The following is a 72089-nucleotide window of genomic DNA, read 5'->3' as shown; positions in this document are numbered from 1 at the left end:
AACTTGTTTGATCATGGGAATAACATCTATTAAAAGTGTATATATATAACATATGTTTGGGAATGCAGGGGGTGTTGTGCTCTGTCAGTGAAGGCAAAGCCATTTTAAACGTGCCTTAAAAATATTTGAATTTAACTCCTGTAAGCATTGTTAAATGGTGAATTCAGGACTCTAACCTAGCTCTTCTGATATCAAATCTTCTGGTTGATTATATTATACGTCACCCTGCAAGAATGTGTTGGTAAATGTCTAACAACCAGCTCTCTGAAAAAAAGCAATCATGACATACTTTTAAAGTTTAATATTCATTATTGCCATTATATCCATCACTTTTTTTAGAGTGAAAATCAGCAGAATAATAAATCCTCATTTACAAAATGAGGATAATAATAGTACCTAGCTCTCAGGGTTGTTGTGAGAATCAGTTGAGATAATAACTGTAAAGCGCTTAGCACAGAGCCTGGCATATAATGCTCTATAGATCTTAGCTATTATTAATACAAAGATACTTTCTGAGGGTACTATTATTGTCATGTTTTGATTTCTAGCAGTTGTTGATTTTTGAAGTGCAAATGGTCACATTGAGAATATTACAAATTCAGAGTCAAGAGGAGCTGGCTCCAGGATACTAGTGTCTCACTGGTCACATTCTCAGAAAGGAAACTGATGGTCATGTCTCAAGAAGAGTATTTCATATCTTCTCAGTAGAAGGCAAGCTCTTTAAGGAAAGGTTTTGTTTCAATTTTTGCTTTGTATAACTAGTTCCTAGCATAGTACCTGGCACAAAGAAGGTGCTGAATGAATGTTATTGTTGTTCTTTGCCCTTCAATCTCTATGAAATCAGGAAGGTGATGCCAAGACTTGTGAGTGAATTGGATTTCAGTGAGGAAGAGCTATGCAAAGTTGCCAGCCTCACTTTCTCCTCCAGAGCCATCTGGCAAGATATAGATCAGGATGACTGGAGATGACCCCCATTAAATAAATGTCTATTAAATGGATGACTGTAGTCATACATTTCATAATATCCCTGGAGGAACGAATACATTCCTTGAAGACTTTGAATGGAACATAAGTATAGGTGGGTGTTATACCTTCTTTTTCCATTGTTTGGTCTAGCTGAAGAAAGTGAACTTTTTTCTTCTTATGTTTGCTACTGGGATATTATTAGAGAAATCTTTAAAACTTTTAAATAGAAGTGATATTAGATTAAATTAATTATATTAAATTAGATCAGATTAAATTAAATTAGATTAGAGTGATAGAACTATATTCTTTAACTCTCCTAGTCCAGTGTATCAGTACCTTTTATTATATTATAATAACAATACCTGACATTTATATAGCAGCTTATATATATAAAATTTCAGACAAACCTTCCAGCAGCCCTGCAGATAGGCACTATAGAGATTATTATCATCCCCATTTTATACATAAGAAAACCAAGGCTCTGAAGGTCTGAGTAATTTGCCCAGTTTCACAGAGCTAATAATAATCAGAGGTGGAATTTCATCTTAGTTTTTCTGACTCCAGGGTCAGCACTCAAACCACTACACTAGTGTTATCATAAAAACATGATTATCTAGCTAATGACTTCTTCAAGTTCCAATCTTCATGTAGTTTAAGACTGTAACCCTATAGGAATTTTGGGAGCTTATTTCATTTGGGAACAACAGGGCTCCAAATGAAAGTCTCCCCAGTCCTGTCATCGCCTCTCCCACTCACCTATAATTTTGTTTTTCATAATTATTTCTAGTACTCTATTATATATAATTCCTGCATAGCTCGTGGATACATTTTTCCACTGTAAGGAAAGTCTTCCTTCTCCTCCTATCAAACATAGTTTATGTAAAAAAAGTACTGGGGTGGGGGTTTGGGGGGGGTGAGGGAGTGGGCCTTAATGAGCTACAAACTTAATATGACTCAGCTGTGTGATATGGTTGTACAAACAGCTAATGTGTTTGTTAACAGAATCATAGCATCTAGTAAAAGGATGATATTTCCATGACCACATCTGGAGGATTGTTTTCGGTTTTGGTTACCACATTTAAAAAAAAGGTTTTATTGATGGATTTTGCTTTAACATAATATTAATTTCTATATATATTTCCCTGCCCTCCTGATCCACTGTCTTCTGTTGTAACAAAGATTAAAGGCAAAGAAAAAATAAAATTCATACAGCAAGTCAACAAAACCAACACATCAAAAGTGTATGATCCTATGTGCTACATTCTGTACCCATAGTCCTCCCATCTCTTCATTTGAAGGAGATACATTTTTTAAATTTCTTCTTCAAAGCTAAGTTTGATCATTATAATTACAAAATATTGAATTTTGTTTTATTTTTTCTTCTTTCCATTTACTTTATTGGTGGCATTATGTACATTTTTTCCTGATTATACTATTTCACTTAATATTATTTTATATTCATTTCCTTATATATCTTTAAATTCCTTTTGCAGCTCATTGTTTTTAGGGTTCAATAGTATTATATTACATTCAAGTGGCACAATTTAGCCATTCCCTAAAGGGCATTTACTCTATTTTTAAATCACTGGTGCCATAAAAAAAAGTATTTCCATAAATATTTTGGTATTTATGATACCTTTTTGTTTTTGACCACAGACACATACACACACACTTGTGTCTATATATATGTACATAATACATATGCATATATATGTATATATATATATACACACACACACACACACACATATGTATGTCAATCAGTGGAATGCTTTAGTTAAAAACTATGGACATTTTAGTCTGTCTTTTTACTCAATTCTAAACTGTTTCTAGAATACTTAAAAGAATTCACAGCTCCACCAATAATGTATCAGCGTGCCTTCTTTTCATAAATATTGCTTTTTTCTATCTTTCCTCATCATTTCCTTGCAGGAAGTGAGGTGAAAATTCAGTTATTTTAATCTGCATTTCTCTCATTATTAGTGTTTTGGAGTAATCTTTCATGTCATTTCAATAACTGGTAATTAGGTTCCACAAGGTCAGTGACAATCTGGAGTAAATTTAGAAAAAGACAACTGGGAAGGGTAGGGGACTTAAAGTTATTCCAAAGAAATCAGTTAGTGTACCTGCAAATGTTAAGGCTAGAAAACAGAAGCCTTAAGTTAGATATGATAGCTGTTTTAAAATATTTAAAGGTCTATTAATATAGAAAAGACATCAGATTTGTTTTGCTTGGCTTCAGAAGACAGAGCTAGGAACATGGGTAGTCTTAGAGAGAGATGGATTTCCTTTGACTTATAGATAACCTTCTTAGTAATTAGAGCTGTGCCAAAGTGTAAAGGACAGCTTTTGGTGGCATTAAGTTCCTCAGTTACAGAAGACTTCATTCAGAGGTTGGATAAACAATTATCCAAACTGTTCTAATCAGGATTCTCCCTTCAGGTATGAGATAACCTCTGAGCTCCCTTCTAACTCCAGGAGCAGCCATGGTATGATGGATATAATGTTGGACTTGGCATCAGTATGATATGAATTTGAATCTTGCCCCAAACACTTACTAGCTGTATGGTGCTACACAAGTCACTTAAATTCCCTGGACCTCAGTTTCTTTTTCTCCAAAATGAAGGGAGTGTACTCAATGATCTAGCTAGAAATCTATGATCCAGGATTCTAAGATTCTAAGACAAGTGCTGAAAAATATTTTGAAGGCTGCCGTTTATAATGTTTTCACATCTGGTACTTTCTGTGTATGGCATCTACCTCTTTGCTCTCATGTTACAACTGAGCAAGTTTCATTAGTGAGCAACTTTCATCCTTTCATTTTTGATGACTCTGGGGTCTCATCCATGCAATCCCTCCCTCCAGTGGGACAGATCATTACCCTTTCATGCTCTCTCATCCTGTGATATTCTTGTCACATCTGTGCCTTGTCCTTAGGGTTCCGTCCAACATTCTGGGATCTTTTTCTACATTTCTTGATGTTTCATGGACACAATTAGACTAATAGATACCATTCAGACTAACCAGCACTATCCCTCACTCTTCCATGTGACTGGTCTACCTCTTTTTTTGGTTATCCTCTTATACAGTTCTTAGCTGGTAATTTGTTACAGCCTACTTATGATCATTATCTACCTCATCATTGATTTTTTGGTGACTTTTAATTTTAATTCATGAGGCAGGGTTGTTGTGTTCTTTGACTAGCAGTTATATAACATTGATAGAAGAATAATCATTTTTAAAAGATGGACTTTTATTTCAGGGAGAATCTTGGGGTCATTGCACCATTTCCCAAAGGCAATTCAATTTACTTTTTTCCTCCTATTCATTTGTAGGCCATATTCAAGATATACATATCAGTGGATCAACTTTATGGGCTGCCCACTCAACTTCATAGTCGGAACAATAGGCATTTTTATCTACTTCATTTTTCTTTTAAGAATAATTAGGCTGATCTTTTCATGGAATCAAGGAATTAGAAATTGGAGGGATGTTCATCATTTGGAAAGTGCCTAAATAAGTTATGATATATGATTGTGATGGAATACTATTATGTCACAAGAAATTATGAGTATGATGGTTTCAGAAAAATCTGGGAAGACTTAAATGAACTGATACAAAGTGAAGTGAGCAGAACCAGAACACTCTACACAGTAACAGTTATATTATAACAGTGATCAATTGTGAAAGATTTAGCAACTCTGATCAAGACAATGATCTAAGACAATTCCAAAGGACTCTTGATGAAAAATGCTATATACCTCCAGAAGAAACTGATGAACTCTGAATGTAAACTGAAGCATATTTTTTCACTCTTTTTATGTTTCTTGCTTTCTATTGTTTTTCCCCCCAACATGGCTAAGATAGAAATATGTTTTTCATGACTTCACATGCATAATTGATATCATAATGCTGCCTTCTCAATGGGTAGGGGAGAGACAGGGAAGGGAAAAGATAGAATTAGGAACTCAAAATCTAAAAAAAAGATTGTTGAAATAAGTAAAGAAGGGGAATAATTGGGCTGAATATATTGGAATGGTTATGAACCTCATTTAGATAGTTTTGGAATGTTCTGAGGCTTGCTGAGATCAGTAGAATGTTACCCTTAAATGGGACCTTTTGGAAGATCTTACCTCTTCAATTATGACTCTATGTGGGATATCCTAAATGCAACCAGCAAGCATATAGGTGATCATATCTCTCCCTGGTTTGTTTGCTAGCCTTTACTTGATTTCAATTACTGAAAACCTTATCTCCTTTTCTATATTTTTGAAGGGTTCTTGTGGAATATTTTACATATACATGTCAGGCACCTTATCAGTGCAGAGCTTTTGAGGTAGGGTTTTGTTCTACCAAATCAAATACTTTTTTTTTTAATAGTCAGAAAACAATAACCATGATGGGATGTTGTTTTCTTGTCCTCTTTCAGTCAACTATATATTGATAAATATGTAGTCTACTGCAGAAAATGCCTTTTGAAAGCCTGAATATTGTAGCACCAATGCAATATTCACAGCACCTACAGAGGCTTTGAATATGTCAGCACAGTTCTGAAATGCAAAATATAACAGACTCTCCATGGAAGACAGAACCAAACATTTACTCAAACAGCAGAAAGCCAAATCCCAACACCAGAAAACCAAATCCCTTATGATAACAAAGAAATCTATACACAATAACAATGCAGGGGGCACCACCCATCCTCAAGCCTTCCCTCTGTTAGACTTCCCACAAACCAGCTCAATCAAACAAAATCACAAACAAGCTCTCCCACTCACACTAGTTGCTTGCTACCTGTACTCTCTTTCCCAGCTCTGACTGCTCTGACTCACTCCCTGGTCCACCCCTTCCTGCTCCACCCCTTCAGCAAGCTCCTCCCATCACAGACTCATGTGACTCAGGCTTCCATTTGATTCAAGCAGGTCACATGGGCCTATGGGATGGGAAAGATTTTGTCATGCAAAAATACATTAACTACACAAATGTTAACTTCTCAAAACTTCATCAAAGATGCATTTGATGTGCATGTACATTGTTCTCATAAAATTTTTTGTAGAGATGAGAAAACAGATAAGTGGTTTGATAGTAACTAGTTTTATCAGTCACTATTTCAGGGAAGTAATTATAAGACCCAAGATGTTTCCCAAGCATTTGTTATTTTCTCTTTTTTCAGATATATTAAAAGTTGATTCCTTCCTGCCCTTATCATTCTATAGCTGCCAAACATGGTAGCTGGAGTTCACTGACAAAGGTTTCTGGAAGGATCTTTTCCATTTTTTGTTTGTGGTTCCCCCAGTTTTATCCTTAAATGCTCCTGGGATAGTTTTGCTTATGTGTGTTTTTCATCAGTGACTTTTCAATAAATGTATCTTTGTTTGTACAACTTTTCATTCCATAAGATTTTATAAAGAAGTCTGCATTCTGATTAGTATATATCAATGAACATGGTGACAGCAACAGAGAGAATGAACTTAGTAGGCAATGAGGCTTTAGAATGTTTCTTTATCCCTATGTATTGCCACCTCTTTTCTTGTTTTCTATATTCTACCACTTACCACTACCACTGCATTTCAAGAGGGAGGGAGGAATTGAAAATTGCATCCCACCCAAAGGAAAAATGTTACCTCACTCTCAAAAGGTAACTTTACAGAAATCCTAATTGTCTAAGATAGAAGGTTACCATAGAAAATGAAAAATAGACCACTGACTAGTCAAAGTAGATACTACAAAACAATAGCAGTTCAGTTTTGTCTAAATCTTCATGACCTCAAGGCTTTCTTGGCAAAGAGAGTTTGCTATTTTTCTTCTCCAGCTCATTTGACAGATGACGGACTGAGGCAAATGGAGTTAAGTGACTTGTTTAGGGTCTCACAGCTAGGAAATATCCAAGGCCAAATTTGAACTCAGGTCTTTCTGACTCCAGGCCCAGTACATCTATTATACTTCCTAGCTACTACAAAAACTTAGACTAAAGCTCACATGCTTTACTTACCAGAAAATCTATCAGGTCCTCATTCAGATACTATTTACTTTTATTTTAGAAATAAAACAAGCAAGCTTCATTGACTGATTTTCCATACTATTGCAGATAAGAAACACCAAATTAAAAGACAGACATAAGATACTGGCCATTAGTCTTGCTACATCTAGCCCAGTATCTATCTATGTCAATGGTACCAAACCAAATGTGAGATCACACATTTTCCCTCCATGACATCAACCAGAAAAGATTGGAGATATACTCCCACCCCCACCAAAAACAAATAAACAGAACAAAATATGAAGATTTACTCCCCAGTGCCTAGTATGATAAGTGGCATCCAATAGGAGCTTAATAAATTATTGTTGACCTAAACTGAATTGAATTAATTGAATTGATGGATGACATGCTCATGTTTAATTCTTGGTTGAATTAACTTTTTCACTGAATAATTCTTCCCCCAGTCCCAAAATTCTGTATATGTCTGCTACTTCAGATTTCATTTGATTAGTTGGTGCTAAGAAAAGTGTCATGATAGCATAGTAAATTTATTTTTATTACTGTATTCTTTTATTTAAAAAAAAAAGATTTAAAAGACATGCACAGGGAGCTAGACAAAATGAATTCAAGTAAGTTAATAATAAAGAAAGTGAGAACCCAAGTGTGGCTGAATTAAGCATTTAGCAACATTTCCTAAGAAATAGAAAATTATACCTAATTATTTCATTGTACTTAAGCTTCCATCAATCACAAAATTCTCTGGCACAGAGTGAATTTCTACAGGCAGTCTTTTGTGTTTTAATATCAATTAATATCTACTTGTAGCCAAGTGTTGACAATAAGTTTTTACACCCAAGAGCTTGACTTTTTGCAGGGTAATTAGGCATAACTGAAAAGAACTTTCCAGCACATTGCTAAAATCAACTCATGAAAACTTGCAATATTTTAATCTTTTACCAAGAAGGCAGGACTTGTAGCTAAAATGTCTGCCAAAGTTTCAGGGATTGGTTCTTGGAAAACAGTTAAGAAACCAAACTGCTCATTTTTCTGAAGTCTTATCTCAGCAGGTGGGATATCATAAAACTAGGAAGGAAAGCCTTCTGTTGTCATTGGGTCAGGAAATGTGTATGAATATCCTGAGGGGAATTCTGGGGGTCAAAGGAAATGATCTTTGACTTCTGCCTATGTGACTTTCCAGCTAACTTCACAGACATGCTAAGGAAAAGGTCAGAGCCAGTCATTTCAGCCAGCTGGCTTCCAAGTCAGGCTGAAGGACAACATTTAATAATGTACCCATGACATTTTTGTGATCCAAAAGGCACTCTCCAAGTTTTCTCCCATGGCCTCCAAATTGTATACCAATGAGACATTGCGACCTTAGTTTCTAGGAAGGGATAAAAGTACATAGCACCTACTTTAAAAGAAAAAAAAGATACAACTCATATCTCAGTGATTATTTGTATAACAGTGAAAAAAACCCCAGCCCTTTCCACATAGAGGCTTCTCTTGTGGCCTTTCCCAAGCTATTTGTTCTCCCTTGTTCCTCCATTCCCAAATACCCCATTCTTTACTGCCATTCTCTGAATCAAGGTCAAGAAAAGATGTGAAGATTGTACCAAAGTCCTCTGTAGATGATGGCAGATGCAGCTGCAGTTTGGTTAGTAGGAGGTAACAATGTACTAATTAATATGGGCAACACTGTGGCTGAGGGTGGGAGTAGAAATAGTCTTGTCCATGGCCTTGACTTCCATCTGTCACTGTTTCACCCTCTGAATCCTTCCCCAATATGTGCTGTCATCTTCACATTTATCTTTACGACTGGGGAGCCTGTTCTTATCTGAAGATTCTTTCAAACCATTTTGTAGATTATCAGCATCTCTAATTTGGGTCTTGAATTGAGACTGGGAACCAATATTTTAGAGTTTGGTTTGTTAGTTTGAGTTATGCCCATCATTCTTTCTCTGCCTAAATTTTAGAATATTTTATCAGGATGTCAGTGTCCTTTTCTTTCCCTACAGGGAGAATTCAATTCAATTTAAAAAGCATTTACATGTTATTTTTAAGTGTTAGGAACTATTCTTGACACTTTGGATACAAAGGTAGAAAATTAGCTCTTTTCTTCTAGGATTTTCCAGTCTACTATAGAGAAATAACATGTACACAGATAATCATATATATATATGTATATATATATATATTTAAAAATTTATATTATACACAGTGTTTTTTTGAGAGAAGGGCAACTGAGGAATCAGCCCTAAAATTGAGTTTAGAAGGGAGTTAGGGCCTTGAAGAGATAGAAATGAGGAGGGAGAATATTTAAACCATGAGGAGGGGCAGTCTTGGGTAAAGGCACAGCAGTGGGAGAAAGAACCCTAAAGAGACCATTTGGTTAGAAAGTAGATTGAGTGGGGTGGAGGGGGTGTATAATTAATCAGCATGAAAGTAAAGATTGGATCCAGATTGTAAAGGACTTTACATAACAAAGAGAGGGAAGGCAGGCTCCTAGACACACCAGAAAGAAGCAGACCTGGCTAAAAATGGTGCTTTGATTGGAGATGTATTTGCATGAGGCAGTCTATTCTTTCTAGAGAGAAAGCAGCTTGAATCTTGCCAAGAGGAATAGGTATTGTTCTGCACTAAGGCTGAAACTGTTTTGCAAACTGGGTTTCTTTGCACTTTAGCTTCTATCTGTAAAATGGGGATGGATTTCTGGGTGGGGATGTCTTGTGGATTTAAGCAGTTAAGAATTGCTGAACACACCTGCATGAATTCTTATCTCAGTCCCCACCCAGATGGAGAAGAGCCAACCCCAGAGTGGGAGCTTTGAAGTTACTGGGAACACCAGGTAGCCTGGGTTTCACCAAATAAGGAATGGCCTATTCTAAAAATTTGCCTAACATTAGGAATGAGTAGCTACCATAATTACATATTTAATTCATGGGAGCAGGAGTTTATCTGTAACATTCCAAAGGCGACCAAAGGTTAGGGAAGTGAATTAATTGTTCTTTCAAGTCTCATCTAACCAGTGAAACTGAATGTGATTCCAGTTGGACACATCCATTTTCAGGCTTTGATAAGGGATTTTGCTAAAAAGTACATTTGCTTCATGGGGACGTCAGAACCCTCCTTCTATCTAATTCATGCTCTCCAGAGGAGCAGTAGCTCTGCCTGATGGTTTGCCTGGCTTCCCAGCTAAAATCCCAGCTTCTACAAAAAACCTTGCCAGATTCCTCTTAATTTTAATGTGTCCCTGTGCTTAATTATCTCCCATTTATCTCCTGTATGACTTATTTGCATATTATCTGTCCTTTTAGATTGTGAGCTCATTAAAGAGCCCACCCTATCTTTTACCTCCCTTTATATTGATAGCTTAGCATTGTGCCTGTTAGAGTGGGTGCTTAATGAATATTTATTAACTGAAGGACTAACACTTCTCCAAGGGTCTAGAGTGGACTTCTTTTTCTTTATCTTCTTCCTCTTCTTCCACCCCACCCCATGCCATCAGTTCTCAAGTTCAGTCTATTCTCTCCGCAGACTGTCTCTCTTTCTAATCCACCTCCTTTTTTACTACTTATGTGACCTTGGGAAAATTGCTCAACTTTTCTGGGCTTCAGTCTCCTTATCTGTAAAAGGAAGGAGTTGGACCTCTTAAATTCCTTTCCCTCTATAACAGGCCCTCTTATCTTTGGTTTGGACTAGTGTTATAATCTCCTAACTTGCCTGTCTGCCTGTAGGGTCACCTCTCCTCTGATTCATGCTTTATCCCTATTGCCAAAGCTGGTGACTATTGTTGTTCAGTCATTTTGGTTGTGTCTGACTCTCTGTGACCCCATTTGGGGTTTTCTTGGTGAAGACACTAGAGTGGTTTTGCCGTTTCCTTCTCCAGCTCATTTTATAGATGAAGAAACTGAGGCAAACAAGGTTAAATGGTTTGCCCAGGTCACCAGCTAGTAAGCGTCTGGGGTCAGATTTGAATTTAGGTCTTCCTGACTCCATGTCTGGCACTTCATCCACTTAACTACCTAGTTACTCTGTCTAGCATATAAAAGGTGTTTAATAAGTGTTTATTGATTTATTGACTGACCTGCTATGTGTCAGATAATGTGCTAGGCTCTGTAGATGTAAATACAAAAGTAAGACCCTATCCACAAAGAGTTCATGTTCTACTAATCTGACTGTCTAGAGGAAGGCAGCCAGATTGGCAAAGTTTATGCTATTTGAGGATCAGTACCCTCCCTCTCTCCCTTCTCACTTTTTAGCTTCTTTTTATGTGTAGCCTTCCCTAGTTAGTCTGTGAGTTCTTTGAGGGAAGCGATTGTTTTGTTGTCTTTCCTTGTCCCTTATGCTAGCACATTGAGTGAATACCTGGTATGTAGTAGGCACAGTGTTTATTGATTGACTAGTGACTGACTGGAAGAATTGGAGATGGAGAAGAGAAAATTGCAGGGATAGGCTCTCTTAAACCATTTGAAGGGCTGTGGTCTGCGAGAGGGATCACACTTCTTCTCTTTGACCTCAGAAGGCACTACCAGGGACAATGAGGAGAAGTGACAAAGAGGAAAATGTAGACTTTTCAAAAGGAAAAGCTGCCTGTCAATTAATTAGAACTGGCTAAAAATGGAACAGACTGCCTTGGGAGAGAGTGGAAACTTTAAACAAAGTCAGACTGACAACTTATGATACTATAAGATCCAATAAACATTTATTAAGGGTAGCTAACTGGTACAGTGAAAGAGTTGAATTAAAATCTGGCCTCAGACACTTTTTAGCTCTGTGACCTTGCGCAAGTCACTTAGCCCTATTTGCCTCAGGTTCCTCATCTGTAAAAGTGAACTGGAGAAGGAAATGGAAAACCGTTCCAATAACTTTGCTAAGAAAATCCCAAAGGGGGTTATGAAGAGTAAAAAGTTATGAAAGTAAAAGTTATGAAGACTGAAAAAAACCACCAAACAGCAATAAAAAGTGCCAAATATCCTGCTAAGTATACAAGAAAGACAGTCTCTGCTCTCAAGGAGCTTACAATAGGAGAGGCCACAGAGAAAGACAATATACACAAGAAGTGAAGAGGTAGGTGGGTGGTGGAAGTATTACAGAATGCTTGATGTGCGGTGGTAGGGTGAGGGGAAGATACAATGAAGATGATAGTGGAGTCAAAACCAACAAAGCAGCAATAAAGGCAAATAAAGATATGATTGGGATTTTGTGTCCTGTAAAAGGGAGGCTATGGGAGGAGTTTTTCGCATCATCCTCCACTCCTCCAATCGGAAGGGCAGAAGCAATTGAGAGTATTAATGAGATGTGAATAGCAGTATTGAGGCAGTCTCCATGATGATGAGCTTCCTGAAATGTTTTAGTGGCCATCATTTTCAGGTAGGGGTTGGCCTATTTGGCTTTTAGCACCCTTTTGAACAACTGTGAAATTTTGTGATTCCTAATGTAGAAGCTTCATATTACATCATCCCCCTACAAAGAAGTTCTCTATTGCCTATGCAGGCAGAAGGAACTTCAGGTGGAAGTTCTAGGTCCTTAGGTGTGGCCTTTTGACTGAGTCCAAGTTTTATGGAGCAAATGCTTTTATTGAGGAGATTTGTTTTATGAAGTTTGGATTTAGTCCAAGGACTGCACTTGAGGACCTAGAGGGCCACATGTGGCCTTGAGACTGAAGGTTCCCCTCCTCACTCCACTTACAAGGTCTCTATGGGATACAGCATCCTTATGTGAACCTGAAAGGTGCTTTCCAACATAGTGAAGTTACCAAGATAAAAAAGAAACTTATTTCCTGCCCTCAAGAAGCTTATGCTTTAGGAGATTATGGCATACACACAACTGTAACAATGTTATTATAGAACATAATAAGTATATGTGAATTTTTTTTTTAGTTGAAACAAACATATGACAATAAGGTTATTTTTTTCTACAATGACAATAAAAACCTGGTCTATATTCTTCTCCTCATTTCATCCCTATGCTCACCTCCTCTCATTGTCAAAGGGAATTAAAAGTCATTTTGGGGGAGGGAAAGAAAAATGAGTATTTCTTTATTTGGAAAGAGGATTAAAATAAAACAGGAAAGTCAGTGGTTGTTTATTTGCATATGTCCAGCCATTACATATAGGGTCCCTAAGAAAAATCAGAGTGAATTAAGGAAAAGAAGCTGGTGGGGTTCATGAAACTAACAAAACAGTTCCTTTCCTTTTCTTTCATTTCCCATTGGGGTGTATTTGTGGGGAGAGTGGGAGGCAGGAAAGAATTTTTTACTTTTTGTAGGCATATTTTTCTGTTCTCTTAGCTTAGGGGTCTGGGTAACAGGATATTTGTTAAGCACTTATGATGTTCATGAATGAATGAATGAATGAGCATTTATTAAGTGTGTACTATGTCATGTGCTAAGCTCTGGAGATATAAATAGAAAAACAAAAAACTAGTCAGTACCTGATATCCAGGGACTACCATTCTATTTTGAGGAAAAAATATGCAAAAGAAGGTTGCTACAGGCAGACGAAAAGGACCAGCTCCTAAGGGGGCTGTGGATGGAGTGGATGAAAAGGATCAAAGGTCCTAAGGTTACTTAAGAAGTTAAGATGACAGTGCTAGGGGACTGGGCAGAAAGAAGCTAAGCTCTGGAGGAGCTCACTCTGGAGTGAGTAAGTACTAGTAAGTGCTGATGATTGCCCATCTCATCAGAAAAAATGGAGTTGTTAACTTTGTTAAGTTGTTAAACATTTCTGCTAGTGATATTCTTTCTCCCCTGCCATCCTTGATGGGTTCTAGTATAGTCCAGGCCTGGGTAGGGATGAGGGGGAAGGTAAGAGGGTAGAGCATCCCTAGTGATGGTGACTCTTCCCACTGCTTGGCTGTCCTGGATTGATGCTTAGAGGGCTCAGGGATGGAGGGAGGATGAGTAGAGAGAACAGAGAGGAAGGTTCCTAACACTATCCTGAGGGTGGAGGTAGGTGATTACAAAATATGGTGTATCTGACCTCAAGGAGTTTTGGAAAGTTGTCCAGTACTCTGCTAGAGAGCTTAAGATGATGGTTTAAATTGCTTTCATTGCAGTCCATTGATTGGAAAAAAAAAGGCGTTCATACGCCTTTGAAGTACTCACCTGACAGGATAAATCAGTATATGATGAGGGTTTAGCCCAGCAAGTGGCTAAAACTATAAGGGCTTAAAATATATATTATATTTAGAGGCGGGAAAGAGAAGGTTTCATAGAAGATCAAAATATTTGTTGATATTTAGATAGTCTTATAGTTTACATACATACATACACATATAATTTAAGCCATTTAAATTACAAATTCTCTGGATCCACTTTCCTTATTAGAAAATGAGGGAGCTGGACAGAGTGATCTCCAAGGTTACTTCTTGCTCTATAACCTTTGATCCCACTTGATTCAGAGATTCACATAGTTAACAACTGAAAAAAACTGCCTTACAGTTTTATTTATTTCTATTTATTTATAACTGCTCTGAGACAATCTGGTCCAGTTCCTTCATTTTAGAGGTGACACAGGAAGGTAAGTGCTTTGCCTGTCATCACACAGGTTGCCAGATTCAAAACCAGGTCTTCTGACTCCAAATTCAGCTTCCCCCCCCCCTCCCCCGTGCCCTTCTATTCAGAATAACTCTGTGAGACAGACATTATTACCCCCATTTTTTAGAGAGGGAATTTAAGATTTAAGATTCAGATTTAAACTTAAAATAATAATAATGTAATGAAAGAATTGGCCAGTGAGGCCCCCATGTAGAGTTTGGTTAGCCTACATTTGTAAGTATATGGTGATATGAAAGGAAAATACTTTGTCCCCATTCAGAGCATTGGAAAACATTCTAATAGTTTACTGTTGTCTTACTGTGGGGTAGAGAAAAAACTTTTAATTGGCAGTTAGGCCAAAATGAAGGGGCCATATAAAAGATCCCAGCAAAAGATCTTCATTTCTCTTTCCTTCTTCTTGATGACAAGTTGTAGGAACAATTCTACGAGCAATGGAGGGCTGGTAGGGAGGTCTGGAGGTCTGAAGATTCACTAGGTTGGACCTTGAGTCAATGGCCTTCAAGACAAGCCTGTATCTGGGATGAGGTTATCTTCCATTTGTGTCTTCTTTACTTTGGTAAAGGACTCAGGAGATGTTGCTCAGTTGAAAGAGCTACCAGCAACTGAGCCCTGAGGAATGACATGCTTGACTCAGCCCAACAGAGATTCTGAAAAGCAGACAAGGCACTGTGTTGTTCAAGGGAAGGGAATAAACACTGATAGACCACCTATTACATGCCAGATGCTATGCCAAACACTTTTATAAATACTATCTCATTTGATCCTCACAAAAACAATTAAGGAAACTGAGACAAACAGAAATTGTGTTAAGATTAGTGTCTGAAGCTTGGATTTGAACTCAAGTCTTCCTGACTTCAGGCTCAATTCTTTATGTACTGTGTTATCTGCTGTCTCTAAAACAGGAAATAAAATGACTTGTCTATCAGCTAAACTGCACCCAGAAGTATATTTGGTAGGAGAAATGTTTAAATTGAAGTCCATTTTTCCCAGAGATTAAGATAGTAGAGAGGAGAGGGTGCCCCAGTTCTGGAGGATGTGTTTGTACTTCTTTTCTTACTATATACATCTTCTTGGTAAATATACTTTATTAAAAGCTAATTGATATTAATTAGTTCTCAGCAACATTGTAACCAGTGGGTTAAATGATATTCAAGAGGGATATGGTGGACAATACATCAGAATGGGGGCTTGATTTGGTAGCATTAGAAGGACACCCCAAGCCACCCAGTGGGTACTCCTAGGACTCCTAGCCAGCTCCTCTCTGGACATCTGACCCTCTAGTATGAATGTGAAACAGGGGAAGTAAAACCAAAGTCTACCTACAATAATATTACTTATATAGCTAAGAAATATTTGAGACATAACTCAAATCTAGCCCATAGAATTTTAGAGCTGAAAGGAACAATTGGCTAACTCTATTCCATTTTAAAGATGAGGGAAATAAAATCTCAGAGAAATGAAATGGATTAGAAATGGTCCAAAGTCATGCTTAGTAAGTTTCAGAGTTGGATTTTGAACCCCAGACCTTAAACATCACAACCAGCGTTCCTTCTGCTCTCTTACGCCCCAAGCCTACACTACTAACAGATCTTCTGAGTCCAAAACCCATGCTCCCTCCACTGTAGCGCAGGCAAAGTTGAACTGTACCAATACAAATTCTGCCAGCTGAATATCATTTTTGCAGGTCTAAGCATTTCAGAAAACTATTTTCAAGGACACTTTGATCTTTTTCTTGTTTTCTGACATGTCTTTTCTTGACCTCATCTAGATAGTGCTGTGTCTGCTTAGAATTTGCCTGGAGCCTTGAGGCCATCTTCAAGAAAAGGAAGAAAAATCACATCTTGTCTATAGTCAGTAAAGGGCTCAGCAGTTCAGACGCAAAGAGCCAATAGAGATATTGAAACCACTCTCCCAACATCGCTGCCCCACCCCCACATTCCCCTTATCTTGTTCATGAAATCCCCAAACTTCTTGTAAGAAGAGTTATGAAGCATATTTAGCAACAAGTTTCTCCTTGCCCTAGAATATGTCAAAGATATAAACTTTGAAAGCTTATAGAAGATGCTCAGGATCTGTGGGGTTTGTTGTTCCCTGGCAACAAGGGATCTGAGCTGTGAAAATGTGAGACTGACATTAATTCCTAATTTCAAAATGCATGACATCTCCCTCTCCTTCCTCTCCTTCTAGTGAAATGTTAACTGATCAAACTGCAAGCATTCATCAAGTGCCTGCTATGTGACAGGCACATTTCTAAGCACTAGGATTACAGAGACAAAAGTAAAACATTCCCTGCCTTCAAAGAGCTTACTTTCTATCAGGAGAGATAAATGAATTAATGAATAAAACATTTATTAAGTAAGGGCTTACCTTGTTCAAGCACTATGCTGGGAATACAGATAAAGAAGTCCATTCCAGCTACCAAGGATCCACCTCTAAGGGGGAAAGAATACATATGGAAGGTGTAATGTGTACATGTATTAAATACATACAAATAAATATGAGGTTGTGTATGTGTGCCTCATGTTGGGGAGGCATTAACAACTTGGGGAATCAGGAGAGGTCTCATGTGTGACATGAGACTTTGCTCTCCTCTTATAGAAAATTTCACATTTCTATTCTTCTATAAGGATAAATGGGGGAGTTGGGTGGCATAGTCGATAAAGTGTCAGGTCCAGAATCAGGAAGACTAATCTTCCTGAGTTCAAATCTGGCCTCAGACAGTTACTAGCTGTGTGACCTTGAGAAAGTCACTTAACCCTTCTTGCCTCAGTTTCCTCATCTGTACAGTAAGCTGGAGAAGGAAATGTCAGAACCACTAGACTATCTTTGCCAAGAAAACCCCAAATGGGATCACAAAGAGTCAGAAAGGACTGAAATGATTGAACAATAAAAATAGAGATAATTCCTTTGTTGTTGAAAATGTATTGGTTGAAGTCTAGTTCTTTCAAATTTTATTTTATTTTTATTTAATTAAATTTATTTATTTAACTTTTAACATTCATTTTCACAAAATTTTGGGTTACAAATTTTCTCCCCTTTTATCCCCTCCCCACCCCCAAACACCAAGCATTCTAATTGCCCCTATGACCAATCTGCTCTCTCTTCTATCATCCCTCTCTGCCCTTGTCTCCATCTTCTCTTTTGTCCTGTAGGGCCAGATAGCTTTCTATATCCCTTTACCTGTATTTCTTATTTCCTAGTGGCAAGAACATTACTCTACAGTTGATCCTAACACTTTGAGTTCCAACTTCTTTACCTCCCTCCTTCTCCACCCCTTCCCTTTGGAAGGCAAGCAATTCAATATAGGCCAAATCTGTGTAGTTTTGCAAATGATTTCCATAATAGTTGTGTTGTATAAGACTAACTATATTTCCCTCCATCCTATCCTGTCCCCCATTACTTCTATTCTCTTATGATCCTATCCCTCCCCATGAGTGTCGACCTCAAATTGCATCCTCCTCCCCATGCCCTCCCTTCTATCATCCCCCCCACGCTTATCCCCTTATCCCCCACTTTCCTGTATTGTAAGATAGGTTTTCATACCAAAATAAGTGTGCATTTTATTCTTTCCTTTAGTGGAATGTGATGAGAGTAGACTTCATGTTTTTCTCTCACCTCCCCTCTTTATCCCTCCACTAATGAGTCTTTTGCTTGCCTCTTTTATGAGAGATAATTTGCCCCATTCAGTTTCTCCCTTTCTCCTCCCAATATCTTTCTCTCTCACTGCTTGATTTCATTTTTTTTAAGATATGATCCCATCGTCTTCAATTCACTCTGTGCACTCTGTCTCTATGTGTGTGTGCATGTGTGCATGTGTGTGTGTGTAATCCCACCCAGTACCCAGATACTGGAAAGTTTTAAGAGTTACAAATATTGTCTTTCCATGTAGGAATGTAAACAATTCAACTTTAGTAAGTCCCTTATGACTTCTCTTTGCTGTTCACCTTTTCCTGGTTCTCTTCATTCTTGTGCTTGAAAGTCAAATTTTCTTTTCAGCTCTGGTCTTTTCATCAAGAATGCTTGAAAATCCTCTATTTCATTGAAAGACCAATTTTTCCCCTGAAGTATTATACTCAGTTTTGCTGGGTAGGTGATTCTTGGTTTTAGTCCTAGTTCCTTTGACTTCTGGAATATCCTATTCCACGCCCTTCGATCCCTTAATGTAGAGGCTGCTAGATCTTGTGTTATCCTGATTGTATTTCCATAATACTTGAATTGTTTCTTTCTAGCTGCTTGCAATATTTTCTCCTTGACCTGGGAACTCTGGAATTTGGCCACAATGTTCCTAGGAGTTTCTCTTTTTGGATCTCTTTCAGGCGGTGTTCTGTGGATTCCTTGAATATTTATTTTGCCCTCTGGTTCTAGAATCTCAGGGCAGTTTTCCTTGATAATTTCATGAAAGATGATGTCTTGGTTCTTGTTTTGATCATGGCTTTCAGGTAGTCCCATAATTTTTAAATTGTCTCTCCTGGATCTATTTTCCAGGTCAGTTGTTTTTCCAATGAGATATTTCACATTATCTTCCATTTTTCCATTCTTTTGGTTTTGTTTTGTGATTTCTTGGTTTCTCATAAAGTCCTTAGCCTCCATCTGTTCCATTCTAATTTTGAAAGAACTATTTTCTTCAGTGAGCTTTTGAATCTCCTTTTCCATTTGGCTAATTCTGCTTTTGAAAGCATTCTTCTCCTCATTGGCTTTTTGAACCTCTTTTGCCAATTGAGTTAGGCTCGTTTTCAAGGTGTTATTTTCTTCAACATTTTTTTGGGTCTCCTTTAGCAGGGAGCTGATCTGCTGTTCATGCTTTGACTTCATGTCTCTCATTTCTCTTCCCAGCTTTTCCTCCACCTCTCTAACTTGATTTTCAAAATTCTTTTTGAGCTCTTCCATGGCCTGAGCCCATTGGATGGGCTGGGACCCAGAAGCCTTGACTTCTGTGTCTTTGCCTGATGGTAAGCATTGTTCTTCCTCGTCAGAAAGGAAGGGAGGAAATACCTGTTCACCAAGAAAGTAACCTTCTACAGTCTTATTTCTTTTCCCTTTTCTGGGCATTTTCCCAGCCAGTGACTTGACCTCTGAATATTCTCCTCACACCCACCTCGCGTCCTGATCCTCCCAGCCAGCGTTTGGTGTCTGAGATTCAAATGCTGCTTCCAGCCTCAGGGCTTTTGGCGGGGGCAGGGCTGCTATTCAGTGTGAGATTAAGTTCAGGTGCTCAGGTGGGGGCAGGGCCATCTCTCAGGCTCAGTTCCCTCAGGGAGTTTATGCACAGACCTTCAACAATGGATCCAGGCTCCTGCCTGCTTGGGGAGCCCCGGTCTGCCGCCACCCCTCAGCTTCTGCCTCCAGAGGGGGCCCGAGCCATGGGGGCACCCCACTCCCCCCTCGACCCACCGAAGAGACTCTCTCACTGACCCCCGTCACCTGTGGGTGGAAGGACTTGTGTGGCCGCTGGAGTTCCCGTCCCTGAAGCCTGCTCGGATCTGTTCCTCTTGGTGCCGCAGCCGCGGCAGGTCTGGGCTAGGCTCTGCGTCTGCAGTGCAATGGACCTTTTGCAAGAGGTTTGCAGGTCCCTTTGTGGGTGGAGGGACCCGCATGGCTGTTGGAGATCCTGTCCCTGAAGCCCACTCGGATATTTTCCTCTCGGTGCTGCGGCCGTGCCAGGGCTGTACTCATCTCCTAGTCCCAGCACCCAGTCCACGGCGCGAAGGACCCTTTGCGAGAGGTTTGCAGGTCTCTCCGGAATGGAAATCTCCCTTGCTCCAGTGTTCTGTGGCCTCTGGGTGCAGAATTCGCCATGAGTTACTTCTTTGTAGATGTTCTATGGGTTGTGGGTTCTGAGCTATGTGTATATGCATCTTTCTACTCCGCCATCTTGGCTCCGCCCTCCTCTTTCAAATTTTATGATGGAAATTCCCAGCTAAGACAGTTATTCAAATCATGCCCTCCCTACACTGTCATGGGGTTTCTAGAGAAAGAAAATAATTTGTTCAGCCCAATAGGAAAGCTTTGTGATAAATTCATTGGAAGATGGTGGTCTGTTAGTCAACAAACAGTAAGCACCAGCTATGTACCAATAACTGTTGAGAATAGAAAGCATTGAGAATACAAAGAAAGGAGAAAGAAGCTCCCTGCTATCAAAGAATTCACATTCTATTGGCATGGGGGAGGGTGCAGGCAACATGTAAACAACTATGTCCAACAAACTATTGGAGATAGTCTAAGAGGGAAGGCACTAATGTTAAGGAGGCTCAGGAAATTTGAAGGAAGCCAGAAGGCAGAGATGGGCAGGGAGAGCATTCCAGGCATGAGGAATAGTCAGTGAAAATACGAGAAGTTCGTAGATGGAGTGTGTTGTTCATACACTCTATAGTCCGATGAATGGATCATATATGGGTTAGGGGGTGGGATGTAAGGCATAAGAAGACTGGAAAGGTTGGGGAGGTGGTAGGTTACGAAGGGTTTTGAATGCCAAATGGAAGATTTTCTATTTGATTTTGGAGATGATAGGGAATCACTGGGGTTTATTTAATAATAAAGGGTGACCTAGTCAGATCTGAACTTTAGGAAGGTCTATTTGGTGGCTGAGCGGCCTGCTTTGGGGAGAGACTTGTGGCAAGGAGACCAACCAGGAGATTTTTGTAATAGTTCAGGACCTGCACCAGGCTGGTGGCAGTGTCAGAGGACAGAAGAGGTTATATATGAGAGATGTCACCAAGGTGAGTGAAGAGATCAAATCAGAACAGAGAATGGATGCTTGAGTTCTCTTAGGTGTAATAGCTCCATTGTGGCTGCTCCTTTGCCTGTGAGGATTCTCCAATCTCCATGTCTCATGCAGAGATAGGAAGGGCAGACTTGTTTTGGGAGGGGCAGGGATGCAGAATTGTTGTTGTCATTGTTTGTCTTTTGTTCTTGAAGAGGACCATGACATTAGAAAGATAGTGTCTTGATTTGGAAGTGAATTAAATTTAAGAGAGGGAGGGTTGTGCAAAGTCGACACCCTAATTTTATCCTCCTGAGCCATCTCATCTGGATCTAGTGGCAAGATATAGATCAGGATAACTGGAGATGGCCCTGCGGGTGGAGAGTAAAGTCAGTGGAAATAGGACTAAAATTGGAGTCCGAAGACTTGAGTTTCTGAGCATAGCACTTACTGTCTGATATTAGGAAAGTGGCTTAACTTTTCCAATTCTCAGTTTTCTCATCTGTAAAATGGGCATGAGAATACATTGTAAAATCTACATCAAGGAATTGTGATAATTAGAAGAAGGGCTTGGCATCTGTAAAGTGATTTGTAAGGGGCAAAAGTTCTAAATAAAATAAGTATTACTCATTTAAAATAACAATTTATTGAGTACCTACAATATGTCAAAAAATAGAGCACACAAAGATAGATTTATTACATATTTTGCTCTCAAGGATTTTATCAATTAATGAGGCAAAAGACAAGCATACATATAATTATATATGACCCAAGGGAAAGTGAGAAATGAAAAGGAATTTTCCAGGCAACCTACTAAGAAACAGTTGAGGAAGGAGAGGTCACTTTCATAGGATTCAAGAGTTATAGGATTTTGAAACTGGAAGGAGCCTCAGAAATCACTAGTTCTACCTCATCACTTTGCAGATGAAAAATTGGGGTCTTTTAATCTGTGGCATTAGGGAAGACTTTATTAAACTAGCACCAGAACTGGTCCTTGAAAAGAATAGCTGAAAAGGGTGTTAGGGTGGTAGAGGGAAGAGAGGATTTATCTCCAGTTTGGAGGGTAGCATAAACAAAGGGGGGGGGCATTCAGTGGTACAGTGGATAGAGTGTCAAGCCTCAAATCATCTTCCTGAGTTGAAATCCAGGCTCAGACACTTACTAGCTATGTGACCTGGGGCAAGTCACTTAACCTTGTACACCTCAGTTTCCACATCTGTAAAATGAGTTAGAGAAGGAAATGGTCAAACCACTCCAGCGTCTCTGCCAAATGGGATCATGAAGAGCCAGACACAACTGGAATGACTGAACAATAATAACGACAACAATAAGTAAAGGTACAAAGACTAATGATAGAAAGATGTGAATGGGGGATGGAAATTGTTCAAACTGGCTCTAAATCATGTGAAAGGGAGAAATATGAAATAAGCCTATACAGAGATGTTGAATTCAAGTTGTGGAAAACTTTGAATGCCAAAATCAGGAGTTTGTGTCTTCTTCCCCATTGGTAGGCAAAGGGGAGATATGCAAGTTTTTTGCCTAGTAGAGTTACTTGATCCTAAGGTGGCAGGTGATGTGAGGTTAGAAGGGAGGATGGATTGGACCAGTTAGGAGGTTATTACAGAAGGCTAGGTGAAAACAGATAACAGCCAGGACTACAATGGTGGCAGCATTGACAGGAGGGATGAATGCAAAAGATGCTGAAGAATAAGAAATATCAAGGTTTGGTAACTGAATGTGTAGAGTGAGGGAGAGGGGAAGAGTCAAAGATGAGTATGGAGTTAGGAGATATCTCTGTAAAGTGCATAATGCATTGAACCTAGAAATCAGGAATCCTACCTCAGACACTTGTTAGCCTTGTGACCCTCAGCAGATTACTTACCCAGCCTCAGTTTCCTTATTTGCAAAATGGAGATAATAATAGCGCCTGCCTCAAGGGGCTCTTCAAGATTAAATGAGATAATATTGGTAAAGTTCTTTGCAATTCTTTTTTTAAAAATTATTAATTAATTGATTTATTTTAAGTTTTCAACATTCATTTCCACAAAATTTTGAGTTCCAAATTTTCTCCCCATCTCTCCCTTCCCCCCACCGCAAAACAGCAAGCATTCTGATTACTCCTTCCACCAATCTGCCCTCTCTTATAACATCCCTCCCTTCCAACATCCCTCCCTTCCTTTATCCCCATCTTCTCTTTTGTCCTATACGGCAAGATAAATGTCTATATCCCATTACCTGTATTTCTTATTTCTCAGTTGCATACAGGAACTATAACCAACATTTGTTCCTAAAACTTTGAGTTTCAATTTCTCTTCCTCCCTCCCTCCCCACCCATCCCCACTGAGAAGGCAAACAATTCAATATAGGCTATATATGTGTAGTTTTGCAAATGACTTACATAATAGTCATGTTGTGTAAGACTAACTATATTTCCCTCCATCCTATCCTGCCCCCCATTTCTTCTATTCTCTCTTTTGACCTTGTCCTTCCCCAAGAGTGTTTACTTCTAATTGCTCCCTTCTTCTATTTGCCCTCCCTTCCATCATCCACCCCCACCCTGCTTATCCCCTTCTCCCCTACTTTCCTATATTGTAAGATAGATTTTTCATACCAAATTGAGTGTGCATTTTATTCCTTCCTTGAGCCAAATGCGATGAAAGTAAGCTTCATTTTTTCCCTCTCACCTCCCCCTTTTTTCCCTCCATTGAAAAGGTATTTTTCTTGCCTCTTTTATGAGAGAAATTTGCCCCATTCCTTTTCTCCCTTACTCTTCCCAATGCATTCCTCTCTCACCCCTTAGTTTTATTTTTTTAGACATGATCCCTTCCTATTCAACTCGCCCTGTGCTTTCTCTCTCTCTCTCTCTCCCTCCATATATATGTGTGTGTGTGTGTGTGCGTGCGTGTGTGTGTGTGTATGTGTGTATAATCCCACCAACTATCCAGATACTGAGAAAAGTTTCAAGAGTTACAAATATTGTCTTTCCATGTAAGAATGTAAGCAGTTCAACTTTAGTAAGTCCCTTATGATTTCTCTTTCCTGATTACCTTTTCATGCTTCTCTTGATTTTTGTGTTTGAAAGTCAAATTTTTTTTTTTCAGCTGTGGTCTTTCTATCAAGAATGCTTGAAAGTCCTCTATTTTACTGAAAGACTATTTGTCCTCCTGAAGTATTATACTCAGTTTTGGTGAGTAAGTGATTCTTGGTTTTAATTGTAGTTCCATTGACTCCTGGAATATCATATTCCAAGCCCTTCAATACCTTAATGTAGAAGTTGCTAGATCTTGTGTTATCCAGATTGTACTTCCACAATACTCAAATTATTTCTTTCTAGCTGCTTGCAGTATTTTCTCCTTGACCAGGTAATTCTGGAATTTGGCGGCAATGCTCTAGAATTTGTTGAGAGTCATTCTTTACAGGTATTTTATGGGCTATGGGGGAAGAGCTAGAGTATATACATCTTTTTACTCCACCTTCTTGGCTCTACTCTCATTCTTTGCAAATCTTAAAGGGTTATATAAATGAGAGCTATTGCACATCTGTTGGTACATGTAAGTTAGAGGTGTTAAACACTGGCCCCTGGCCACATGTGCCCCATGATACTCCCAAGTGGGGCAGACCGGATTAAAATGTAATTGGGAAATATTTAACAAAATAAACAAAAATGCAACAAAACATAGATAATATTAAATGTAATTTTTAAAGTTAATATGCAGCCCACAGCACTACCAAGTGTGGATTAAAATATAATTGGGAAATATTTAACCAACTAAATAAAAATACACCAGAACATAAGTAATATTACTAAGTGGTTTTCTAAGTCAATATGTGGCCCACAGGGATCCTTACGTATGGTTTAGTGGTTTCCTATTTGATTTTGATGTCACTCATATGAGCCATATCAGCAGCATAGACTATAGTTGTTTAGTCATGTCCAATTATTTGTGACCCATGGGCCATACTGTCCATGTCTTTTTATTTGTTTGTTTATTTTGTTTTTGCTTTGGTAAAGAAACTGGAGTGGTTTGCCATTTCTTTTTCCAATGGATTAAGGCAAACAGAGACTAAATGACTTGCCCAGGGTCACATAGTTATTAAGTATCTGAGGCTGAATTTAAATTCAGGATTTCTTCACTCCAGGTGCAGTGCTCTATCCTCTGAGTCACCTAGCTGCCTCCACAGAATATCATAGTACAATTGTGCCTTCCACATCATGGGGTTAAAGGCACAGCACCCCCCTAATCTGGAAAATTTAAAATGTTTTTGTTCTCCCTTTGTACCAGAGAAGAAGTCTGAATTAAAATGATAAAAGATAAAATATGTTGATATTATACAATACTATACATATATTTTATGCATTTCTGAGTTTCTGAACTTCTGTGTGATCAGCTACCCTTAATGTGTTGTCTGTGGCTTCTGCAAAACTCCCCCAAAATTCCCATTCAGTTTCTTATGCCAATCTGTGATATGTTGAAATGGTGATGGGGAAAGTTGGGATGTGGAAGGCATAACTGTAGTTCTGAAAGCATAGTCTCGGGACTCCTGGGAATCTGGAAAGTTAAAACTTTTTTCATAATAATACTAAGATATTTTCATTTCCAATATGATGAATATTAGTAGGTATAACCCACATAAACAGAAGTTCTTTGGAAGTCTCAATAATTTTTAAGCATATAAAGGGACCCTGAGAACTGCTGGTTTAGTGGAAAGATCACTGAATTTGGAGTCGAGAGACCATGGTTCAAATTCTGCCTGCAATACTTACCAGTGTGACTATGGGTAGCTCTCAAGTTCTAGATAGTCAGATGGCTCAGTGGATAAAGATCTGGCCTGGAATTAGGAAGATCTAAGTTCAAATCTGGCCTCAGATACTCATTACTACCACTAATGTTAATAATAATCGCTAACATTTTATGTACTTAGCATTTTATAGTCCTCATAACAGCCTTGGGAAGTAAGTCCTATTATTATCCCCATTTTACAGAGGAGAAACTGAGGTAAACAGAAATTAGGGGACTTGCTCAGGGTTACCCACTCAAACAGCTTTTGATACTTATATATTTGTTCACACACATACATATATTATATGTGTAAAATATGTTATTATACATGTATAGTAGGGGAAGCTTTGTGGCACTGTGATTGAGTGCTGGGCCTGGAGTCAGAAAGACATGAGTTTAAATTTTACCTCAGACACTTATATCTATGTGATCCTAGGCAAGTCATTTAACCTCTATTTGCCTCAGTTTCCTCCTCTGTAAAACAAGGATAATAATAGCACCTACCTGCCAGAATTGTTGTGAAAATAAAATGAGATAAAAATTGTAACAAAGTTAGAATAGTGCCTGGCACATAATAAGTGTTATATGAATATTAACAACTATTATTCTTTAGTTTTCACATTTGTAAAATGGAGATAACAGCACTTATCTCTTGTTATAAGTATCTAACAAGATAATATCTATAAAGCATTTTGAAAGCCTTAAAGTTCAATAAATGTTATTATTATTATTACTGTTATTATTAAGATCTTGGGATTCTTGGAGAATGGTCTTCTTTCAATAGAAATAGAGAAGAAAGCGAAAGAACAGGTTTAGGGAAGAGTATGCTAAATTTAGTGTTAGATATGTTGAGTTAGAGGTCTTGGCAGGACATCTGGCAAATCAATAGAAAAGAGACTGGAAATCTAGAGAGAAGTTGGGGAAAGGAATAGAGATTTGGGAATCCTACTCACAAAGCTATGTGAGCCATGGGAGGATATCAGCTCTCCAAAGGAGAGAGTGTGGGATCATACAATTCTCAACTTCCCTTCCCTTAGGAGTCTTCTAATTCAACCCTTCATTTTCGAGGAGGAAATTAAGGTGCAGAGAATGGGAATGGTTCAGGTGGTAGGATGTGGACCTAGAGTTGGAAGGAACCCCAGAATCTGAGGGAAGTTAAGAGACTTGCCTAAGGGTGTACCAGTATTACGTCTCATGGGTAAGATTTGAACTTGTGTCTTCTGAATTTAGAGTCAGTACTTTCCTTCTGTAATGTTGCTTGCTCAAGGTCATACAAGTGACAGAATCAGGGTTTGAATTCATACTTTCTGACTCTAATCTCAGTTTTCTTTCCATTGTACCATGGCTAAACCTTGGGGAATACACATAGTTTTGGGACAGAAAGAGGATGAGGAATGAGCAAAAGAAACAGAGAAGGAATGACTCTGTGAAGTGATAATATTGAAAGAAAACTGACTCTGAAGTCAGAAGACCTGAGTTCATCTGCTTTTTACCTGTGTGTTTTGGGCAATTCGCTTAATTTCCCTAGAACTCAGATTCTTCAACTAGTAAATGAAGATGTTGGACTAGATGGACCCTGCCATCTCTACAAGTTCTAGATGTATGATTCTCTGTGGACAGAGATATAAGTGGAAAACCATAAGAGGGGAGTATCATGGGATTCTTAAGAAAGCTATCAAGAAGGAGGGGATGGTCTTCAGAGTTAAATGCCACAAAGCAGAAGAGGAAAAGAAAAAGCAAATAGAAAAAAAAGGCCTTTGAATTTATTGGTCAGGTGGTCCTTGTCCAGTTTCAATAGAGTAAGGTTTATATGGAAGTGACACTCCTAAAAGCTAAGGAGTTAGTGAGTGTTGAGAAAGTGATAGAAGAGTGTGTAGATTCCTCATTCTAGGTGGTGCAGTGGGAGTTAGGAATCAGGAACATGCCTCAGAAACTTACTAGTTGTGTGACCCTGGGTAAGTCACTTAACCCTGTTTACCTCAGTTTCCTCATCTTTAAAATGAGCCAGAGAAGGAAATGACAAACCACTCCAGTATATTTGCCAAGAAAACCCCATATGGGAACATGAAGAGTCAGACACGACTAAAATGACTGAAGTGACATTATAAATAATGTTATTTATTAGAATAATAAATGTATTAGAAATAATAAATTTGTTAGAAATCTGTAGCACATCCGTATTTAAGGGTATGTCTCTCTATTGCTGGTCATTTCCTAATGTCTAACCCCAGTATGGCTGCAGTATTAAAGGAAGACATGGTAAGCTTCTAAAGAGGTGCCCATATCCACAGCTCACAAATACTAAAGCAAGGTGGAGGGCAGTTCCTTATGAAGCAAATTCTCCTCCACCCTATTCTCTTACAGCATGTAGCAGTAACTGCCTCATTTGACTGCTTTCCTAGTTATGGAGAACTTGATTCTCAGGCAATCATTAGCTTTTCAGGGTGTGGGTGCCAGGCCTAGAGGCCTGAGGGCTACCCGAGTCTTCCCTTACCTTTATCGGAGGTCTTCGGTTGGCCAAACCGGATGCTCGTATGAGAGAAAGGACGTTCCAGAGTCGAACAAGGGTTGAGCTTTATTTCAGGGTCTAGTTACAAGTGCAGGGGAATTCTTCCTTAGGAGGGAGCGAAGAATCTCCCAAGGAGGCAAAGATCTTACAATAAGAGATTGGAAGTAGAAGTATAAGTGGGGAGAGAGGGGGAGGGGAGAGAGGAGAGAGGAAAAGCAGAGCCTTGTTGTCCTATCCGCTCCGCGCCCCTCCCCCCAAGAGAGCTTTCAGGCTTTCCTGATCCTACTTAAACTCTCCAGCAGCATAGTTTGCATCTGAATACCGTGCTGTTAGATAACAATAGTGTGCCCAGATCCGGGACAATCTCGAGGGCGGGGAGAGCTCTCTCCCATCACGTTTCTCACGGGAAGAGGCGGAAATACACGAGATAGCTCGGTTCACCTCGATTCCCAGTCGTTTCCTGGGGGGGTCTCGTGAGAACTCTAAGATTTAGAAGTTCCCACCTTTACCCGCCCGAGACTGTCCACCTGGAATTGAGCTTCCATCCCCAGCATGTGGGAAATATATTTGTTGAGAAAGGACTCCATGATTCTTGGAACAATCTCATGTTTGTCTACTTTGCAAGAAAACATAGTGTCATGCCGCTGGTGGGAACTCAATCAAACTGAGTGGAAAGCATTTCACTTTTTCAATTGCATTACAAGTGGTTTTCAGAGCTTCTGCAGCATGGTGGCAAATACAGAGGATACAATATCAAAATATTGACATGCAGGCTTAATTGTAGCATAGTATAGAGGAATAGTAAGAAACAGCCTTAATTTTCCATTCTCTCCTATGGCAAATTTCCCACTTAAACTGATAGTATTATTTCTGGATAAAGACTAGATTCAGGTCCTTGGTTCAAAATAATGTTTGCAGCTGACTCAGGCATGAGGTGTGTGTTTTTACCTTGTGGATCTGTTTCATGACTTAAAAAATAAAGGAGTTAGACAAAGTTCCCTTCAAACTGTAAAGTGCTATGATTATGTGGAGGATCTTGTAAAAGTGTATCTCACCTAAAAACTTCCACCTCTTGGTTTAGAGAATTCACAAAAGGCCAATACCTTCCCAAGATCATGGGCTTTCCAAGGTCCCAAACCATGAGGACAGGAGTGGCAGCAGTTAGCCCATCAAAAGCTATGCCCAACTAACCCCTCCAAATATTTGTACTAGCTATGTATAAAGTCACAAGTATCATCTTACCTGGTCAATTCCCATCTTCTTCCAAGTATTGTGAAAGGATAAATGCTTATTTATGACCATCACCTCTCGCACCCAAACGGCTTGAAATCCAGAACCAGAGGTGATTGAAAAGAGCCACATGTCTTAATAGTATCCAGATCAACTTAGTGAAGGGTACTGAAAAGTCTAAACCCCTAGTGGAGGCAAACCTGTGTCCCCAAGGCTACACGTGACCTTCTAGTTCCTTGAATGCAGCCTTTCGATTGAGTCCACGTTTTACAGAATAAATTCTTTTATTAAGGGGAATTGTTCTGTGAAGTTTGAATTCAGTCGAAGGGTCACACTTGAGGATCTAGAGGACCACATGTGGCTTTGAGGCTGCAGGTTCTCCACTCCTGTAGCCTAGGCAAAGTGAGTTAAGACAAGTGATTTTATTTTTTTTAATTTGAGGGCAGATCAAGGAGAAGAAAGTGTTTATTTAAGTAGAGGTTAATTTAGTTTTTGGAAAGGTCATTTCTTAATTTAGAATTCTTAATTCTGCTGCATTTTGCCTCTTTATCAAATGACTTAATCATTTTTTTTTGAATCTCTTCTCACAAAACTCATGCATATATTAATAATTATAACAACACTAATAATGATAATATTCATTTATATTTCTCTTCAAGGTCTGCAAGCTTATTATCTCATTGAACTTCTGTGTGTGTGTGTGTGTGTGTGTGTGTGTGTTTGTCCTTCGTTGCTGAAGAAGACCATGTCATCAGAGAAATAATGATGTGACTTGCACTTGACTATTTTTTTTTGAGTGAAGGTGGGCTGTATAGGTCACCAGCTTTCCTTCTCCTCCAAAGCCATGTGAATCCAGTGACCAGATATTCTTCAGGATGATTGGAAATGACCCACGATGAAGCAATTGGGGTTAAGTGACTTGCCCAAGGTCACAAAGCTAGCGAGTGTCAAGTGTCTGAGGTGAGATGTGAACTCAGATCCTCCTGACTCCTGCACTGGTGCTGTATCCACTGCACCACCTAGCTGCCCCCATTGAACTTCTTCCACCATCTAAAATGAAGAGATACCTAGGATAAGTGATATAAAGGATGACTTCTTTAGCAAGCTCTGTGTCCATAAAAAGAAGAGAATTGGTCATAGAATGAAGACAAGGGATAACCAAGGGATAGGCTGTGTGATATACTGGTGTCTGAGACATATCAAAACATCTCAGGGAAGTTCTCTTTCATATTTGTTGAGTACCCTGAAAAGGACTTCCAAACAAAAAATGAAGAAGACTCCTATATAATGAGAAGGGATAGATGAATTGAGAGCTATACAGTTGCAGAGAGTACCCCCTTCAAATAAAATTGCTATTAGTACCTGGATTGGATATGTTTTCCTTCCACAGAGTAACTTATCTTATCAAGGACAGATACAGTCATTGAAGTCCAAGGCCAATCAATCAATATTGAAAGCCTCTAAACACAAGTCACTGTGCTAGAGTCTATGGTAAAAATAGTTGTACTCCAGCAAAATCCTTGGCCTCAAAGAACTTACTGTCTAAAGATACTAACACAGAAAAGATACTGAGGCTAATGAAATTATACCCCTTAATTTAAGGTTACAGAACTCTTTGCTAAAAGGTTAACTGCAGGAAGCAGTATATTCTAAGTGCTATACAAGTGATATAAACAGGATGTCTACATGAGTTCAGAGGAGATTGAAATATTTTCTGATTGATATGGTCAGTTAAGACCTCACTGAGGAAGCTGGATTTGAACATTGGCAGGATTGAGACAGAGTAGTAGAGTGGGGGAAGAAAAGAATTCTGCGATTAACAGATATTAAAAATAGAAAAAAAATAGATCCTATCTAAAAAGAATAACACATATACAGAGCAGTTTTGAGTATTTCAAAGTTATTTGATCCTGTGAGAAGCTAAAGATACCCAAGATACAACATAATTGTAGAAGTGATCAAAATGGGGCAGGATGAGCTAGGGGAGCTTCTAGGTGGAACTGAGTTTGGAATCACCCCTTTAGGAAATGATGAATACAGTCAGGCAAGATGGAGGAGGAATACAACATTTCTGAATATCCAGCGTCAGAGGTAGAATTCAAAACCTAGCCTTTACTCACTTCAAATCTTGTGCTTTTCCTATCACTACACACTGGTTGATACCTATGACTTTTGGCAAGGCATGGTACTTTGGTAATTCTAATGAGGGTGAGCCTAGTGTTGGGGGTGTTAAAGAACAGGGGTATGAAGGAAGCCAAGGTTTTGAGCCTAGGTGTCCCAAAGAATGGTGTTGTCATTGATAGAAATAGGGAAATCTAGAGTGGGAGTTTCTCTGGGGAGAAAGAAGAAAGATTATTTTAGGCATATTTTAAGCATTTTTTAGGTGACAAAAAGGATAGTTCAATGCAAATGGAAGACACTTGAAGCTACAGAATTGGAGTATATAAATGAGGTCAGAAATAAAGATGTAAACTTGGAAATCATTTGAGTAGAGATGACAGATGAATATAGAAGAATAGATAAAATGCCTGGCTAGGGAGAGAGTGAAGCAACAAAACAACAGAGTCAAAGATTCAGGGTAAGGCTACATCTAGGGAATTTGGAGGAAGAGGAGCCATCGAGGAGGAAATGTTTTAAGTGCTGAAATGGATCTGGATACGATGGATATTTCTACTATGGTTATTTTCCTTTTTTGGCGGGAGGTGAGTCATCTTCCTATTTACTTTTTTTATTTTTACCTCCTTCATTTTGCAATTTCTTTTTTCTTTTTTTTTTTAAATGTCAAGGCAAATACTTATTACAGGAAGTTTTTTTTAAAGCTATCTTCGCTATTTTTGTACTATGAAGATATTTGAGGTAAAACTGAGGATGGTATTCATTACTCATCTTTCATTTAATTCAGTTCAACAAGCATTTTAAACATACCTGCTATGTGCTATGTGCTACTGATACAAAGGCAAAACCAAAACTGACCCTGCCCTCAAGGTGCTTCAGTTCTTTTGAAGAGAGAGACAGGGGAGAAAGAGGGGGGGGGAGGGGAAACAAAGAGACAGAAAGAGATAGCGAGACAGAGACAGAGAGGAGAGAGACAGAAAGAGAGAGAGACAGAGAGAGAGAGAGAGAGAGAGAGAGAGAGAGAGAGAGAGAGAGAGAGAGAGAGAGAGAGAGAGAGAGAGAGAGATTGGGCCTGACTCAAACCAATCCTGTGGTAGTTTATGTTCAATTTTGGAACAAAATGAGACCCTCTTAAGTTATTCAACAGTTCACAAAGAGGGATTTACTTAACTATGCAAGGCGAGGCATTGAGGGCTCCTCAATTTGATGCTCCCTTGCCTGAGTTACCCACGGTCTGCCAGCCAAGCTTCAGAGCAACACTGGAACTCCCCATGGCTCCTCTGTACCTAGGAAATGAGGAAGTGAGTTTAACAGCGTTTAAGTCTTTAGCCCCTTGAGCCAATCAAATTTGCAGGAAGATTTTAGCTTCTTTTACAGAAAAACTAACTTAATTTGCATAGGGGAGAATTTAGGATATTGCTACCACCCTAGGGGAAAACAGCATACAAAACATTAAGTAAATGAAAAGTATTTGCAAAGTAGACAAAAAGTAATTTGAGGGAAGAGAACACTAAGAGCTAGAGGGTCAGGAAAGGCCTAGGGCAGGACCAGTTCTTGAGGTCAGCTTTGAAAAATCCTGGGGATGCCAAAGGGGAACAAATGGAATAAGGAGAGAAAGTATTCCAGGGACAGAGGACAGCCTGGGCACAGGTGCTGAGATGGGAGGAGAGATAGCATTTATGGGGAGCTGCAAGGGGGCCAGTTTTGCTGGGGAGAGGAGAAGCATACTAAGAAACAAATTTTAAAAACTTACTCTTTTCAGTGTAAATCTGAAAGAAACAAATTTACGCTTTCATATGTATAACTAGTAGTCTAAATTTTGTGAACTCTGGCTATTTTTTTCTTTTTCTGGATGTTTGCTTTAAAATACACTTCATTTTGGTATAACAATAAAACAAAAATGTAGAAACTAAAAATAAAGTAGAATAAAGGAACCATGAAAAATACAAAATCTAAAGAACCCTGGTTGTTTACATCCAGAATGGAAATGATGTCCTTTATATAGAACAGAGGGAGAAAAAAAAGTCATTTCAAATGAATATTAAAAAAAAAGTCATGTCAAATAAATGGGCACAATGATATAATTTACAGCTCTGACATGAAAGAACAATTTAGAGTTTTCTTAGCAACAGAAGCCCTATTAAGTAGTCAAGTGCTAGGGATCAGGATCTCTGCTTTGCCCTCTCCCCCACTCAGAGCACAACTGTCATTTGAGGCACCCTGTTGACATGGTGTTCCCATAAATGGTACCAGAAAATGCTTCCCATGCTGCTCATGGAGAAAAGCCCAGCTTCGCCCTCTTTTTGTGAGACTCCAGATTTCACTGTTGGTGTTTATAGTAACAGAGGAATGTGATATTAATATTTAGCTTTTTCAACAGAAATATGCATTTAAATGGAAATCTCGACAAGTAAGCTTGTGAATGAGGGCTGTCACAGATGCTGCCTGTGGTTTCTAGTTCACACAGGTTCAGCACCAATCAGAAACTGGTCGCTGGAGGAGACAATCAGAGCAGAATGGTTGGGGAAGAATGAAAATGTTTACAGTTCTGGGGGAAGCCCAGCACTCTGGAGGGCTCTAGAGCCCTGCAGGGGAGACACATGGACAGCTGCAGCATCAAAGGATCCCAGTGACCTAGATTCAGATACAGATTAGGGTCTGAGCTTCCATCATCATAGTGGCAGCTTAATAGCTCTTCCATAGCCTATCCAGTAACACCAAGGGGAAGCTAGCTTTGGGTTGCTATCCTAGGAACTGGGTTGGGTGGGGTGGAGTGGGAGGAGGGGAGAATGGGTAAGGAAGGGAACTTCCTTTTGTAGGATTCCACAATTAAATTCTCTCATTTACTTTTAAAAACACGTCTAGAAAATCTGCTAGCAAACTGACCATCTCTCACAGTCCTAGAGAAGGAGGGAAGTGGAAATGTTATGTATTTGCTTTTGACTTTTTCTCTGTCCTGATAGATGGGCAAAATTATCTTATACATGTAGGCCTCATCCTATGGTATCACAACAGATATGTCTTTCTGACCAGACTGAGTTGGCAAATGAGGAATAAATAGGGACAAAAGTTAAGGAATTAATTTTCCACTTTGCTATTAGGCCTGAATATATTAGAATCAAATCATTTAAGATTTCAATAAATAAATGGAAACATTTGAAAGCAAATTTATTGCAGCTTTGGCTGCACCTTGAATGGTGCAGAGTCAGATTTCATGGGGAGAAGCTAGAATAGTATGCCCCTTGGGAAAAACAAAATGAATCTGGGAACTGGGAAAAAAAAAAAAAGGATTCCATTTAGCAAGTGCAATTTAGGAAAACCAGGCCTTGGTGGTATGCTAAGTACATTAAAATAGTAACACCCTAAGTCTTTCATAAATATTATAATTCAAAGTAAAAAAGCATCTTGCCCATCTTTCTATTGGAAATTTGGAATATTTCTAAAGCATTTTTCTTTGAAGTAGCTTGATTTTTTTTTTTTTAAATAAACACTTGCTCATTAAGCCTTAGACATTCTTGGCAGTTAGGTGACAGATAGCTCTGAGAGATCCTACCTAAACAAACAAAAACTGAAAGAAGCCAAATTTATTGAATTGAGCTAATTCAGAAGCTCATTAGGGCATTTGCCCAGTGGAAACATGTACTTTTCTCCCATTTGAGGGGGAAGGTGGGGAAAAGAGAAAGAATAGCAATGTCTTGACTTCAAGAAACTAGCCATCATGGGAACCTTCTCAGCCCAATTTTTTGGAAGTACACAATGTAAAGAAGGTTCTAGCTATCTTTATAAATGGTCAATTTTCAGGAATTGTTATTAGAGCTTGTATGTTTCCTCCAGTTCTTCAATTTTACTCCCTTAATATTTTCTACAGTATTATAGGGTACTGGGGAATCATCTTCAAGCTATCTGAAAGATGAGACAATAGAAAAGACTTGGGGAAAATCTTGTACTCATCATTACCCCAAAAAGCTATCTGAGAGAATATTATAACTTCCAATCCATACATTGATTTTCCCATCTTTACAGATTTTTTAATGAAAATAACCTACACATGTAAAATGAGGAAGTTATAGTAGATAACCTCTAAGGTATCTTGTCTCTATAAATTTATGAAGTATTCCTAGTCAGATTCTTTGACTATTTATCAGGGAATGACTTTTAATCTTATTTGTTTCTTTTATGTGGTTATTTATATATCTTGGATGGTTAAATCCTTATCAGAGATCTTTCTTACACAGCTTTCCCCCAGTTAACTGCTTTCCTTTTTAGCTTAGTTGCATTAATTTTGTTCATGCAAAATTTTTAAAATTTCATTTAACTGAAATGATCTACTGTATGGTCTTTTATGAAGGAGGTAACTTCATAGTTTCTTACCCATTCTATTCCTTTTTTTTTCATCAATGAGGCCTACTTTTTCTTCAACTCCTTCTTGAAGTACCCAATGCTCTCACAATTACTCTTCTATTCAAACTCTACTCTCAGAGCCTTCCTTCAGACCAAGGTATAAATAATAGGAGCTTAAGAATATTACCACCATCCAAAGAGATTTCAGTTCCTTAATCAGGTTTCTTTCTCTTTTCTCCCCATAACTGTGAAGGGTATCTGACTGAGTCATGGAATATTAAAGGAAAGAACTTTGACAATAATATCCACTTTTTCATTTTACAGATGAGGGAACTAAAGCCCACAAGGGGAAAGTGACTTATCCAAAGTCACATAGTCTATTTATGTTAGAATCTGAGCTAGAACTTAGGTCTTAGACTCGCTTTCCCTACAATTCTACTGTGAAGGATTTATAATCTCACCTAAGGCTCAGTGGATAGAGCAGGGGATCTGAGGTTAGGAAGATTCATCTTCCTGAGTTTGATCCTAGGCAAGTCACTTAACCCCATTTGTCTCATTTTTCTGATATATAAAATGAGCCAAAGATGGAAATGGCAAATCACTCCAGGATCTTTTCCAAGAAAATCCCAGACAAGGTCACAAAGAGTCAGATATAACTGAAACTGAACAGCAAAAGTCTCATCAAAGTGGAAAATCAACCCAACTAAGAATAATTACAACCCATTTATGCCTGTCCATTCTGTGCTACTCTTTGCAAGTGCTTCTGCTAATCTGCCATTGGGTACCCACACATTTTGTTGGGGATCTTCCTCTAGTTCCCTTGACATTGTTTATATAAAAATTGAGTATGGTGGCTGTTCGTTGCTTATCCTTTCCTCTCAGTATATTGCCAGCCTATCTTTTTTTTTTTCAAGTCCTAGGTTTCTCTGATGATTGCCTTTATGCCATTTGATCAAAAATCTGTTGAATTTCAATGAGCACCAATGCTTAAGGAGCACACTTCTTGGGATATATATTCTTTAGAAGGAACCTGAGAAGTACATTCACAAAATCATAAAACTGAAAATTAGTGGTTTAGTGGCTATCTGGTCCTACTCATCTTTGCCACAACACCTCATCATGGTCATCTAGCCTGTATCTGAAGACTGCCAAATCCCACCCCACCTCTATTTTCTCTCTCCTATTGCATAAATTCCCCTTATGAATTCAAACTTCCATTTTTGCTAAAATTGTCTCTCATCCAGTCTTAAGTTGCTTGCTTTTTTTTTTCTAGCAGAAAAAGGATAAAAGAGATTATACTGTGGAAGCTGATATAATTTAAGATTTCAAGCCTTCCTTCATGGGGTAGGGATGTTTTAATAAAGGTTTAAGAAAATTTGAGATACCAAAGCTCAGTACAAGGAAACACAAAACACACAAGATCAAAAAGTAAAGCTAGCTAGCTTTATTGAGAATACATACTCAAAATAAAGATGAGTAGTCAGGCAGGATGGAAAGCAATCACATATGATAGAAAACAATGGAAGGAGCCATTCCACTGGATACCCTGGATAGAACTGGACACCCAAATTAGTAAAGTCACGTTGGTTTTTATAATGTTCCTTGGGTGGAACAGGATGAGTCACTGAGGGAAAGGGAGAGTGAGGAGCATGGACCTAGGGACTAGTGCTGATTCATGCCATTTAGGGAATAGGACAATTTCTTAGGAATCAGCAGCTAATTAATATTCAAATGTCCCACTGGAAGGAAAGGGACTTTCAGCCATTACTGTTGGTTTTACTTTGGCAAGGTAACTCAGGAGACAGTAGTTATCTGAATAAGTATGAAGACTCATGGTACTATAACATAGTCTCTGTTGCTTTCTGAAACATACTTCTTTTGGCTCCATTCCAACCTATGCTGGGTGAAATTCCATATCCCACAGTGGAATACGTGATGCTGATGCTTCAGAATTCTATAAATATGACACTGAGGGCTTAGATGATCACTTCCCAGATGTCCTTATATCCTAGCATATGCTGCCTTGAAACTGTGTATCTGTTGGGAATTTGGGAATTAATAATCACTTTATACACAGCTGGGAAGGTAGGTCAGGAATCTGAAAATAAATATGACTTCAAGCCATTTGCAGTTATGAAAGTACATTGTCTAACCCTCAATACCCAACCCAAATTGAAAATTAAATATCTAACGGAACAGTCAAACTAATGAAAGATACCAATAGCCGCCCCCCCCCCCCCCAAAAAAAAGAAAAAGAAAGAAGGAAAGAGAAAGAAGTAAAGGAAAAAGAGAAAAGGAAAAACATCACATTTACATGGACTTGAGATTATTTCCTTTAGGAGAAGCCTATAAACTCTCAGCTCCTCCTACCTTCTCCCCCCTCCCCTAATTTAATTTGCTTCATCAGCATAATCAGAATAACTTTCAGAATGTAAAAAAACCACCTTTAATCAGAATTAATTATTTGGTGGATTGACTGTCAGTGTTGATAAAATAACTGGAACCAACACAGGTAAAATTGTGAAAATAACCAGGACTGATATAGGTAAAATTGTGAAGAACTCATTTTGCTCTCTTTTTTTCATCAAAGATTTCTTTTTCCTCCTGCCCAGAGAGATCTAATATTCTCATATTTACCATCTGTGCTATCAAAGCTTGTTCTCTGATCCTTCCTTCATACTAAGATATAATTGACAGGAACTAAAGAATATTATACCTACACAGAGAAATTTTAATTTTTCCAATGAAGTATTTTGCATTTTCTTCTATTTTTCCATTCTTTTTATTCTTGGGGTTTCATAGAGTCATTAGCTTCCAGGTGCCTACTTACAATTTTTGCATAACTATTTTCTTCTGTTAGCCTTTGTATCTTCTTTTCCACTTGACCAATTGTAATTTTTAAGGATTTGTCTTCTTCAGTGGTTTTTATGTATGAGGGGGAATTTTAATTTTTAAAAGCTATCCAAATCTTAAAATAAAAGAATGCCTATCTAATGATAGAATTTTAGATATTAGTCAAAAGCTGGGAGTCTGAGGAGAGAACTGAGTGGAATAATTTTTTTATTCAGTTCCCTTGAAATCAGAATAATGAGATTATTACTTACTTCATCTCCCAGTAAAGACTTTTCTGATATGAAAAATGTAGACTGATTTTTGCTTTCAGTACTCTGCTGAAATTACTTCTTCAAAGATCCTCAATGACCTCTATTCCCCTAAATCAATGTTTTCTTCTTATCCTTCTTGGTGTCTCTAAACATTTAACACAATTGCTTCTTGCTTTTTGACAATGTCATCTCCTTTGGCTCCTTGACTCTGTTTTCTCCAGATTCTCCTACATTTTTGACTGTTCCTTCTTGGAGAACACTTCATGGATTCTCCATGTACTTAAATGTGCATATCCTCTACTCAGATCCCAATCTTCTTTTCTCTATATACAATCTCTCCTTGGTAATCTTGCCTATTACCACTAATTCAGCTATCACCTTTGCACAAATGACAAATGACCTTAAAATCTATATCTCCAAACTAACCTTTCTCCCGCCCTCCATATTCATATTTCCAACTGGTCAAAATTTGGGGAAGAAAAAAGCATACATCAGTATCTATGTGGAATGAATGGAAGAGAAGGACTTCTGTGGTGAAGATACATCCTTAGCCAACCTTAATTCTGGGAATGCCCCATTATTTGATGAGCTTCAGCTATTTTGTGGATTTAGGTAAGTCTACAATTGAGAAGCTAATTTCACCTTAATTACTTTTCATGGTGAGGGAGAGAAAGCTCTAAGGTATCAATAGATTTTGATGAATAGTTTCTCATGAGAAATAGAAAGATTCAAGGTGTGGTATTTTATTGGGGCATTCAAGATTCTGTAAGGCATTGTGATAATATATCCCCTCCTAAATTCATTTATTTATTAACTTTTATAGTTTTGTCTTCCTGGAATATACAAGGACAAGAGTAAACATTACCTTTGCTAATGTTTCTAGACTTCTAGTCACGAATGTTTTTCAAAGGTGTAATGGGATTCATTATCCAGACAAGCTCAATCTTGTGGACTAAATTACCTCTGGAATTGACCATGGCTTTATTGTTACTTCTAACTACAAGGCACTTACTGATAAAAATGACCATTTCTTAAATACCAGAGCATCTACTAGTCATTTCATTTCCACTTGTCTTGGCGTGCAAAAACATGATGTTAGCTTAGGAGTATTCAGTCTAAACCGAGACAAAATTTTTGTAGGCCATTCTCTTTTTGGTACGAAGCTATCACCTTCAGTTTGGAATTTTCACAAGAGGTAGTTAGAAGCACAACCTCTGCATATATGATAATCTTAGCAATCTTACAAATAGCTAAGATAGTTTTTCTATTTTTTTCAGATTAGTAGTTCTCTCCTTTGGGAAACCAACAGTTTCCCAAAATTATCTTTTAAAAGTGTTTTACTGTTGCCTTTTGTTTTTTTGGTACAGTTATTTCTGCTTAACCTTCTTCATTGAATCTTTCCTTGAACAACAATGGAAACAACAAAATTAAGTGATGCTAAAAGATTCAGACCCACATTTGATATCCATGTATTGGATATATACCTGCTGATATATACCACCTTTCACATAGTCCCTACTACTATAGCTTTCAAAGTCCCTACTTTTCTATGGAGAAGAGGAAAACATTTCCTTTTCAGTATATAGGACAGAGATAGAAAATAACGAATAATTCACCAGTTTTACTGCTTTTTAGAGTTGTTATTGTTTACATTTCTGTGGTCATGCTTATTGTCCTTTTGATTCTGTTTTATTTGTGCCATGTTAATTTATAGAAGTCCTCCCATGTTTCTAGAAATTCCTCATATTTGTGCTTTCTTATAGGACTTTACTACTCCTTGACATTTTTATACCACAATTCATTTAGCTTTTCCCCAACTAATAGTCACCCTTTGTTTAAAATTTCCTTCCTTCCTTCCTTCCTTCCTTTTTTCCTTCTTTCCTTCCTTCCTTCCTTCCTTCCTTCCTTCCTTCCTTCCTTCCTTCCTTCCTTCCTTCCTTCCTTCCTCCCTCCCTCCCTCCCTCCCTTCCTTCCTTCCTTCCTTCCTTCCTTCCTTCCTTCTTTTCTTCCTTCCTTCCTTCCTCCTTTCCTTCCTTCCTTTCTGTTTTTCTTCTTCCTTTCTCTCTTTGCCTTCCATCCTTTCTTCTTTCTTTCTTTTCAGTGAAAGAATACTGCTATGAATATTTTGCTATATATGGGACCATTCCTTCTGACATGGACCTCCTTGGGGATATATGTCCAGTAGTGGGGTCACTGGGTCAAAGAGTATGAACTATTTGGTGACTTTTATTGAATGACTCCCCATGAATTCCCAGAGTGGTTGAATCTACTCACAGCTCCACCATCAGTGTATTTTCTCTAACATTACATTGATGGTTTGTTGAGAGTCTTCAATACAAAGTCTTGAATAAAAAAACACAATTTTGTAGAAGACACAGTTGCTATCTTTGAGGAACTAGCTTATAACAAATTACTTTAGTTCTTTCATATTTGTAATCAACAAGGGGAAATAAAAGCACATGCACAGATATCTACAGCAAAGGCAATTGGTGATCAGTGCCAAATATATGAGTTGTACAATTCAGCAGTAATAACAAATCCAACCAACTTTTCCAGGCATATTTTATGTGCAAAACACTATGTTAGGAAGAGAGGGTAGTATTAAATTTATTAAAAGGATGTCCTTGTTCTCATGGAACTTTCAGCCTAATAGGGAAATTTGGTACATCTATGAACCAAGTGATATAGAAGTACAGGTGGCATCATTTCTAGTAGGCAAAAAGAGAAGGCATTGTGGAAGAGGTGGATATGGAGCTAGATTTTAAGGGATGGATTTCAATAAATGAATTATGGAAGTAGAAGAGGAAGAACATTGCCGGCAGAGGAAAGGACATTAATAGAAGCTTTGAGGCAGGAAAAGGCAATGTCTGTTCTGTAGATTCATCATCCATCTATGTCCTTCTTTCTTTTCCAGCTACATTCTATCTCATCCTTTCCCAAGAATTCAATTATTCCCTTTTTGTAGATGACTCTGAAGTCCATACAGTCAACCTTAATCTCCTGATTTAAATTCCTACACCACAAATTTCTCACTGGATACCTCCACTTGTAGGTCTGGCTGACTTCTGAAACACAACATGAGAACTCCCCATTTCCCCAGTCATCCTTCAAGTCTGCCTCTCCTTCAAGTTTCCCTATTTCTATTGAAGGTCATGCAGTGTTGTTCAGGGATGTGACATTGAGGGCCCACTCTAGCTAGCTAGTTCTAAACACCCTCATTCCTCTTCATTTTAGCCATTTGATGCCATACTTCTACTACATGTCATCCCTCTCCCTCAATCTGGTGAAATCAAGTCCATGCTAGCAATGCATCTAGAAGAGTGTGCCAATCAGCTGTCCTAGAGCCCCACTCACTATCGCTGTGAGTTCTCGGATCAAAACACCCTTCCCCGGCTAGCACTCCACTACATGAATTATCTCTCTCTAATAGAATATAAGCTTTTTGAAAACAGGGACTGTCTCTCACCTTTATATTTTTATCACTGGGGCTTAGTGTGACAGGAGTTTGAAAAGAATATACAAAACCTCCCTCCTGTGTTAAAATTGTCTCTTGTTCTGGTCCCTCTGACCATACTTCCTCTTTCTAGTCAGTATACTAAGTTTATAAGTAGCCAGTATAGAAGGGCAATAGTAGGAAATTAGATTGCAAAGGGGGAACCTGGAAGTCACATACAAATCCTCCCAAAGATCAAAGGACCAAAATTTACAAACTGCATCATATATTAACCAAAAATCACCTCCTGGTAATATGTATGGAATCGAGGAGATATCTAGACTCTGCTTCCTAGGTTGTTGATTCTATGATAGGTAAATCTCAGACAAGTTCCAGATATCCACAAAACACCAAAAGGGACCGATAATTTTGAGATGACATAGGCATATTAACTTTAAAGTTTCACCCACAACTTTGAGATGATTTTGGTATGTTAATGAACTAACCCCAAAGAAGGACAGATAAGAGTTAGTCTGTTCCCTCTAAAACCCTATAAAAATGAGGCTTCAAACTCCTGGCACTAAGCATGCTTCTATCTCCATTGGGCTCATGCTGCTGAGTGCTCCCAACTCTAATCTATGGTTATCTGAGTGATGCTCTCTGCCTTTTCCCCTCCCCATCCTCTGTTCCCACACCATCTGACTCTGTACCCCCTTTCAACTCTGTCCCTGTACTTTCTGTGATGTTTGCCTCCATACTTTTTGTAGCTCTTTTAGTGTGATTAAAGCCTCATTTTCTATTGCTATTGTGGTCTTTCCTGACAAGTACCCACAGAACTGGGGGTACCTGCCCTCATTTCATAATTTCATAAATTAATTATCAATTCATCTTCCTGCCTCCAGTCAATCATGTATGTGTGTGACTCAGCACTGAGGGGGCTTAACATTTTGAGTTGATGTGCAATCCCTGTGTTGGCTGTTGAGCATAAAGAGACAATGACTCAGTTTCAGTAGACCTTTAACAAAGGTAGTGGCTTCTGCCTTAATCCTCTTGTCTTCTGATTCTCTAAGTGGCATCATTAACTCTGGGGCTTCTCATGAGGAGGGTGGGGTATATCATCTTTCTCCTTTTCTCTACCAAAGCTACCATGTGGCCATACACACATGGCAACAAAAACCTATGTCCTGCTTAAAGTCAACTTGATCCTAGGTTTATGTGATCTTAGGTGAATGAGTATCAATTCCAAGATGGATGTGTCTAGACTTGGAAAACAGCTTAGGCGTTTAGGGTCCATTGATTAATTTTTATATCCTTAGTGTTTCCCACAATACTTGGCACATAGTAAGTACTTAATAAATACTTGATTGACTGACTTTTGGCAAGGGGAAGAGTCCAGTGCTTTGTGGAAAACAAGTGCGCAGACCAAAAGATAAGCCCAATCTCTGATCCAACGTACCCAAAGATTTAAACTTTGAGGGAGACAGTGAAGAGCAGAGGTGAAAAAAATGTCTAGTCAGCAGTCCCACAAATTACTTCAAATTTAGATTGTTTTAAGCATCAACCATTCTCCCTCTTCTCCTCCACCCCCTCTTTATGCTGCCCCAGGACTCACCTAGGACTGAACCTAGACCACATGTGTGGAGTCAGAGAAGAGAGAGTCTGAAGACTGCTTCAATCTCTTAGGGTCTACATGGAATTTTATTGTTGTTTCAGCATAGCGTATAGCATGCAGTAAACACTTAGTAAATGTTTTTTCATTCATTTCATACTCAACAGAGAATTTGAAACTTGGGTTTATGTAGTGTAGTTCAGTGGAAAGAGCAGTGAAAGTAGGAGTCCCAGGACCCAGGATCAACTCTCAACACAACCTGGGTAACCTTGGGCAAGTCACTGAATTTCTGTGGGCCTTAGTTTCTTCATCTCTATAATGAAAGGGATTAGGCTAAATGACATCTAAGGTGCCTTCTGACTCTAAATTTATGTCCTATATTTCTTGACCCTTCCCTCTACTTTATCTATCATATCCAGTGAATTGTTAAATCTCATTACTATGCTCACATGATCATGCTACCTTCCTCCCACTAAATCTTCAAGTGGCTCCTTAATCCTTCAAGACAAAAATACAAATTTTTGAGTTTAATACTTTAAGCCTTCTCCATTGTCTGATTCCAGTCTACATTTCTAGATTTTGCATATTAAGTCCTTTTACATAATCTACGTTGCAGCCAAAATGACCTACTATCTGTGGCCCAAACCTAGCATGGCAACTCCCTAATTAGCTCTGTCTTTGCCTCGGTTATATCCCAGGACCTGAATAGATTCCTTCACTTTTGAATGTTGAAATCCTTATCTATCTTCAAGACTCAGCTCAGGAATTTCCTCCTATGCAGACCTTTCTTAATTTCTACCCTCTCTTCCTTCAAGTCTTTAGTATTCAAGCATTTACTTCTTTCCCTCCTCAAATCACTCCAGTTATTTATTTATTTACATTTTCACATAGCCACCTTTCCCTCCCTTCCCCCACACTCTCTAGAATGCCTGCTTCTTGAAGGATTTTTTTCTTCATTTTTTTCTCTTTCCTTTCTCTCTTTCTCTCTCCCTCCCTCTTCCTCTCTCTCTCTCTCTCTCTCTCTCTCTCTCTCTCTCTCTCTCTCTCTCTCTCCCTTCCTTTTTCTCACCTTTGATTTCTTCTGTATATGGAACTCCTAGTGTGGAAATTTCTAGATGTATAGATTAACAACTGCTGATATTTAGTTATATAGAACTATCTTGAGGCTCTGAGAAATTAAAGTCACACAGCTCAGTATGTGTTCAAGGTGAAACTTGAAACCAGGTATTCTAACTCTGAGACCAGAACTCTATCCATTATACCATGCTGTTTTACTTTGAATGAATGCTTATCGAAGTGGGAAATTACCTGAACTACTAAGTTCAGGATTAGGGTTCACATTTGGGTTTACTAGGAGGCCAAGGAGCCAAGAGAAATTTGGACTGGCTCCACATTGTGGAAGATCTTGAATTCCAAGCTGAGTTTGGCCTTTATTCAAACCTCTCTATCTCACAGGGTTGTGGGAAAAAAAGTGCTTTGGAAATTTTAAAGTATTTTATAAATGTGAATGATTACCCCTTCCATGGCTGCTATAACAAATAGCTTTGCAGGCATCCCAGGTTATTGAGGAGGGCAGCAAAATGAGTAGGGTTGTGCTCTAGAGGGGTGAATCTGGCAGTGGCATGGAGGATGAGTTGGAGTGGGGGAGATAATTTGAAGCTAGAAGACCAACTGGGAGGTTATGGCAATAGTATAGGCCAGATGTAATGAGGCCCTGAACTAGGGTGGTAACAGAGAGAAAGAAAAAGATAGGGATGCACAAGAAAAATATATAACAGGAGAGTGATGCTTTATTTACTTGGAGAATTCATCTGGTCTTGATTTCATATGCAATAAAACAGCTTATTTCTCTGGTCAGATCATAGATCCTCTGCTAAGGGCAGGCCTCTAGTGAATCTCTGCAGAAATCCTTACTTATGATACAGTACTTGTAAAATTTTCCTATCCAGTGATTTCATCAAATGATAAATAATAATTATCATCACAATAAATTGAATTAGCATCCCTTCCCTTAACCTAAATTTAAAATGCACAATGGACCTTATCTGATTAGTTCTCATACCTCCCTTTGAGATAGATGAAGGAATTTTTTTTTTAAGATGGGGAAACTGGAACAAAGAGAAGTTAAGTCATCTGCCCAAGGTCACACAGGGGCCATATCTATGTGATGCCAATATCTTAACAATCTGTTTTCTTTAGCATAAGCTTGGTTTTGTTGAAGGCAGCATATGTCTTTGAGTAGTACTAGGGAGGGAAACTAGATTGACCTGAAAAGATACTTTGGCAAAGCAGACCATGGAAGATGATTCAATTCCAGAAAAGGGGAAAGATAGTTACTTGTGATGGGACAAGACCAGTTCTGGTTATAACCACTTCCTTACTGAAGATAATCTTGATGTTTGTAAGATGACAAAGTAAATTTGTTTTCTTGGGTTACCCAGTTTAGCTGCAGGGACAACTAAAATGAATTGGATAATTCCCAACTCTTGTCATGATTGCATGTGGTAAGCACCAGGTCTTCTTGAGGTACTAGTTGAACAGACCTATTTTATGAGACTGGGAGCTTTTATTTTCACTGTGATTCAGACAGCAAAGAACTTTGCATACCTTATCTTATCTGACCAATTCAACCAGGCAGTGCAATAGATAGGGAGAGTGTTATTCTCCCCATTTTATTGAAGTTCAGTGAAGTTAAATGTTTTGCTGGAGGTCACGTAGCTAAGGAAAGGGGGAGGAATGGAATATGGAATGGTGATCCCTTAGAGTAGTACATAGCATTGCTATACTTGGAGTTTAAATAACCGGGGTTTAACTTCTGCCTCTGAAAATTACTGGCAGTAGAACCCTGGACAGATTACCTAGCCACTCTAAGCTTTAGTTATCTCATATGAAATAGGAATACTCAGGAGAACCCTTCCCAAGCATAAGCTCTCACTCTTTGCTGAAGCACATGCACTAGGGGAGAGTCTTGATAGAGGAAGAGGGAGGCTTCAGATATTGGATGATAACAATCAGTGCCTTGGTGGAACACATTTGACTTTTTTTTTAATGACAAAATTTTTTAAGTTGCAGAGTGTTTTCTCCCCTACCAACTCAACTCCTATGAAGGAAAAAAAAAGAAAACCAAAAAGAAAACCTCTGTGACAAAGAAGTAGAAAGAAGCTAGGTGATGCAATGAAAAGAGCACTGGGGCAGGAGTTAGGAAGACCTGAGTTCAAATCAACTCTCAGATACTTACTAGTTCTGTGACCCTGGCTAAGTCATTTCTCTGTCTGCCTTAGTTTTCTCAGCTGCAAAATGGGAATAATAGTAGCATCTACCTCACAGGGTGGTTGTGAAAGGAGATAATTATTTGTAAATGAGCTTAGCATAGGCACTATATAAATGCTTGGTTCCATTTCCCACCCCATCTTCAAATAAGTAAAGTTAAACCAGAAGAAATTTCTGTGATGGCTACATTAAAAAAAAGAAAATATGTGTCTCATCCTGCATATTACTCCATCACTTCTCTGTCAGGAAATGAGTGGCTTTCTTTATCATCAGTCCTCTGGAATCATGATCAGAGATTTTAAGTCTTTCAAAATTGTTTATTGTTACTGTAATATAAATTGCTTACCTGGTTCTGCTCACTTTACTCTGCATCAGTTCATTCAAGTCTTCCCAGGTATCTCTGAAATCATCTCTTTCATCATTTTTTCAAACACAATGTTCCATTAGATTCATATAATACGATCATTCTCCAGCTGATGGGCACCCTCTCCCACCTTAGTTTCCAATTCTTTGACACTACTAAAAGAGCTGTCTGGAGATATTTTTTAAACACAATGGACCTTTCCCTATTTCTTTGATTTCTTTGGGGTTATAGCCCTATAATAGTATCACCCGGTCAAAGGGAATACAGAATTTAGTTAAATTTTAGGGAGAGTCCCAAATTGCTTTTCAGATCAGCCATACTAATTCACAGCTTTACCAACAGTACATCACTATGTCTGTTTTCCTACAGGCCCTTTAGCATTTGTCATTTTCTTCTTTTGTCCTATTTGCCAATCTGATGAGTGTGAGATCCCGGAGCTGGAAAGTGGCTTAATTTACATTTCTCTAATCATTAGTGATCTGGAGCATTTTTTCATATGGCTATAGATAGTTTGGATTTCTTCTCTTAAGAATTGCTTGTTCACATCTTTCTTCTCTCATCTTTTGAACACCGTTCTCCCTTCACCCAGCTTCCTGCAGATAGAAGTTGTCATGTTATCACAGCAGATGTGAATTGTTAGTAAAGAGCTCTGGCCCAGCTCAATGGGCGGGGTTCTACTGATCACCCAGTTAACCATAAAATGGAGTAATTACACTTGTAGTACCTATCTCCACATGAGACAATGAGTATAATGAAGTGAAAACTTTAAAGAACAGTGGAAATGTGAGGAAAGTTTAATTAAAACAAATAATTCTACAGAAAGCACTATGACTATGGTGACTTACCTAATGAGAGTGATGTGTCTTACCTTGGGCATCAGACCTTTTTCTGATAGGTTGTTTCATGACCCTATTTTTTCTTTTATTCTTCTTGGGCAAAGATACTGATTTACCATTTTCATCTCATTTTATGGATGAGGAACTGAGGCAAATAGAATCAAGGGACTTGCCCAGGATCACACAGCTAGTAAGTGTCTGAGTCTGGATTTGAACTCTTGATGAGTCTTCTTGACTGTAGGCCCAGCACTCTACATATCCCCTGTGCCACTTAGCTGCCCTAACTGTTAGGTACTTACCAAGAATCATTTTGTATTATAATTATATGTTTGTCTTAGATATTCTTGGTAAGCTGTGAGCTCCCTGAGATCAAGGACTGCGTCTTTTATAATAATTAAAGCTTCCTTGTGCCCATCACAGTGTGCCACATCAGGCAAATGTTTTCCCTATTTTCCTCAGTAGAATATAAGTTTCTTCAGGGTGGGGATGTGTGTGTGGTGTGTGTGTGTGTGTGTGTGTGTGTGTGTGTGTGTGTGTGTTTGTATAACCATTTTTGCACATGGTAACCATTTCACAAATGTTTGTTTTATTGAATTGGACTAAATTGATCGGCTATACCTGATTATGTGCTAGAGATATAGGTATACATATCTTTACTTCTCTCTTTTTGGAGGTGATTATAGAATCAAAAGCTGGAATGTTCCTCAAAGTTCAACTACTTCATTTTACAGATATGGAATATGTATAACAGGGTTATTGTGGGAGGGTAACCCCATGGGTAACAGTGAATAGGACAAGGGGATAGAGAACTCCTGGAGAGTCTACAAGTTAAGTCCTTTCCTTCTCCCCTTTTATCTTGGGCTTCTGACTAATAATAATATTCTATGGGAAATTTATGACTTCACATTAGAAGTCTCTTTGTTTTTATTTCTCATACATATCCCCTTGGGCTCCCTTGGAAATTTGTTACAGGCAGCACCATTAGGTTTGGGAGTTTTTGAGGATAGCCATTTCAGCAACCTCTCTGCCTGGTGCTTGCTCTGAAATAAGTACTAGACGAATCTGCTGTATTATTCCAGGCCGCACTGGCAAGCAATTTCTATCTGAATATAACATGAAAACAAAGTGAGATTAGTGGTGACTCATCTATTTTACATAACACTCGGATAAACAGTTGTAAAAGAATGGGCAGAAATCTCAGGGGGAAAGGGGAACCACTATGGGTGTACATTAACTGGGTGTAGCTGCCACAAGAACTGGGGCTTTCCTGAAGCAGCAAAACATAAACTCCAAAGGAGCAGGGAAATGAATGGCAACTACATTCTCCTTAGCAGAGTATTGGGAGAAGGACTTTTTTTTTAAGGGTTGCAGGGAGTTATCTCACCCAAGCTGATTCACTAGGTTCAAGACTCCCATTCTTACCCTACCACTGACAATAACAACCACTTCTTTCCAGGGTCTTTGAATAGAAGGACAGAGAAGCACAAATCCAATTTATCCAATGATAAACCAAGAGCTCAGCTTTGCCAAAATTAGTGTAGCCTTCTACCTCTGTGATTTTCTATTTCCACCCCAAATTCTTTGCAAACTGTTCTAGATATTCCCAAGTCCGTAATCTCAGTCACCAGTGGGATCCCCAGAAAGCATTTGTATCTCCATGGTTATTCTGATTTAGATTTTAATGCAGATGAGAAAATTGAGTCATAGCAAAGTTATGCGACTTTCTCAAGGTTATTCAAGTAGTAAATATTAGAATTCAGATCCTTTGACTCTATAAGTGGTCCAGCAAATAAGAATTTGAGCCATTTAAACAGAAGACAAATTTGTCAAGACAGTTATTCAAAAGACTCTTAAAGGCATGATGAATAATTTTTCATAATGTTGAAACTGAAACTATCCTTCCAGAAGTCAACTGTTATTATCCATTCTCATTTATTAGTACAAAGATACCCAGGAAGGTTATACTATTCAATGATTTTCTCTTAAAAAAGTAAAAGAACACAGGGACATTTTTTTTTTCTCTGTTAAGAGTGTTACTGAACTTTAAAAATTGACATAAAGGGAGGAAAGAGGAGGGAGGAAGTGTTTTAATACATCCCTACCCACTTGGACAAGTCTCCATCAGAAAACTGATACTTAAAAAAAAAAGCTGAACAGAAAACACAACCACAGTGCATCTGGATAAGGAAAAAAGGACATACAGGCAATCTCTACATGAAGTTAGACAGAACACTCTATTGTCTCCTCCAACAATAGAAAGAGTCTATAATAATGTAGTACCAGTAGTGCATAGACTACATAATTTGGCAGTGAAATTGTCCCAGTGTAGTCTCCCACATTAAGCAGCTACAATCTCCAGAGGTGAGGAAAAAGTCTTTTCTCTCCTTTCCTAGAACCTGCCACCACTTCAGGTCTCCCTCTCACCGCTCTGTAGCTCTGGTGAAAAGTCTAATGAGCTTCCTTCAGGGATGGAGGAAAGTGTTTAGATGAATAAAAACTGTTCTTAGCCTTGGCCAGAAACACACTGAAATCAGGCCAGTCAAATGGATAAACAAAATTAGGCTTATTTTATTATCTATTTTAAAGGTTTTGGCACATGTTTATTTTCATGGGATGGGGAAGCACAAATGTTAGAGGGTGAGAAGGCAGAACCCAAGCTTAAAAAAAGGACTTGTGAATTACACTTAAGAATAAGTTTAATCAAACTAAAATAAATATATATGTGTATGTATATACGTACACATATATATGTAAAGAGAGTGATAAAGAAAGTAGAAGACAGTGAAAGAAAAAGAGATTGAGAATGGGAAAGAGAAAGTAAAAGGAGAGAGTGTGAAACAGAGATAGAGAGAGAAACAGAAGAGCATCTACATACCTCAGGAAGACCTGAATTGTAAGTACATTGTGAAAAGCTTGAGAAAAATTCAGTAGTTTTTGCCACTTTTCTGCAGCTACCAGATCTCAAGAAGTTCTTGCTTAGTACAGAGGTCTTAGGGAGTTCTCTGAGCCCTATAAAAGTGATTTTCCTAGGGTCACACAGTGAGAATGTGTCAGAAGCAGGGCATGAATCCCATTCTTCCTCACCTTCTTCTCCCACACCCCTATCACTCTACTTACTTCTGCTGCCTCCACACTTAAGAGGGAAACGCTTTCGCTAATGGGGGAACTCTACAAAAGCTCTCCTTCATCACCTCCAATCCTTGGAACCTCTGGCTGCCATCTCGGGTTAGTTCAAGCATTACCTTCTTCAAGAGGTCCTTTCCAGTTTCCCTAGGTGTTAATGGCAACCCCATCCCTACCTTTGTGTACTTATTTTGTACATATTTATATCTAGATCTATATATACTGTAAAAACTTGTTGGTGAAAAATGTCACATTCTTCTAGTAGAATGTAAACTCCTTGGAAGCAGGCACTGTCTCACTTTTGTATTTGTCTCCTGCTTAATACTTACTGATTGATGATTTTGTGTTTATTTTTCAGGCTGAAAGTGTAGTGTAGTAGAAAGAGCCCTGGAATCAGTCAGAGGGCTTGGTTCTGAAATCATCTTCTACTGTTTCCTAGCTGTGTGACCTTGGACAAATCAGGAAACCAATCGGAGCCTTAGTTATTTCAACTATAAGATGAGAAGAAAAATATCTGCCCTACATGACTTATGAGAATTAGATACCACAAAGTATATGAAATACTTTGCAAATGTGTTATTTTTAAACAAATAAGTGGATATGTGATGCTGTTATTATCAGAAAGAATAAATAAGAAAGAGGGCAGTTAGGTGGCATAGCAGATAGATTGCTGGGCCTGAAGTCAGGAAGACTTATCCTCCTAAGTTCAAATCTGGTTTCACTTAATAGCTGTGTGATCACTTAATCCTGTTTGCCTCAGTTTCCTCATCTATAAAATGAGCTGGAGATGGAAATGGCAAACAACTCCGCTATCTTTGCCAAGAAAATTTCAAATAGGATCAAGAAGAGTTGGACATGACTGAAATGACTGAACAGCAGCAAATGACAGAGAATACCAGAGCTAAAGACAAGAGGCACAGATGAGAAGAACTGAAATAGTCAGAGGGAATATGGTTGGGGCTTTCATACCCATATTCACATTTTGACTTGGCTGCTCAATGAGCTGAGGGTGTGAAGCATATTCATACTTCTGCTTGTTTCATCTGAGTGAACTTGAATCCAGGTTTTCAGCCTGTTGGGGTTTGCCCTTCATGAGTTTTGTTGAAATCTGTGACTTTAATGTACTTATGTGAGTCAAGGACAATTAAGTTGGAAAACATATGTCATATCCTATTGCAACAATAATTGAAACCCTTTTTGAGAGGAAATTCAATTGGTTAAGCATTTTTAAAGAATGAACAATAAATGGAAAAATTAATTAATTTTAAAATTTAGAAATTAAATGGAAAAGATAAAGAACAGATGAGTAAATAATTGCAAAAGTAGTTTAAAATGAGATGATTAGGTCTTAGAAGTTAATATGGAAATCTGGGAAATGAGAGGAAGAAGTTAGTGTCATCTTTATTTTGTTGGGAGAACAGAAGATTGAGGAGTGACATAGACTTCAAGGATACACTTCCTTCTTGACCTCATAAAGAAGAAGGAGGACCCTCTTCAGTAAATCTTAGCTCTTAATCTCTGAACGACTCAACAAAAAGAGGATGGGCTCACATTTTCCCATAGGAGACCGAATATACACATAAAGAGTGCTCATACACTGTGATTTTTATCCATTAGCAGATTCCTTCCAATGATGCAGAACTCAACCTTTCTATGCCTGTTCATCCTGTGGGACTGTTTCCCATGTCACTAGTATTTTTATTTTAAGAGTGATCAGCCTCTCAAAGAGGTCATCAAAGGTTTTTTGGGAGGAGGGAAGAAGGGCAGAGAGTGGTGGAAACAGGGAGGAGACACTAAATCTTTCACTTAGATATCTCCTTAGGTGAACTCATGTTTATTTGACTAGAAATAACAGCTAGAAAAGGACCAATGTGGCATTTCCAGACATTTTAACTACTAACTGTTGTACAATAGATTAAATCAACCATGAGGGAAGACTGATTTAGAATCAGAGAATGTTTTAGATCAGAAATTCCCAACCTTGTGTGCATGTGGGGAGGGAGGTAGAATTGTTACAAATGGTCCATGAATCCATATGTATACCAGGAATCTAATTAAGTGACTCAGAATCTTAGGTAATCTCACATACCTGGTAAAGACTGAATGATCTTGCATACACATTATATAAATATATGTGCTAATATTCCTGTGTGTGAGAATATACATCAGTATACATGTGTATAAGCACAATCTCATATATGTGATAATAAATAATCTCATACACACATGAATTAAAGCTTTTGCATGTGTCTATGACATTGTAATTAAAAAAATACAAATTCGTTTAACAGTGGTATTGAATTCTAGTAGCTCTCTGCAACCATGTGTTTCCTCAGTCAATAGAACCCAATAGTGAAATTACTGTTGTGGGGGTTTCTGGAATTTTTCAGTGTTAAAAAGGGATCCTCATACCCAGAATGTTTGGGGGCTATTGCTTTAGATCATTATTATTTTTTTGTGCAGTGCTTGTATATATTTGTCACATCAGGTCTTCTGTTAAATCCTGCTCCAATGGCTCATCAGAGGTAACTTGGTTGTTAAAGGTTATGCCAGCTCTAGCAGGTCCTAACAAGGGGAAAGGCCTTCAAGTATGGACTTGTACATCAGTGAAATGTATGCCTGTTGCCTGAGAACCAGCCTAGCTAAGTTCACGGAGGCTTATCACAGGTAGAAGGAGTAATAATAGCTGACTTTTATATAATAATCTAAAGTTTGGAAAGCCCCTAGTCAGGCAATAAACATTTATTAAGTTCCTACTATGTGCCAGTCACTGTGCTGAGCACTGGGAATACAAATGTGTGTGTGTGTGTGTGTGTGTGTGTGTGTATGTCATATATAAATTTGTGTCAATAAATATAAATATATAATATATTGGGCATACAAATATATATTACATACAAAGATATATGGGGATGCAAATTATATACAAATATATATATATAGACAGTCCCTGACTTCAAGGAGCTTATAATCTAATGGGGGAAAATAACATAAAAAAAGGAAATTGAAAGGAGTAGAGTGGGGAAGGTATTAGACATGGAGCCATGGAGGAAAAGTCATAGAAGTCCCAAAATAGTACAGTCAGGTAAGAAATAAGATATTCTGACCAGGGCTTTCTCCTTAAGTAGAGGTTTTGGAGATTCTAGTTCCATCCTTCAATCAGAGAGACAGAGAGAGGGTGGTGATGGAGGGTGGAGTACCAAGGCTGATATGATCTTGAAGGATGATGAAATTTTCCCCAGTAATGAGGTTCCTGGGTTATGGCAGAGGAGTCAATCAGAAAAATCTCAAATTAATGCAGCAGGTGAAAAATGAAGACTTTACATTCATTTGAGTCTCACCACAATCCAGTGAAATAGACACTTATAGGTGTCATTATTTGCATTTTTCAAAGGAAGAAACCGAGATGTAGAGAAATCAGGTGACTTGCCCATGATCCTATGATAAGTAAGTGTTAGAGGCAAGATTAAAGCTCGGTCTTTCTGGCTTCAAGTCTATCACTATAACCACTGTCCATGCTACTAATTCTACCTAGACTAATGTAGAATGATGCCATGATGAAATTATGCTCCTTGATAAAACCAGCTATTACCTCTGAAGAAATGACTCCAAAATCTATATTCAATAGGATTTATATTAACTAAACCCCAGACCCTTGAATCCAATTGTCTGCTGAAGCTTTTGTACATGGATGTTTCAGTGGTCTAATTACAAATATACAAAATTGAATTCATTCACCTCCCTCCCATCCACCATGATTTCTCTTCTTATTTCTTCATTTCTGTCAATGACACCACTATTCACTCAATCATTTAGGATTTCAGATTGATCTTGGATTCCTCCCTCTCTCTTCATCCCAATATTTAATCAATTATCAAATAGAATTGTCAGTTCTACCTCAGCATCTCTCACATTTGTCTCCTCTTTCCATTTCTACTACTATTCCCCTAGCACCAGTTCTTACACAAGGAAGACACGACAATACACAAGGAAAGATTATTTCAATAGGTTCCACATTTGTGGTTTCTCTATCATCTAATCAATTCTTTGTAGTACCACAAAATTCATTTTTGGGGGTACAGATTTGAACGTTCAAAGTCAAATTCTACAAACATTTATTAAGTGACTACTATATGCAATTTGGAGGAAATTTATGCTTGATGGCACACAATTTTGAGGATTCTAAGGATCAGTTCTTAAGATACTTGAAAGAGGGTGGGCTAAGAGGAGAAAGGTTCCTTCAGCTTCAACTTGTTAACTTTTCAGGTGAGTTTAGGGCAGTGATGCCAGGCTTTGTGTTCTCTTCCTTCAAGTCAGGAGAGGGATCAAGCACCTTTGTCATCTCTCTTGAAAGATGCTTCCATACCCATGAGTGAAATTTAGTCTTTGTAGCGTTAGGGCAGTCTTTAGGCATTCATCAATTGAGAGAAATTCTGGTTAGCAGCAGCCATCATGATTGCCAATTGTGAAATCAACTTCAGATGGGTAAAGAAAAGGGATCATAGGATCATAAATTAGATCTAGAAGAGATCTCAGAGGTCATCTTGTCTGATTCTCTCTTTTTTTATATTTAAATTCATTTATTTAATTTAGTTTTCAACATTTACTTCCATAAGTTTTTGAGTTTTAAATTTTCTCCACCTCCTTCCCTTCCCCCCTCCCCAAGATGGAGTACAATATGATAAAGTCTCTATATACACATTCTTATTAAACATGTTTTCACATTAGTCATGTTGTAAAGGAGAATTGGAATGAATGGGAGAAACTGAAAGAAAAAAGCAACAAAACAACAAAAAAAAGGGAGAGCACATAGTATGCTTTGATCTGCATTCAGATTCCACAGTTCTTTCTCTGGATGTGGTTAGCATTTTCCATCATGAGTCTTTTGGAGTTGCATTGCTGAGAAGAGCAGAGTCTATTAAAGCTAGTCATTACACAGTGTTGCTGTTACTGTGTACAATGTTCTCTGGTTTCTGCTCATTTCAGTCAGCATCAGTTCACGTGTTTCCAGGTTTTTCTGAAGTCTGCTTGCTCATCATTTCTTATGGCACCATAGTATTCCATTATATTCATATACCACTTGTTCAGCCATTCCCCAATTGATGGGCATCCCTTCTCTTTCCAATTCTTTGCCACCACAAAAAGAGCTGCTATAAATATTTTTGTACATGTAGGTGCTTTTTCTAATCTCTTTGGATACAGACCTAGAAGTGATATTGCTGGGTCAAAGGGTATGCACATTGTTATAGCTCTTTAGGCACAGTTCCAAATTGTTCTCCAGAATGGTTAGATTAGTTCATAAGTCCATCAACAATGCATTAATGTTCCAATTTTCCCACATCTCCTCTAGCATTTAAAATTTTTCCATGCTGTCATGTTAGCTAATCTGATAGGTATGATGTAGTTCCTAAGAGTTGTTTTGATTTGCATTTCTCTAATCAATATTGAAATAGAGCACCTACCCTTTCCTTTGCAAATATGAAAACTGAGGCAAGAGAGCTGAAATGACTTGCACAAGGTCATATTGCTACAATTAACAGAGCTGATTCATACCAAAGTTCATACCAAAATTTTTTGACTCCTGTTCCAGTACTCTTGTTTCAAAGCAGGTAGATTTCTCCTTCCTTTCCCTGTTCCTGCTTTCCCAGATTTCCCTGAGATAACAAAGATAGCTAAGGCCTTTGTACAATATATAATACTTTCTAGTTTTAGACTTTTCACTTTCCTTCCATGGGACCCTCCCCTCCCACATCTAATATTCTTTCCCATGATAGTGCCTTACACATACCAAAGGCAAATTGCACTATAGACACACCATCTTTCTGCATGATTAAAACAATAAAAAAAAGATTAACAATGATCCTAAACTCAACATGTTGAAATGAACTCCCTTATCTTTTGAGTCTAAGAAAGACTTGATGAGGTCAGGGAGCAGAGAAGTGCCAAGACATAATAGCAAACATCATTATCATCAACACCCTTCTTATTGCAGCTATATTGCATTAATAAGAGTAATGAGGATGATATAGCAGTAGTATGAGAATAGATTTTTCTTGGGTGCTGGGCTGATGAAGTAGTGGCAGGGTGTGCCTTAGAGCTATTGTATGCTCTTAAGATAACACCTGGATATTGATGCTAGCTCTAACACTTACTAATGGCATGACCTTGGGCAAATGACTTCATTTCTCTAAGCTTTAGTTTCCTCATCTGTAAAATGAAAGGGTTGGACTAGATGGTTTATAAGGTTCCTCTAGCTCAAAAATTCTGAGAGGAGTCTAGACTTGGGCTAATTTTCAATGGTGGCAATTAACCTTCTGTTGAATCCTTGGATTGCTCTAATAGGCTATCTATTCCATTGGTCAGCTAGGTGGTATAATGTTTAGAGCACTGGGCCTGGAGTCAGGAAGATTCAAATCTGCCTGCAGACAGTTTTTAGCTGTGTGACCCTGGGCAAGTCACTTCACCCCTCACTTCCTCATCTGTGAAATGAGTGAAGAAAGAAATGGCAAACTACTTCAGTATCTCTGCCAGGAAAACCCCAAATGAGGTCATGAAAAGTTGGACATGACTGAAAAATTACTAAACAACAACATTCTCTAATCATGCCCTTGTCTCCCATCTAGTATCCACTCTCCTCTTTCCTTGTCTATTTTCTATACCCACCTGGATATGAGAATTTCTGTATTTGTAGCAGTCTAAGATAGGAGCTTCTAATTTCCTGGGTGATTGGTGGCCTTCTGCTTATGACTTCTGGGGTGGGAAAGTGATTAGACTCACTTGAATAGGATCCTTATTGCTGTAAAACATCTCAGCTGCCACTATTCCTAGAGTGACCATATCTCCAAACCAAGCCAGCTGTTGTGACTCTGGTGCTGCTTGAGCTACTCAGAAGCACGGACCAGAGAGTCTTAAGTTGGTGTTGGCTCTCTTTTTGCCATGGCCTTAAGATCATCATGTCTGTTCTTTGTTGATATTTCATCAACTGTAGTCATTCCCTTTCAAAGTCCTTCTTTTTCCATTCTGCTTTTGTGGGTGTTAGTCCTGGAGTTTGGTGAGTTATTCTGGTTTTTAAGTGGTAGTGCCAACTCTAGACTGATGGGATGTCTTGGTCCTAGGCCCGGTATGAGAGACTCACTGGACTATTCTACTACTTTTTCTTTGTGGCACTTGACTTTGTTTCCAAACCATATAATCCATCTTTTAGGACTTTCTGTTAAATGTGTTGAATAACAAAGACTATTGCTTTCAGCATTGCGTGAGGCCCTTTTAATCCCAGCAATGGATTTTGACATATTCCCAAACTGAAAAAACAAGGGAGATCCTCAGTTCCCACTTGATACCCAAAGAAATAAACAAACAGGTCTCGTATCAGGCTTTCATGCTAACTTGGGAAACATGGAGATAAAATACTGTTCTTGAACTCAGATCTGATTGGGCCTGTTCTGAGGAAATCACAAGCTGTTCACACTGTAGATGGAAGACTCTCAACTCTGCAGCTGGAGTGGCTTCCCATTTCTTCTCTAGCTCATTTTATAGATGAAGAAGTAAGGAAAACAGCTTTGAGTGACTTGCCCAGGGTCACACAGTTCATAACTGTCCGAGTCCAGATTTGAACTCAGGAAGATGAGTCTTTCTGGCTCTGGATCTGGTACTCTATCCACTTCACCATGTATCTGCCCCCTTTACTACCTTCAACCCACTCTAATAGAATGTGAAATCCCTGAGGTTAGACATTGTATTATTTTTGTTTTTGTATAGTCAGTGTCTAGAATATCTTGAGTATAGCAGGTCCTTAATTAATGTCTGTTAAGTTCTATGGGTTGATTTGCCCTTGGGGTAGAACCTGAGGGCCATAGTTATAGCTACTATGTGGTGGTGGGGTGACCAGTCCCTTGTAGAGTACCTTGCACATAGGAAATGTCCAATAAGTGTATGTTCCTCCTTCATTGCCAAAGAAGACCATGCCATCAGAGAAATGATGACATGACTTGTACTTGACTTTGAGTGAGGGCTGTGCAGGTCACCAGACTCACTTTTCCTCCAGAGCCATCTGAATCTAGTGACCAGATATTCATCAGGATGACTGGAGATGACCCAGGAGGAGGCAATTGGGGTTAAGTGACTTGCACAAGGTCACACAGCTAGTGAGTGTCAAGTGTCTGAGGTGAGATTTGAACTCAGGTCCTCCTGACTCCTGCTCTAGTGCTCTATCCGCTGCACCATGTAGCTGCCCCTTGTCCAATAAGTAGTTGGTAAGTGAATGAATGAACATTGCCCTTCTGATGCTATGGGCCCTTTATATCAGTGGCAGAGAATTAGCCTGCAGATCAGAAGCATGGAGAATAGAAGCATAGTTTTCAGTTCCCTCCTCCTACCAGCCACTGAACCTCAGGATGACAGCAGCAATCATGGGTATCCTGACTATGCTCCTGGGCTTTAGACTAGAACTTTTTCCCTATCATGCTTCCTATATATTCTAGAGATATGAAGTGTGACTTCAAGGACCATAGAGTTAGTCAGAAAGTATCTTTGATATCATCCAGTCTGTGTCTCTTATTTTGTTTTATGTTTATTTCTTCAAAATATATCTTGTTGATATCTTTTGTCTTTACCCTGTGGGTCTTTTCCCATGCTCCTCTAGAATTAACAAAGTGAAAAGAATTAGATGAAATATCTGATTCAAAAATTATGCTTGGCAATGGTTGCAATATTCTGTCCTAGGAGTCTCCCATCTTTCTAACATGAAGCATCTTCTGCAGGGACTTCATTGGTCTTCCATTCCTCAATATTCAACTTCCTTTTTTTTTTTTTTTTGGTGATCATTTTCTTTATATTAAAACCTCATTTTACCTGGGGGTGGAGGAGGAATGAGGTTCAGAGTTTCAGTGACATGCCCAAGGCCACAGACCTAACTGGCAGTCAAAACTACTTTCTTTGGAAATATGAAATCCTGTGGTTCTGAATGGTCTTATTTGTGACAGGAGGAGAGTCATAATTCTGCTCCACTTCCTTAACCATCTATGCAAATCTGCATGGGTTCAGTGGCCCTGAAAGGGTTAAAGTGTTCTCTAGAGCAACATGTAGCAAAAGGGAATCCCAACTACACTGAGGGACTTGTAGGGAATGAGTGATGCGTGAGTAACTTCCCCATTTGCTTATAAATGCAGAAGTAAGAGCACACTAAAAAAGCCCTCTTCATTTCATAGCGTCTGGGGCATGGCTATGTATTTCTGTGGCTGGAAAGGCCAGACAGCAAGGCATGGTTACCTGAGCGGTCTATTAGTTCTGCATGCGTAAATGCTCTTGGTGATGATGGCAAAGCCTACATGGTGATAGAAATAGCCATTCTTTTGTAATAAGATGAAATCTGAGCTTTTTGTTTTATGATCCACCAAGTAAACAGACTCTTTTATACTAAGGTCTGCATGAAGGGCTGGCTGCTTCCCACATAGCCACCTGTCTCTCCACGTACACTGAAGCATGAACTGCTTCATGTAGCGACCTCTTGGCTTGCCCCTTACAAGTTGTTTTCTGGGTCAAAGTCATTTGCACACAGAACTCTTGCATAGGGATTTTCATTTATGAAGAAGAAAATACTTGTAGTGGCTAACTGACTATCTATACACTGACTAGTGTATACATCAGGCTCTTTGGGAGACACAGGAGGTCTATTAAGCCCCTGGGATGACTGACTACTACTTCAGTGCCCTATATGGTAATGGCTTGGCCTGTTGGAATTCCCCCATGTCCCAAAGTGGCTGATTTATAGATGGGGCAAATTGGGTGACTGAGTGAGAATCTCTTGCTTTCTTTTTCCTCCTTATTTTCATTTTCCTGCTTACATTCAGTAAACATAGTTTGCATAGTGGCTCCATATAGATGTCCTGTCACCAGATTCATGAAGTGCAAATTGCATTTTGTCCTTGACCTCTCCTGCCCAACCCTGGTTTGTGTAAATGCAGCAATCATTAAAGATGGTGCCATATTTCCCCTCTTAACAAGGTGTACAAGTTCTCTTGGTTTAAACCATAGAAGAAGTAATTTCTTACATACTTTATATATGGTATATAAAAAGTTCCCCTTCTCTGAGAAACTCTGAGTTATCATCTCATTCATCTTCACGATGTTGCCATGGGATGAGCATGGCTCATATTTTTTAAGCTTTACAAGAGTAGTGCATGAACACTTTGGTCCCTGTCAGCACATTGACTTTCTTGTCTTAGTTTCATTTACCTGGATTGTACCCCAAGGTTCATTGCTTTTGGATGGATAGCACCTGGAAGGAAGTGATATCAGAGGCAGGATGGCTGCTTTTGCTATTTAAGTTGAAAGGAAAAGAATGACTTAGAATTGGAGTGTTAGATTAAGCACATGGTCCCCCTTATCCCCTAAAATGGGAAATTTTGACCAAAGAAAAAAGACTTGGAGTGGAACAGGGACAAGGCAGTTGTCAAACAGCTGAAAGTCTGTAATATGGAAGAAGAATTAGACATCTTTTTTTGGCTCCATAGATCAGAGCTAGAACCAATAGGCAGAAGTTAGTGGAAGGGAGATTTTGGTTTATCATGAAGTAGAATGTTCTAATAATCAAATGTATCCAATGGTAAAATAGGCCTCCTTGATAGGTAATGAGTTCCCCATCACTGAAGGCGGAAGCTAGAACTGGATGAGGACTTGCTGGATTGTTGCTCAATAGATTATCGCATCGAGCAAGGTGTTAGACTGCTATTGCTAGCTAGATTTAAATAACTCCTTAAGGTTTGCAATGTACTTTACATATATTACTTCATCTGATCATCACAACAAACCCTTGAGGCAGGTGCTATTATTATCCCCATTTGCAGATGAGAAAACTAAAGGTGAAATCCCTTAAGTGTATTGCCTAGGGTCATACAGTTAATTGTCTGAACTAGAATTTGAACTCAGATTCTCCTGACTGCAAGTCTAGTACTCTGTCCACCAAACCTGCTAGCTTCCTAGCTGGACAATCTCTCTAATCACCTACCAAGGCTAGATGACCTTTAAGGTCCTTTCCAATTCTAAGGTTCTTTAAATCAAAGGCATAGACTGATTTGCTTAGAGATCAAAGCAAATGTAGCATAGTACCTACCCTGCTCTCCTACATCTTAGGGGAAGAGTCAGGCTGAAAAATACAAATAGCTGTGAAAAAATGAAAAGTAGAGGTACAAGATTTACAGACAGCTAGTTCTAAATGTGAGGAGGATGACTTTGTGGGACGGAAATAGTTAGGCAATTTGCATCTTTTAGGGACTTTAACCCCTCAAGTTTGCCTTGTGTGACAAGAACAGAACCACAGTCCAAGGCATGGATTTGGAATGCCCATTACGAAGGTAGTTACCAAGAGTGAAACCATCCCTAGCATGGAGCCACCTTTGGGAGAAAGAAGCAGAGAGCTTCCATGATACACAGTGTATACCTTATTGAACATTTTGCATAGTGAGGTCTCCTCTGTTCCAGCATCATGATATGATATGATGTGAAACAATATGATATAATAAATATCTGGCAATTTTAGCTATTTGCATTTTTTAACTGTTTAGGTGATTAGGATAATAACCTTCCCCTTCTCTACTTAGTTGCCATTGGAGTAGAGATGGTTCCTAGATCCCTGATATGGGGGGGGGGGATTCCTTTTTTAAACAGAGTAGAACCCCATTAATCTAGATATGTGGTTCCTGAGATGTCATGTCTACTTGATTAGAAGAGGTGGCTGGCTTTCTGTTCATTTAGAGGAGGGAAGACCCTGAGAAAATAATACCAGTTAACTGGGAATGACAGACAAGGGCACGGATCTTCTGGGGTATTCGCTTACCTGCTTCTTGGAAACTGATTTGGAACCTACAGAAGGATTGCAGGTTGGGTAGATAAGCTTTCCAGGTTTATTGGTGTTAATTTGCTTTAATTAATTTCTAATGTTCTCATCAGATTGCTGTATAGAACTGAATCTTTGCAATAACTTCAAATATAAAACATAGCAGGATAAGGAAGGAAGGGGAAAACTTCCCTGAATTGATGACAGATCTTCAAGATTCCAAGTCCAGTGTTTTATTTAGGATGCTGCCTAGTTTGGTGTCTCCATTATGAATATCAATTATTATGTTCTCTTGTAGTAATCTTCAGGTAGCTAGACAGTGTAATGGATAGAGTGTTGGACTTGGGAGTCAGAAACAGACACTTACTAGCTGTGTGACCCTTAACCCCTCTCAGTCTTGGTTTCTTCATTTGTAAAATGGTATACTAATAGCACCTACCTCAAAGGTTTGTTGTGAGAATCAGATTATATAAGGTGCAAAAAGTGCTTTGCAAATCTTCAAGTGTCATAAATGTTGGGTTTTATTGATGGTGTTTTATTGCATAATACAATGACTAATGAGACTAATGAGAGAAAAGTGACAGCAACCACAGAAGGTGGAGCCAAGGTTGGAACTAGATCTCAGAGAGCCAGAGTCACTAGGAATTCTCTAGTTCAGTTAGTTACCCCAGGCAGAGCTTCCAGTGGTGCTGGGAGGGGGTCCATAGATCAGGTGAGGTCAAGTGCTTGATTGACAGGGTACACCTTGGTCCTTCCTACTAAATAGGATTGAGGGCTGGTCATGCAGTGCCTCCACAATGACACATTGTGGTAGAGATGAATACCCTCCCTCCTTGCTCTTCCTGCCAAAAACAAGTACTTTAATGAATAAATAATATCTCATAACAAGAAGTGAATCAATTATAAAGGAAGTAGAACTCAGGCCTTCCACCTGTCAATTCAAGACCTTTTAATCAACCTGATTATACTTTCTTTTAGTCTTTCCCCAAAGCTGATGGACACAATCTCATTAGTCCCATTAGAATTTAACTGGAACAGCAGACAGAGTGAAGAGAAAAAAGAGAATATGCTCTGGCTGATCAAGTTAATAAGCATTTGTTTGCATAAAGGAGAGGGTTTCGTTTTTTGTGTATTTGGGTAGTGTATGATGCACGGTAAAGTGAGAGACAGAGAGAGAGAAAGAGACAGAGAGAGACAAACAGAGACAGAGACAGAGAGACAGAGAAAGAGAGAGAGAGAAAGAGAGAGAGAGAGAGACAGACAGACAGACAGAGACAGAGAGAGAGACAGAAAGAGACAGAAAGAGAGAGAGAGAGAGACAGAGAGAGACACAGAGAGACACAGAGAGACAGAGAGAGACAGAGGCAGAAAGACAGAGACAGAAAGACAGAAACAGACACAGACTCGGACAGACGCATGGACAGATAGAGAGAATCTGGGTTAGAGTTAGGAAGACTTGGATTCAAGTCTTGCCTCGGACATATAGTGGCTGTGTGAGTTTAGACATTTAGACCCCACAGTATTCCAGGGAATTCTCTAAGACTATAGGTTATAGATGAGTTGTTAGTTAGCATTGTTAAAAGGAGTTTCCTCATTTGGAATGGTTATATCAATGAAATCGCAAATCCAGGTTGTTGAGTTTATTTATTTTTATTATTTATGGGAATGGTTTCCATTGACTCCTTGCTCTTAGCTCAAATTTAGGAGGATGATTAGATCCGTTTGAACAATGTGTCTGGTGTCCCTCTCTGATAGGCTAAACTATCCAATCATTTTATTTCTCACTATTGCAGAATAACTTCGAGGACTGAATAAATTCATTCGACTGTTCCTTAAAGTCTACACAGGAAAACTTGAAGTGGAAATATTATCAGCTTTATAAAAACAATAGCACCTCCAAGCAATGTATCACCTAAGCATTACTGCATACAAATACAATCAAGGAGGCAAAAGGTCAGAATGTCAGTTAGAGTGAGGTTTATTTCTGAAAATGTTAATCATTTTTTTTATTACGTACTCTTAAAAATTTATTTCAAAGTCAATTTAACCACTACATTTAAGCTTAGCAATATGTAACATTAAAATACTCATAAAAGAGGTCTCACTAGTGACTTATAATGAGGTAGCTATAAGGTGATATTTAGGAATAATGATGCCTTATAAATAAAAATTGAATTGAGGTTTTGAGGGTCATCGATTCCATTTATGCTGTTTCATGGAAAAGCTTGTGGTGTTATCACCAAGGCGAATCTCTCTTCATTTCCTTTCCTCTCTCCACACTTCCTTCCCTCTTGGTACATATTCTAGATTCAACCTCAGTCAAACCTCCTTTCTGAAGATTTTTCAGATAAATTAAGCCTTACATTCACTTCTCTGAATTCTTCCTGTTCTTATTATCTATATCATGATTTTTATTTTTTTGGCCAGAATCTATGACTTCATCTGTATAGGAAGTTGCTGGGTGAGGAAATTTCTTTGACCAATGATGACTGGAAACTATTTTGCAGTTTGTAATCTTAGGTAGTTGGATAGGACTTTGAGAGTTAAGTGAGTAGACCAGGATCACACAGCTAACATGTAAAAGAAATGGTAGTTGAACCTAGGACTTTTAAAAATTGAAGACTGGCTTTCTATCCACTGTACTTGCCTAGCAAAAATATTGGTACTTCATCATAGGTTAATGTTTCACATACCTTCCCAACAAGACTATAAACTCCTTGAGTCCACGAATCATGTCTTTTGCATTCTCTCACAATATCTTATATAGTAAGTTCTCGATAGTACTTGTTTAATAGAAAAAAATAGAAATGAGAAATATTTTTTAATAAAAACTTCTACATATGAAGGAAAAGGGGGAAAGTTAACCTAGAAAATGGATGATTTAGGAGAGACATCAAGTCTCAAGTCTCAGAGAAACTCAGCTTTTATAAGAAGTCTTTCTTGATCCACCTTAATGCCAAAGTCTTCTCTAAGAGATTACTTCCAATTTATCCTGTATATATCTTCTTCGTACATAGTGTTTGTATGCTTTTCCCCTCATTAGACTATGTGAGAGTGAGCACTATTTTGCTTTCTTGTATTCCCAGCACCCAGCACAGTGCTGGGCATATAGCACTTAATAAATGCTTTTTTTGACTTGATTTGTCGTAATAGTTAAATTCACATGTTGAGATGTCACTTGAGATAAGGATTTGATTTGTTTTTCTTGGCCCTTGATGGCAGCCCTAAAACAATGGCTAGGAATTGAAAGTGGGTGAATTCAGGCTTCAAGTAAAGAGCTATTCAGAAGTGGAATAAGCTGCCTTAGGAGGTGGTGGGTATCTCTTGAAAGCTGGAGGATGTTAAAATAAAGAAGTTATGACCATTTAGCAGATGTATTATAGAGAGCACTCTATAGGGTAAGGTAAATGGAATTTTGCGTTAGATTGGGTAATTTAGACAATAGTGACAATGCCATTCCCTGAATATATATACTTTCCTTGTACCTGAGATAATAGCCTGTCTTAGGTTATACTTTCCTACCCCTCCCCAGGCCACCTCCTAAGTGAGCATACCACACATAAACTGCTCAGGGTGACCATGGGCCTCTTGCTAGTTACAGCTCCAGTGGAGAAGTCTTGTTCAGCTGTGGTTAGGATTAAATAGCCATTGAGATTCCTTCATACTCCCAAATCCAGTCATTTCTGTGAGTGGATTGTCAAAGGATATCTCTATATGCCACGTGTGCACATTAAGTTAGGAATGTTCCCATCTTCCTTTTCATTTAGCAGAATTCAAGTTTAGGGGTTTGTGGGGTGTTCAGGGAGCATGGGCTTGCAGAAAGTCCTTTCCAGGGCTGCTTATCCACCTTTGGTATCTACTTTTCACCCAACTTTCATCTGTGACTCTAAAAAGCTATAGCGTGTGCAGCAGCCATACCCTGAAACTATTTCAGCAGACAGGCTAAAGCAGGTTGAGGGTAATCAACAGGTCTCAAACCTGTTGGTGAGTGTGGGGGATGTCTACCCCAAGCATGTGAAGACTCCCCCCGCCTCCCCACAGAATGGTCGAATGAGAACAATTTGAACAATTTGTTCCAACGGCCATGAAGGCAGCTGAGGTAGGTGGTGTGGAGCACTTTTGAGCTTGGTCAGACATGGAAGATACTGGGGTCATCCCCTGCATCCTAGGTGTTTGCCAGTTGTCTTGACTTCTGTCTTGGCAATGGATTTCAATGACTAGAAGAGAATGAGGCGTTGACTTTGCAGATCACTCTGCCTCACTTACATCTAATTCACACACAAGTCAAGAAATCTTCTTGTGATGTTGGTCTTCTTCAAAAACAAAGGATGAAGAACCACAATTTAAATTTATAATTAAAATTAAAATGTTGATGAAATTGACTTCTTTGAGTTGTGATGATCTGATGGGCTAAATGAGTTCTTTGGGAGTAAGGGTCGTGAAACTAGTATCATGGCTTAGAAGTAATTAGAGGTAAATAATATTTGATCAACAGTGAGTCACTGTCTTCAATTTTTCAGTGAGCATTGTGAAATACCTATGTATAGTTGTGCAACTAGAAACCATCAAAATGCAAGTCTTTCATTATGAACCAGGTAAAATTCAAAGTAATGATGTGCCGAGAAATGGAAGGTAAGCCTGCCTTTGCATGTCTTTTTTAGGATAATAAATTCAGAGTTCCTGGCTCACACATGAAGGAGATGTTTCAGATTTTCAAGACCATGTTTCCTATTCATTTCTCTCTGTGTGTTGATTGTAAGATACCATACAGCTGGCTTGAAATCTCTTCCTATAACATCTTTGCCCCAGATGCTTGCTTAATAGAGGAAAATCATAAGAGCACATAAGCCAACTCTTGATTGGTTAGTTTTAAAAGTCACATAAGCATGCTAACATCTCTTTCTAACCCACTAGAATGGTAACAAGCAGACCAAAGATAAAGATTTACCCTATGAATTCCTTATGCTAAATTTACTTAAGATTAGAATCAACACCTCACTTCTGCTCGATGCTAGGGGTAACAACATGACTTATAGATAGATTGAAGGAAGACCTTGGGGAACTCAAAGCTTCTGTACTTCTAGAACCAAAGGTAATTGATTCCTTTCAATCAAGCCAATATTTATTTATGTGCAAGGTACTGTGTTCTAGGAAGCAGGCACACAAAGATGATCGAGGTTATCATCTAATAGGGGGGATAAGAAATGTACATACATTTTACAGCCCCTACTCTAATCCTATACTTTTTCTTTTCCTTTATACTTCTCTGATGCACTTATCATATATTATTATTTATTATACTATTCAGCTCATGGATCATATCTCTTTACTAGATTGTAAGCTCAATATCTGAGGCACCATGTTTCATCTATGCTTTTCTTTTTATAATCTCAATACTTAGCTAAGTGCTCTGTACACAATAGGCACTTCATAAATGTTTGTTGGATCAAATTGAATTCTATGATAAAAGGCAGAATAAGATAAGCCTAAAAGGGGAGCAGATACAAAGTAAGATGATAACTTTGAAAAGACCAAGAGACACATCAGTTTCATTTAGGAAGGATTAGGTAAAGTTTCATGGAAGAAGTGAATGCTGAGTAGGGTCTTGAAGGAAAAGAAAGATTTTTTTTCCAATTTATTTATTTTTAGTTTTCAACATTCCTTTCCACAAGATTTTGAGTTTCAACTTTCTCCCCATCTCTTCCCTCCCCCACCCCCAAATTCCATGCATTCTGATTACCCCTTCCCCCAATCTACCCTCCCCCATCTTCTCTCTTTTCTTATAGGGCAAGAGAGGTTTCTACACCCCATTACCTGTACTTCTTATTTCCCAGTTACATGCAAAAACAATTCTCAACATTGGTTCCTAAAACTTTGAGTTCCAACTTCTCTCTCTTCCTCTCTCCCCACACATCCCCACTGAGAAGGCAAGCAATTCAATATAGGCTATATATATATGTGCAGTTTTGCTAAAGATTTCCCATAATAGTCATGTTGTGAAGGACTAACTATATTTCCCTTCATCCTATCCTGCCCCCCCCCATTTATTCTATTCTCTCTTTTGACCTTATTTTATCCCTCCTTAAAAGTGTTTACTTCTAATTACCCCCTCCTCTCATTTGCCCTCCCTTCTATCATCCCCCCACTCTGCTTATTGTGTTCTCCCCTACTTTCCTGTAGTGTAAGATAGATTTTCATACCAAATTAAGTGTGCATGTTATTCCTTCCCTAAGCCAAATGTGATGAGAGTAAGTTTCACTTTTTCCCTCTCACCTTCCCCCTTTTCTTTTCCACTGAAAAAGCTTTTACTGCCTTTTTTATGGGAGATAATTTGCCCCATTCCATTTCTTCCTTTCTCCTCCCAATATATTCCTCTCTCACCTCTTAATTTTATTTTTTTTAGATATCATCCCTTACTATTCAACTCACCCTTTGCTCTCTGTCTATATATGTGTGTATAATCCCTCCAACTACCCAAATACAGAGAAAAATTTCAAGAGTTATAAATATTATCCTTCTGCGTAGGAATGTAAACAGTTCAGCTGTAGTAAGTCCCTTATGATTTCTCTTTCCTGTTTACCTTTTCATTCTTCTCTTGCTTCTTGTGTTTGAAAGTCAAATTTTCTATTCAGCTCTGGTCTTTTCATCAAGAATACTTGAAAGTGATTGATACAATGGACAAATTGGTGGAGCAAGAAACAGTGTATTTATCAGATTTATGGAGAAGGGAAGAATTTTTGACTAAACAAGGGAGAGAAAGCATGATGAAGTGCACGATGGATAATTTTGATTACATTAAACTGAAACGTTTTTTGCACAACTGAACCCACTGCAACCAAGATTCAGAGGGATGCAGAAAACTGGGAAAGAATTTTTGCAGCTAGTGTTAGTGATAAGGGCCTCGTTTCTAAAATATATAGAGAACTGAGTCAAATGTGCAAAAATACAAGTCATTCCCCAATTGATAAATAGCCAAAGGATATGAACAGGCAGTTCTCAGAGGAAGAAATTAAAGATATCTATAGTTATATGAAAAAATGCTCTAAATTACTATTTATTAGAGAGACGCAAATCAAAACAACTCTGAGGTACCATATCACACCTATCAGATTGGCAAACATGACAGAAAAGGAAGATGATAAATGTTGGAGAGGATGTGGGAGAGTTGGAACACTAATTCATTGTTGGTGGAGCTGTGAGATGATCCACCCATTCTGGAGAGCAATTTGGAACTATGCCCAAAGGTCTACAAAAATATGCATATCCTTTGTCCCAGCAATATCGCTTCTAGGACTGTATCTTCAAGAGATCATAAAAATGGGAAAGGGTCCCACATGTACAAAAATATTTATAGCAACACTCTTTGTGGTGGCCAAAAACTGGAAATCAAGGGGATGCCCATCAATTGGGGAATGGCTGAATAAATTATGGTGTTTGAATGTATTGGAATACTATTTCGCTATCAGAAATGATGAACAGGAAGACTTCAGAAAGGCCTGAAAAGACTTATATGATCTGATGCTGAGCAAAAGGAGCAGAACCAGAAGAATTTTGTGCACAGCAATGACCACAGTGTGCTAGAGCTTTTTCTGGTAGACTTGAAACTTAATTGCAATGCAAGGACTTAAAAAAATTCCCAATGGTCTTTTAAGGCAAAATACCTTCCACATCCAGAGAAAGAACTATGGAATTCAATCACAGAACACAACAGATAATTTCCTTTTGAATTATGTTTTGGTTTGTTATATGGTTTCTCCCATTCATTTTAATTCTTCTACACAGCATGACTATAATTAAAATGTATTTAATAGGAATGTATGTCTAGAACCTATATAAAATTGTATGCCATCTTGGGGAGGGAGGGGAAAAAAATCTAAGATATATGGTAGTGATTGCAGAACACTGAAAATAAAAATAAATACTAATAAAAAAAGAAAACAAAGAATGCTTGAAAGTCCTCTATTTCATTGAATGACCATTTTTTCCCTTGAAGTATTATACTCAGCTTTGCTGGGTAGGTGATTCTTGGTTTTAATCTTAGTTCCTTTGACTTTTGGAATATCATATTTCAAGCCCTTCAATCCCCTTAATGTAGAAGTAGCCAGATCCTGTGTTATCCTGATTGTATTTCCACAATACTCAAATTGTTTCTTTCTGGCTGCTTGCAATATTTTCTTCTTGACCTGGGAACTCTGGAATTTGGGTACAATATTCCTATGAGTTTTTCTTTTTGGATCTCTTTCAGGAGGTTGGTGAATTCTTTCAATATTTATTCTACCCTCTGGTTCCAGAATACCAGGACAGTTTTCCTTGATAATTTCATGAAAGATGATG

The sequence above is a fragment of the Notamacropus eugenii genome, chromosome 2 (assembly GCF_028372415.1).
Source record: "Notamacropus eugenii isolate mMacEug1 chromosome 2, mMacEug1.pri_v2, whole genome shotgun sequence".
In the NCBI taxonomy this organism is placed as follows: domain Eukaryota; kingdom Metazoa; phylum Chordata; class Mammalia; order Diprotodontia; family Macropodidae; genus Notamacropus; species Notamacropus eugenii.
Note: the sequence above shows the minus strand (reverse complement) of the source record.